The following is a 72,089-nucleotide window of genomic DNA, read 5'->3' on the forward strand; positions in this document are numbered from 1 at the left end:
CCAGGAAGTTTACTAATACACCTGGGAGGAGGGAGGACCACACCCATTTTAAACTGCTGCACAGCCAACAGGAGGAACAGCAGCTACAATGGCTGAAACACCAAGAAAACTCAAATTTTCTGAGAAGGAGCTGGAGGTGCTGACAGAAGAATGCTGTCAGCACTATGATGATCTCTTTGGAAAGGCAGCCCTCAATGTGCCAGATGCAACCAAAAAACAACTCTGGCTGGAGATCCAAGAAAAAATGAACTCCCTGGGGGTGAGCCACAGGAGTGTGGAAGAGATCAAAAAACGGTGGTATGACCTCTGCTCCCGGACCAAGGAGAGGGTGGCAGAAAGGCTCCGGGAGATGAGAGGCACAGGAGGGGGACCATCATCCGTACCACCACCCACACCCCTGGAAGAAAGGGTGGAGGAGACCCTGGAGCAGGAGGCAGTGACAGGAATAGGAGATCTGGACACCTCTGAGCCCACTACATCAACCGGTGAGTACCATGTGATATGCCTGTACCCCCATCAATGCCATACCCCCACCCACCATGTACACAGGGGCATGCACAACCAAGATAGCTCCATTACAGGGTAGCAAACACCAGAATGATGCATTATGGGAAATGTAGTCAAGTAGGCAGTTCATAGGCAAATGTTTATTAGGAAGTGTGCAACAGATAGTAGACACTGACAGTCTGTTCCCCATGTCCCACAGGTCTCCCACAAGACACCACCACAAGCCACAGCAGCCAGCCCCATGAGGACAGCACAGGAGCTGCCACCACTCCAACCTGCACCACCAACACCATCCCTGTGATGTCAACACCTGCTGCAACAGTGGTTCAGGAGGCTGCGCCAGCAACAGGCAGGAGTGCCACAGTAGAGCACACAGGGCATCCACCGCTGCGCAGGCGACGCAGGTTCAGGAGAGCAGGGCTGCAGGCTGAGTCCGGCCGTCCATCTACCACCAACACCGAGGCACAGCTGCTCCGTGGTCAGCGCCTGCAAAACAATATGTTAGGGCGTATTAGTGGGGTGCTGCACCGCTTTGTGAGGAGCAATGAGGCCAGCATGCAGCAGCTCCATTCCCAATTGGACGTGATTGGCACAAACACTGGGGACCTAGCCATGTCCATGAGGGAACTGGTGGCAGGACTACTGTCACAGGGCGAGGGTGGGTGGCGCAGGGACCGTCAGCTGCTACAGAGGCTTGACAGGATGGCCACATCAATTGGCAGACTGGCAGTTAACACCACTGGCCTGTCGAGAAGGACAGTTGGCCTCCAAGTAGAAATGGGCCACTTTGCAGGGGATGTGGCTAGAGGCCTGGGCCGGATCACACATGTGATCGATTTAATGGAGGCACTGCATCTGTCCAGGGGCACAGGGGACACACCCCAGGACAGCGAAGAGGGCTCTACAGTGAGCAGTGTCTCTGCCACTGACACTAGGGTGCTCTGGAGTGGGAGTACCAGGCAGAGCACTGCAGAACAACCTGGGACCAGCCAGGCTGGCAGAGGCCGCCGTATGACATAGACTGGACCCTGTCCCTGATGTAGGGGCACATGACACAAATGTGCCCCATGCATGGTTTGCTTTTTGATGTTCATGAACAGTTAGTAATTGTAAATGGTTGAATTTCTGCACATATTAAATAGTTTTTTTTGTTCCACTTAACAAATGGAGTTTTTGGTCAATAGGTGAGTATGGTTGAAGTTGACACGTACCTTCCAAAGTATTGGGTTGCGATGTGTTCCCGTCTCAGTCTGCCTTGATTTGCTATACTCCGATCCCCATGATGGCGATGTGGTTGCTCCTGCTCATCATCCTCTGAATCAGGGTCTACAGGGGTGAGAGGTAGCCCACGTCGGGTGGCAATATTGTGCAGGATGAAGCATGCGACAACAATTTTGAATGCTGTAATGGGGGTATACTGGAGGGCACCTCCACTGCGGTGGAGGCATCTGAACCTTGCTTTCAGCAATCCGAAGGTGCGTTCTATTATGTTCCTGGTCCTCTTATGTGCACTGTTGTATCGCCACTCGGAATCATTGCTGGGTGTTAAATACGGAGTCATAATCCATGGCCGTGGAGCATATGCACTGTCACCTGTTGGGCACAAACATTACACTCTTAGAAAGTCCTGGTTGGTGTGCACAGTGACCTGTGTGTATGTCTACGAGGTGTATGCAGCTCTACCTAGGAGGTATCCGTCTCCAAACTCCCCACATTCCAGGCGTTGGTGTATCCCACTGTGCCTAAAAATGTAGGAGTCATGGGTACTGCCTGGAAATTTCGCTACAATGTCGGTGATGACATAGTGGGCGTCACAAACAACCTGAATATTGAGTGAGTGGGTACACTTTCTGTTGCGGAACAGATGTTCCAGATTTGCAGGGGGGCATATTTGAATATGTGTCCCATCTACACACCCTATGACATGTGGAAAGTTGGCAATCCCGTAAAATTGCAGCTTGGTGCTGTTAATTTCTGCCTCATTCCTGGGTAGGTATATGAAGTGAGACATGTGTGTGAGTATGGCATCTAGGAATGCCCTGAGGAACCTTGACAGTGCACTTTGAGATACCCCACCTGCCACAGCAATGACCCCCTGATAGCTCCCTGAGGCCAAGAGGTGCAGTGAGCATAGCACTTGCACATGCGTAGGGATGACGCAGCCGCGCAGCGTCTGGCGTTCTAGCTGTGGTTTTAGTAATTCAATTAATTCTAGTATGGCTGCGCTGCTAAGGCGGTATTTGTCGTATATCTCTTCCTCAGTTTGCTGGAAGAGTGTCTGCCTTGTTCTGTAAATCTTCTCCTGTCTCTGGCTCCTCCTCCTCCTCTGCTGGGCTGCGTGGACTCTCCTCCTCACTGCTATCAGGTATATCTCCGCCATCTTGAGTAACCCAGATGCCTTCTGGATCTCCTTTTATACTTTGGTAATGGTTACCACCTGCTCTGAGTTGGTGGTAAATGGGACATGCAAACTGGGCTTTTTGCGACTAGTCGCAATTTGCGAGTTGCAATTGCATATGGTTTGCGACTCACAAATTGCGACTTCCTATTTGCGGGTCGCAAAATGGGGTTGCAATCTTTGCGAGTCGCTAACGGCTCGCATCACTTTTTGCGAGTCGGAAATTGGATTTTTGCATCCCATTTCCGATTTTGCACAGTCGCAAATAGCGATTCGGGCCATTTGCGACCCGCAAAACTTTGCTACATCTGGCCCTTAATGTGAATGTTTACATGGACAGTCAGTATGCATTTGGTGTAGCACACAATTTTGGTCGCTTGTGGGCAGAACGAGGATTCCTCACCTCACATGGGACATGTATTCAACATTGGACCCTTATAACTAACTTACTTTCTGCCCTGGCATTGCCCAAAACAATGGCTATCATGAAGTGTAGTGCACACAAAAAGGTGACAGATGAAACTGGACGGGGCAACGCCCTAGCCGATCAGACAGCAAAAGATGCAGCGTATGCAAAGACAGGACACATGTTTGTGGTAGATAGTACAGAGAAGGTTCGTCCCCATTAAATATTTGGGAACACGGTAGAGAGTGTCAGGAAGATACAGGATGAGGCAACTGAACAGGAGAAAAAGGAATGGGAAGAAGGGAAGGCCAAGTTAGATGAAAATACGCTGTGCTGGACAGATCTGACACAGAGGGAAAGATGGATGTTACCCGATGCATTCGTTCTGCCAGTAGTGACTATGGCACATGGTCCTGCACACATTAGTGCGAAAAGCATCTGTGATTTGCTTGATCCGGTTTGGTCTAATAAAAATATCAGAAGAGTAGCTGACCAACTGGTTCAATCCTGCATGATTTGTTTACAACATAACATAGGGAAGGGTGCCTCAGTCCCCGCTGGGCATTTTTCACCACCAACGTATCCCTTTGAAGTACTACAAATGGATTATATTGAGATGGAAAGGTGTAACTACTTGAAATATGTCCTAGTTGTGGTCTGTATGTTTAGTAAGTGGGTAGAAGCTTACCCTACTAAAGATAATACTGCCCTTACTACCGCAAAGGTACTTCTGAAGGAGTTCTTCCCACGGTTTGGGGTCCAAAGGTGTGTCTGGTCAGATAATGGGAGTCATTTTGTAGGGCTGGTGATGAAAAGGGTGTGTGAAGGGTTGGGCCTCCGCCAGAAGTTTCATGCAGCTAACCACCCCCAGTCAGCAGGACTAGTTGACAAATATAATGGCACACTTAAATTGAAGATGTCAAAGATATGCGCAGAACGCGGTATACGGTGGCCGGACGCGTTGCCCCTGCCTTCAATGTCTGTCAGGATGACGCCTCACTCTAGATCAGGGTTGTCACCCCATGAGATAGTGATGGGAAGGCCGGCATATGTCTGGGGGGATCCCTCGACCTCACAAGTACTCAGAACTGGAACATCCTGTTTTGATGGACTATTTAAATGAACTCACTAATTCTTTGCGTTCTATTCACCAACAGGTGCATGAAGCACTCCCATCTGTATCCACTGATCCAGGTCACAAGATACTACCTGGCGACTGGGTTCTCACAAAGAATTTCCAGTGGAAAAAGAGTCTCGAACCTCAATGGAAAGGTCCGCGACAGGTCCTTCTTGCTACTCGAACAGCAGTTAAAGTCGAGGGAGCTAAGAATTGGATACATGCATCCCACTGTAAGAAAGTACCCCAACTCGTGCCCTCTGATGAAATAAAAAGTGGTACCACCCGACGACTGAGGACCATTTCAGCAACACTACGCGGAGTGATAAGAAACAGAACAACAGTGTGCTGCAGGAGGTTCCCTCAGATTTTGGTCACACTGAACAATTGTTTCCTGACCATACCATACCACAGTCCACAAGATACGATTTCTGCCCACGAAAATAAGAAAATGAATAATGAACTGATTGCTTGTCCCCTGTACTAAGTCTGACGATAGCTGCAGGGCCGTTATTTTGTCTGTCGGGCGGACCAGAGTGTGTCAATAGGACTGCTGGTATCACCCCACAGTGAAGCAACCACCAGTCACGGGCAGCACTTAGGTCGGACTGAACTGCTAGTGGGACAAGCAATAAAGAGAAATGGGTGTTATACAAGAAGACAAGAGGAAAAAGAAGAAAATAAGTAATTCAAAAAGAATATTAGGCCCACGTATCGCTTGTCTCACCATAACAATACTATTTTTGGTACTTCTGTCCTGCATTGGGTGGGTAATACATGATTCTGATTCAGAGGTCTCACCAACTACGCCACCGCCTTCAGAACACAGCCATGTTTCCTTACCACCCCATGAGGAAGGACGACGTAAGGAATATGAAAACAATACCTTCATATCTATGTTACATCAACATCAGCTGGCTGTAAATAGAACAAATTGTTGGATATGTGGCTTGCTATCGAGTTCCTTGCAAAGAAGGTTGCCATATATTTCATTCCCTTTTTCTTTTGATGGCTCCTGCAGCGCCTGGTATGAACTATCAGCCATTTGGGCTACCTCAATGGATGCTACTAATTCCGGACTATTGGTCACCCACCTATACCGGTTATGCTGGCCCACTGGAACGAGAGATTATGGAACAAAGGAAGAAAAGTCAGAATATGCTGCCCGACGAAATAGGTCTACTGACATATATTTTTTATCCTTTAATACCACACCCCGGATTGGCCGAAGATTTTTTGTAATACAGGTCAAGGCTCCACTTTGTTTTCAGAAAAGTGGTAATAGAAGTGTAGGTGCCAGTAACTGTAATGCTACAGTAATATTGAATGGAACTAATTGGCCTACCATGATACCATCAAGAAACTCGTATTTTGTTTGTGGTAATAATGCCTACACCTCCTTGGTACCCACCTGGACCGGCACGTGTTACATTGCTTGGTTACTACCACCAACTTACACAGCTGGCCCTCAACACCACAGGACTCAGAGAGGGGTAATATCAGCAGAAGATACCTCAGCATAAGAAGCATTGGACTACTTTAAAGGAGTCCTTCCATTTTGGGGCCCTTTGATGAACAGTAGGGATATCAGACATCTTACACGAGTGGTGGAAGCAACAATAAATGAAACAGCAGGAGCACTGAGTAACATTACTGCAGAGCTCGCTGCTGACTGCCTTGTTACTCTTCAAAACAGAATGGTTCTTGACATCATCTTGGCGGACCGAGGTGGAGTACTTTGATCGGATCGAGCTGCTGCGTTTATATTCCAGTCAATGCCACTTCAGTGTATAAAGCTATTCAAAGGTTGCATACAATAGCTTCCACAATACACCAAGATGAAGGAACATGGTCCTTGACCGACTGGTTTTGGGGCTTGAGTTCCCAATGGGGCTGGAAGAAACTAATATTCCTTTTTGTGCTCGCTGCTGTATTCCTCACCTGTTGTCTTTGTGTACAGTGCCTACCTGCTTTGTGCGGTTGCTGTATGGCATCCCTTGCCCCCTGGCCTGTTCGCCCTCCTCAACACATGGCTATGCTGTCCCATGAGCAGGAGATAAAAGACCTTATGTCCATTAACATAGACACTGAATGACATTCAAACTTGCCTCACAATGGCAAAAGGAGGGATTGAGAAAATGTACATAAACTTAATCATACACCACAGCTGCTAGACATCTGTTTATCTTTATTATGTTGCCATGTGCTCGACAAACCTCCTGAACTTTGATGATTGACCTTGTGCTCGCAGCCTTGGGCTGGAACCGGCTTATCACTGTAATTTACTTGTTCTAACCGTAGTTCAGAGAATTTTTGTGCTTAATTACTAACTGCCAGAACAGGTTCGTACAGGTCGTTGCCACCTCCTGCCAGCTGCATCTGTACCTTCTCCCACCACACGTGTATCCCTGAAATATTCTGAAGGCCGCAGAGGACCTTGAATACGCTAGGGGTGGAGTTGTCATCTGACTAAGCAGTTTTGTGTGTATATAAGGTTGGGTGCCCCAGAGTGAAGCGGCAGCCTCCGTAGGATAGTCACTTGACTGTCCAGGGACTCTGTATTAGCTCGAGCTATAATCCATGTAATAAACTTCTCTTTATTCCTCCAGTTGGTGACTCTGCTTGATTTGTGTACTCTCTGCTAAACGGACCCTGAGGACTAGGGTGTCCCTCCACCGCTGGGAAGGAGACCCCGGGTGGGGATTCTATCTTTCCTGGTTCCTCATATGCGTGCGGCAGAATGCAGCACCCATAGAAAAAGCAAAAAACAAACGGGTGGCGTTAGATTTGGCACTGCCTCAGGTTTACGAGATTTCATAAATTGGAGGCAGCGTCAAAATGCAATGGGTGTTGCTGTGGCACACCCACAGCAACACCCATTGCACGCCCCTTCCACACACAGGGGCATATTTATACTCCGTTTGCGCCGAATTTGCGTCGTTTTCTTCGACGCAAATTCGACGCAAAACTAACCCCATATTTATACTTTGGCGTTAGACGCGTCTAGCGCCAAAGTTCATGGAGTTAGCGTAATTTTTTGGCGTGAACACCTTCCTTGCGTTAATGAGATGCAAGGTAGGCGTTCCCGTCTTAAAAAATGACTCCCAGGCATGTGCGTGGTATTTATACTCCCGGGCAAAAATGACGCCCGGGAGTGGGCGGGGCTAAAAACCCCGCATTTGCGCCTCTTTTTAACGCCTGGGTCAGGGCAGGCGTTAAGGGACCTGTGGGCTCAGAATGAGCCCAGAGGTGCCCTCCCCTGCTCCCAGGGACACCCCCTGCCACCCTTGCTCACCCCAGGAGGACACCCAAGGATGGAGGGACCCATCCCAGGGAAGAAAAGGTAAGTTGTGGTAAGTATTTTTTTTTTTTTTTTTTGTGGCATAGGGGGGCCTGATTTGTGCCCCCCTACATGCCACTATGCCCAATGACCATGCCCAGGGGACAGAAGTCCCCTGGGCATGGCCATTGGGCAAGGGGGCATGACTCCTGTCTTTGCTAAGACAGGAGTCATGTTAATGGCGTCTGGGCGCCCAAAAAAAATGGCGCAAATCGGGTTAAGACGATTTTTTTGCCTCAGCCTGACTTGCCCCATTTTTGGACGCCCAAACGCCATTTTTCCCTAAGCCGGCGCTGCCTGGTGTACGTGTTTTTTTTTTCACGCATACCAGGCAGCGCCGGTCGGCTAACACCGGCTAACGCCATTCAATAAATACGGCGCCCGCATGGCGCTTCAGAATGGCGTTAGCCGGCGCTAATTTTTTGGGCGCAAAACTGCGTTAGCGCAGTTTTGCGTCAAAAAGTATAAATATGGCCCACAGTGCTGTGTGAGAAGGGGCAGTATTTACAAGGTGGTGTTAAGCTGTGCTTAGTGCCACAGGAGCGTCACAAAAAGTGGGATACATGCAGGAATGAAGGCCAAAAAGATGGAACTTTACATAGCTCTTTAGCCCTATAAGGAGGTTACTAGCATGCAATCCCCATCTACAAGAGGAGTAGGAGAATCCCCAAATAGGATTTGCATGTTGCTGAATTCTTGTAAGCTGGGTAGGACATGCACTGGCGGATGGGACAGCCAGATTCTCTCTCTGCATTTCAAAGGGCTTCTCGACAGAATGATAGATTACATGGACAGGCCCTAAACTCATTTCACGACGGACAGGGCCTAAACACATTTCATGAAGAGAGAGATGGGCTGATAAGGGAATCATAAAGAGTGGGGCTCAAGATTTAACCTGTTCATGGATTTATCATTGTGGCTGGTTTAAATTCTTCTCACTCCCACAATTCTTGTTGTGGTTTAAGTAGATTTGGAGTCCTGCCTGCTGTGACTGACATCCTTCAGGAGGAAGAAGAAAGAGGAAAGAGTCTATTTAAAAGAAGAACCCCGACATGAAGGTTCAAAGAACCAGACACTAAATTATACTTTGTTTCTGGAAAAGGACTGAAACTAGGGGAGACTGAGAGCACAAACCTTTGTTAACTGCTGAGCATCCAGACAGGCTGTGTGAGGAAGGGAAGATCTGCAAGACTTCTACAAGACTAGGGGCCCAAGTCTGCTAGTCTCTCTGGAACATTACCCAGGGACACCAACATCACCCACCCTGGAGCCTGAAGCACCAACGCCTGCCTAATCTGCTCCCACACCAATTGGGCCCTAGCACATGTGCCAGACTGATTCAGTGGCCTCATGTGCCAGGAGAAGCCTCTGTGGTTTGAACCAGAAACCACAGTGGGAGAAATCTACCACTGCACCAATTGGGTTGTTGCCTGTGTTCCGGACTACTCTGGTGACTCTGCATGCAATGAGGGGCTATCATGTACACACACATCAGGTCTGCATAACCGGATTTGTGAGTGCCATCGTAAGCCACCCCGTATGCCAGGAAGGGCTGCAGGAGATTGTGAGACCAAGGGCCTGGTTCGTCCTCCAAAACCGAGAAACTGCTCTTGTGACCAAGGTGAGACCAGCCAGCATTCTGTGTACTACTCCAAAAGAAGCCTGTGGGTCAATAGGACACCTGCTAGAGCCCCATTGGAGAAAGGAGACAAAAGGAGGGAAAAGTGACTTACCATGTAATCACCGGAGCAGGAGCAACCCTGATCATCAAAACCATCCTGTAGTGTGGCTCGAGGGAGAGAGCCTGCACCTGCCAGGTGCTGCTGCATGTGGTCTTACGCAGCCAGACTTTGCCAATCCAGAGCATGAGTGTTCTTCACCACTGAAGGGATCCATACTGCCAGAGTCAGTAAGCGAAGAACTTGGCCTTTGGGACACTGGGGAATATACTGCAATTGGTGCTGCAGCCCAATAGACTATAGTGACTGAACTTATGAACAGTGTTTGAGGGGAGCACTCTTGAGCATGACCTAATAGTTTACATTCCCTGGATGCAGTCATCAGTGAATGGAGAATAACATCAAACCCATTGCCCCAGAGATGAAAAGATAGGGAGTGGCCTGACAACTACTAGAGCCTTGACCTCAAGGGGGATTGTGCTATTGCTTTTGAATGTTGTTTACCTTTGCATGTGTAGAGTTAGAATTCAAACATGTATTTTTATGAAAGAACAAGGTACTGGAAATTGATTTATTGTTTATTCTGCTTGCCTCATTGAGGTCAGGCATGTTCACTGATCTATATCAGTGCTTCACACAAAGGAGTCTTGACTGCTCGGCCTACGCTACTCAACTGAGAGTCAGATGTAGAATGGGAATCTTGGACCAGCTGGGTGTCATCCATAATAGGGCTGGCCCCAGTACATTTAGAGTAAAAGGCCTCAAATATCAAAGTTGGGCCAAACTGTAGAATTCAGAAGATCATAGAACTGGCACAAGCTTCTACAGTAGAGGACTAGTGTCCATGTTCTGCCATCTAAACAGAGACGTCCATCAAGATATTGATTAGTCTCCCCTCACTTTAAGCTGAAGAGGGATTGTGTTCGGACCTGGCCAACCCCAAACACTGGGGTCAACCCCAAATATTTTGCCTTTTCCCTCCACTTTTTTACTGAATTTGTTTTATTATTGGCCCTAGGATTCTTGGCATGTTACCACTGCTAACCAATGCTAAAGTGCATGTCTTCTCTCCTTCAAACACGTTGGATTGGCTTATACTCAATTGACCTACTTAATTTACTTAGAAGGCTATTGTAGAGTATTATACCATGTACCCAGGGCCTGTAACTTAAATGCTACTAGTGGCCTGCTGCACTTATTCTGTCAACCACTAAAGTAGCACCTCAAAACATGTACCAGTCCTGCCACTGCAGCCTGAATACAGTTTTAAACTGCCATGTCTACTTGGCATTTAACCCCTTTGCCCTTAAACTCCCTTTTTATTTCATATAAGTCTCTCCTAAGGTAGGCCTTAGGTAGCCAATAGGGAAGGGTGCTGTGCAACTAAAAGGTTGGACATGTACTTTTAAGTTTTACATGTCCTGGTAAAGAAAAATACCTACATTCTTTTTTAACCACTGTGAGGCATACACCTCCCATAGGATTGCATTGGGGATTCCTTTTACATTTAATAAGCTGTCATTTCCAATTTGAAGCAGGTAGCTTGGTCATGTTTGGTGTCTGTGAAGTTGTAATGTTAACCCCTCTGTAATGGTTAAGTCAGATTTTTTATTAGAATTTTGAAAATGACACTTTTAGAAAGTTGCCATTTTCCTCCCCTTAGCACGTTTGTGCCTGTAGCCTGTCTGGGGCCACATGACTCGGTGCAACTGACTATTAGGCTTTGTGATTTCCCCCAGACAGCCACACAATAGAGAGATTAGCTGTGCTTGGATGGGGTATATACTGTCAGGATGGGGGTGGGGCTGAGCACAGCATCACTTGCAACTGCATAGCCTGTGCTCCGCCTTCACACAAAGATCCTGACAACCCCACTTTGTCACAGTACCCAACTTGGAGCCAGTGCAGAGGAGGAATGAAATTCCATGCAATTCAAAACTACTGTTGACAGGCTTTTCCCACCTTCCAGAACCAGAGCACTAGGGTGTAAAAAGGGGCCATCAGACACCAACTCTTCAGTACACTTCTAGACCTGTGTATACCTAGCAGGACTGCTACTTTGCTAGACTGGTTCTCTGAAGTAAATGCAGCCCTGCTGTGCTGACCTGCTGCCTGCTGCCCTCGTGTCGGGGTGAGAAAAACTGGACCTGTATCTCTTAAACCCCGAACCCAGAGTGACTCCAAGGACCAGTTAGCTGGCATCCTGATCTGAAGCATCAGGAACACAACAGCCTTCCTACAACATTGCACCTGCACCTGCACCTGCACCTGGACTCTTTGATCTGTGAGTCCACCCTGCCAAGTGATGCCAACCCAGTCCTGGACCTTTGGAATTGGGCTTAAAGTGTTCTGCCAGCCTCTGTGAATCCAGCAGAACTGATGCATCTCTTCTGCTGCAAGGCACAAACCTGAGCAGAACTTTTGAATCTTCACTGCTGCGTGGATTGGACCCCTCACAATGACCCACATCTCTGTCACAGTCAATTGGAAATGCCACTGTGCAACACATCTCCAAGGCAGGCACTTGAATCCCTCGCCTGCTGTATCATCGACAATGACGATGGACTCCTCATTGCAGCCTTGCAGCTCTTTGCAACCAATGCATCGCCCCAACATAGACACCACATTCTCAACACCAGATGTCACATCGCAAGCCCCGTCGCTTATCGCTTAGGCTGAGCGACACATCTCTGAAACAGATCCACCAATGCTCTGCAAATCAGAATTTAGGGTATTTTATTAAGCAGGCTTCCTTGGGTCCCTGGAGCTGTCCCACATTCTACTGCGGTCACCCTGAACTTGTGACTTTGTCCTAGTAATAAGGCACAACAAGATATCCACATTTGGCACTGTTACTTTTTGGTACTACTGACTGGATGTTTGTTGTTTTAGTCTTGTTTTATTTATTAAACAAAGTACTGTTTTTCTAACTTAGTGTGGGGTATTTTTGTGTAGTGTTTTCACTTTGTTATTGCTTGAAGTGTTGCACAAAATCTTACACATTGCTTTTAAGTTAGGCCTCACTAGGAAGAGGATTGTGCTTACTGCTTGACCAGGGCTCACACCCCAATGAAACCAACAACCCAAGTAACACTTTTGCATAGATCCATGAACGTTTTGAGGCCAAGACAAAAGAAAATACAAATGTAAAATTACATTCATATGCGACAAGCAACTACTTTTTGGAAGTCAATGATAAAAAACATGTTGCATTAGAAAATTATTCAGCAACGGATGTTCTTCAATTTGTCTGCCATTAACCTGCATATTCTTTGATGAAATGGTTGAATGATAGTTACTCTTTGAATAACAATCCACAACTAAATTCAAGTTCATTCGAAGATGTGCAAAGAGAAAATGAGTTTTCCTGAGTCTTTCCTAAGGCTAAAATTCCATCCATTTCATAGTAATATAATTGGTTTCCTCTTGTTTTAGTACGCATTCCTGGCATTGCAACAATTGAGGATTTGTTGTTGGAGACTGCAATGATAATGAATTATGAACAGAATGTCACTCTCAGTAAATTAAATTCCTTGTCCCCTGAGCCCTTAACACTGCCACTAGAAGCTAATTCATATTTCATATTTGTGAAGCAAAACTGTAGGAAAGTGGATTATTAGTAGGAGGAGGTATGCACTTTTAGCTAGTAGAAATGCCACAATCACTAATATGGTCCAGTTATGTCCCAGTAAATTAATCCTTGCTCAAACCTTGGTAGCTTGGCAACAAGCAGTCAGGCTTCACTTTGGAGAAAGGTAAGTATAAAGAATTTAATGTCACTAAACCAGTAAATAGGTAAAGGATTTAATACAATAAAAAGCAAACTAATTTATGAAAATAGAGCATATTTGTATCATTACAATGACAATAAAACAACAATAATCTAAAGTAGGAAACTGGAGATATGAATTTTCAAAGATTAAATGAAAAACTGTTCATTCTTGCGCCGAAAAGCATAAAGCACCAACCTTGTCTACCTGGTCATGCTGGAACATGACACATGGGTTGAACGAGGGATAGATGGATTAAGTGGTAGGTCCTGGTAACTCCAATCAGATGTTTATTTAAGTTTAATAAAGCTTTCCCATGTTAGTCTATGGGGCTAACATCACTACAATGGGGAAAAACTATTTTGGCTGTGTTGGGGATATATAAAACCTATTTTATATTGTCCTTGCTTTTTATAACAAGGGATCCTACCCCTGTGGCCCAAGAGCAGACTTAAGGGGTTATTTATATAATGAAAAGTTTTTTTTTTCCTTGCAAGTACTTTTAATTCCAAAGCCTAATTTGGACATAGTTTTATTTTCAAACCAGTCTTTAAGGCAGGTTTGGCTTTAAAATGACACTAGACACCACAGCAGTGCACACATAAGTGCATTAAGTCCACAGGGGTCTCTAAACCTACACACCCTACCATATACTAGGGACGTATGGGTAGGTTGTGCAGGCCAATTAGAATTACACCAACTGCTATCAACCTTTTGTGGACAGAGTACTGGCCCTCTGCCTGGTTAGCAGAGCCCAGGGCACTTTAAGAGTCAGCAACCACCAATATTTGCCAATAAAATGGGGGTGATCAGGGCAAAAACAATGACTTCTATACAGAAATGAGCTGAGGACATAAGGCACATGAATTAAAAAGTTAATCCTTGCCATTGGAACGTCAAAATATTTTGCTTTTGTCTGAAAAGTACCTATAAAGTAAATAATGTTGAGGTCCCGATGAGCCATTCAATTTTTTCATAAAAGTTAATCACTTAGCTTTAAAGGTTTCTCCATCTTGAAACAATACTACACTACAAACTAAATGACTATCCTTGTGGTATACATCTTTGTGTTCTGCTTTGAAAGTAGGTGACCATGAGTTATTCAACTACACCTATTTAAAACAACTTTGTGAGTCTTGTAAGTTTCTTCAGCTTTGAGAAAAATGTAGCAATCATAGTAGGGAGTGTTTTAAAGGGAAGGGGTACAGTTCTATCCAACAACCCTATACATGGTACTTTACAGGGGTCCACCACTATTTATTTCTAGTCTGTTAGAAACATATCCACCTTTTCCTTTAATTGAAAGGGCCCAAAAGCAAATTGTTTAATGTAGAAGGAGGTCCTCTTCCTTAACGGTACCCTCTTCTCATCTGCAGGAAGAATAGTGGCGTCAAATATTGATAACTCACAGGGGCATCTTTGACTTTGTGAGTTAAATATGCTGTGAAATAGTCAGTAGAGTGTTGCCTTTATGTAACAACCCTTTCACAAATTCAGGGTCTGAATATTCTCCTCAGAGATGACTTGTTCTGCAAACAAAATGTGTCTCTAGTCTGCTCTCTTGTTGAGTGATTTGCTAACATTTGGCACAGGCCCCAGCTGCTCATTGGGTCATGAAGAAGTGAAACTGGATCTATATGGACCTATTTTAGAAAATGCTCATCAATGCTTTTCTTATAACTTGTGGTTCTTGTCCTAGTGGACTAACTTAGTGGAGATTATCATTATCTCATCATTACCAATCATGGTAACATGGATAATGTTCCCATTTATAGTGGACATTTGTTAAGTGTGTAAAACATTGATTAAGTATCTTTGACAGATTATCTCCCACTTGGCATGAGGATCTAGGTAGCTGAGATCCATCCATATGGAAATTAGCTTAGCCTTCCATAGCTTTTAAAAATTAGGTACAAAGGCCCATGTATTTTTGGGAAATGTTTTAAACTAGTTTTTAAAGTTGCTTCACCTCAATGGATGATGGCATGGTCCACCCAATGCACCATTGCCTATGACACAAAAAAACTTTGAGGAAGTGTTCAAGGAAGACTCAGTCTCGCACTCTTCTCCTCAGAGAAATTCTAAATTGACACAAAATGTCACTGTTTGATTTCTCCACCCCTTAGTGTGGAATGGCTGTGTAACTCTTTTCAGTGAGAGATCTTCTGACTGTGTCCATGTTGTGGTGTTGGAATTGTCTAGGAAGCAGGACTGGGCTTGGGGCTTAGTGACATTAACTAAAGCCTTGTGAAGCGGCAATCTTGGGTGTGGCAATGTGGGTGGACCACACTTAGTTGCTTTTTCTCAAGTCTGGCTCCAGGTGAGATCGATACTTACAACTCCTGAACTCTAGGATGTCTTTAAAGAGTTTAGGACTCTGTCTTCTTGACAGGAAATCTTGACAATACTCATCTTTATCAGCAATCCCTGTGCAGAACAGAACATTTGAGAGACTATCACCTGAAAAGATAAAATACAAGATTAGTTTGCAGAGTTTAATGCTGGAATGCATCTCTAAACAGAAATCAATGTGTTAAGCAAATTGAATTTCAAGGAAAAACCATTCATGGGCATAGCTACAAAAACGTTATCAATGAACAAGGAGCTTTACAAATTTAACTATACTGTAACATAAATTAGCATCTCTTCAAATAATTCTAAGTGAACTGAATTCTGCATCTCTGTTTCTTTTTACTATTTCAAAAGCTTTACTGGCTCTGCACCTTGTACAGCTCACTTTTCTTTTTTAAAGAAGTGTGCAGTTCTATGCTGTGGCTCATTGGGTGAGTATTGTGATGAAGAAAACAGAGGAGGTGTTAAGGACAGCTGAAACCATATGATGTTATCATGAGTGAGAGCTTGTTTAAAGGTGTAAGTACCAGTAGAAGAGTAATAGGATGCACAGGAATTAAAAGATGTATACTACTGCAGGAGAGTTTAAAATAATTATGTGATTACATATGTGGCACATCGGTTGAGCCACAATCCTTTCTTAACAGAGGGTTAGTGAAATATTGTTTTTGAATGCAGCACATCTGTGTTTCGGAAAGTGAATCTTCTAAAAATAACAGTATTTTTTAACAAAATATTACATCCTACTTGCTTTCTTCAAATAAAGGCCAAGACTCACAAAGGTTTTGAATCGGGTTTTCATTACTTTTGTAAATTAATCCCAACAGGAAACCTTTTTGGGGATTATCGAACCAACGGAAATTGGTATTTGCATTGGTTAGTGTGGAGAAGTAATGCAAAGCAGTGCAAAATGCTGCTTTGCATTACTTTGTGTCAAGGGGGCATTACATGGGTGGTACATGGGAATTCCCTTGCACCCACCCATGCTTTTGACGCAAATCTAGACACGATTTTGAGCCAAAAATTAGCACCTTTTGAAAGCAGGCATTAAATCAGAAATGTTTTCATTTCTCAATGCTTTTGCAAATTTGCATGTGTGCTGCACTGTACAGCACACATACAGAGTAGGAAAAGTTTTATGTGAATTTAAGCACAGGATTTTGCACTGGAAGAGTTCCTTTCCTGCACAAAACCTATGCTACACTCACACACACACCTTTACACTATGGCACAAAGGTGTTTGTGTGATGCTCAGCAGCAAAAATATGTGCCAGTGCTAGGGAGGGGGAGGAGAATGCCATATCTCTGTGAATATGACGCTCTCCTGCTCTCTGTCACGCAACGCAGTGCAGAATTTTTGGTTGCTACTCTGTGTTGCCTGACAGGTTTGAGAATCTACTCCAAAGTCTTTTTCTGTAAATGAATGTTTTTGTAGTAGGAAACAAAAACTAAAAACAATACAATAAATTTGTAAATTAAAATACTTAGGCCCATATTTATAGAAAGTTAGAGTCGCCGTAACAAATTGTTTTTACGCTGAGACAGAGCTAACTTAACTCTATATATATATTTTGACGCTAGACCTCTCTAGTGTCAAAATCTATGAGTTAACGCCATTTTTAGGAAGAGCCAACCCACCTTGCGTCTCATTGTGACAATGAGATGCAGGGTAGGTGTTCCTTACCTAAAATTTACGCTAGCCCTCTAGTGCAACATTTACCTCCCAATGCTAAAACGACACGCACATGGAGTTGGACCTAAATAATGACGCTAAGGCCGATTAGCGTCAGTATTTAACGCCTGGTTAGACCAGGCGTGAAAGTGCAGGTAGGCTAATTTCCATGGGGAAACACAATGGAATAGGAACATAGATGCCCATCCCAACCCACAGCATCACCACCACCCACACCACAGGTACACTACTGGAAGAGGGAACCCATCCCATGAAGTGTACATGTATGTGTGTTGTGTGCCACTGTGGGCCCCCTACATGAGGGCCCCTGGCTGGCACTGGGTCTGTTGGGCTTGTCCTGGGTACACTGGTCGCCTGTGGTGGGCATTGGGGTTGTGGTAATGACCCCTGTCAACAAATGACGCTAGGCTGACTAGCAGCAGATATTTTGCCGGCAATCAGCCTACTATCATTTTTGGCCCACTAGCAACATTTCCACCAATGCCATCCATTACCGGCTAGCGTCTTTTCTATAGACGCTCACCATTCTTTAGCACCATTGTGTGTCTTTTTTTAAATATGGCGTGCAGATGGCGTTAGGGAATGGCTTTAGCTCGTTTTAATAAAAATGACAAACAACTGGGCTAGCGCAGTTGTGCTTAATTTTTCATAAATATGGGCCTAACTGGCTTATTTAGGGGTAATTGGAATAGACCAGTGCAGCAAATCTTCCTGCTGTGCTGCCCTATGCTCATGTGAAAGGGCAGGAATGCACGGTGTTTATGCAATACGGTGCATTCTTGTCCTTTCCTCCTGCACTGACGCACAATTAGCTGACTAGCTCCCAGGAAGGCACCTTTGCGCCTGGATGCATGCAGGATTGTTTATGTGCACGAAGGGACACCTTCCTGCACAAAAACAATCCTGAGAGGCGTTTCCCCCTTTCTTTGTGTCATGCAGAATTTAGCATGCTTGGAAAGAGGAAAAAGGAGGAGAAATAAAAACATTACGCCTCCCCTGGGAAAACCCACCACAGCACATAGGGAACACCTCTCTTGCAGAGTAAGGCAAAGCAGAGACTTGCACTCTTTTGTCTTACTTCATATTTATGAGGCGATTCAAAGCCTCACAAAGTGCCTTTGGGTGGCTCCATTGATATTGCTAATAGATTTGTGCCACAGGAGCATCATAAAAAGTGATGGTCCAGTGGTGCAAGCCTTTTATAAATAAGCCACAACATATTTAATAGCAATTTAACAGAAATTGATCATCTTTATTATTCACATTCATCAGAGAAGAAAGGAAGTATTTGTTTTTCACAGATACAAGTTTCTTTCACATCTATCAGCAAACACAGGAACACTTACCTCATAGATGTTGCACTAAAGCAAAAAATGAATACATTAATTTTGAAATATTTTTTCTGCTTGCATTGTGGGGAAGGAAAAGGGCTTTTCCTGGGCAATTTTACATACACTTTTCAGCCAGGATAAGAAATTGCAAGACCCAATAGTCCCATTTTGATCAACTATATAGGTAAGGGAAATTTTCTTAAGAAAAGCAGTTGATTGTAAATTAAAATATCAAGGCCCTCATTTTAACCTCTGCGATCTTTTTGGAAGACCACCGAGGTACCGCCGTGCTGAAGACCGCCAGTTCAGGCGGTTTTCCGCACAGCATATTATGACTGCTGGCAGCCCTCTGTCCTTTTACACACGGAGAGCCGCCAGCAGCCATACTGGCGGTTGGCGGGGAAGTGGAGGCTGCTCCACCTCCACGCCACGTCATTAGAACACCGCCCACTGAATCACATCCCATGATTCGGCGTGGCGGTGTTCTGGTGACGGGGTGTTGGTGGCGGAGCAGCCCCCTTGGATCGCGTTCCCTCCCGGAGGATCACCGGACCAGGTAAGATGATCGTCCATTAGGAGAGGGGGCGGGGTGTTGTGTGTTGTGTGTGTGCATGGGGGTGTGAGTATGTAGAGGGGGTGTGTGAGTGCGTGTATGCATGCGGGGGTGTATGTCTGTGAGTATGTGTGCATGTATGTCTCTATGTATGTGTGCGTGTATGACTGTGTGTGTGTCTGTTGGAATGTTTGCTAGTATGTGTGCGGGTATGGGTAGTGGTAGTGTCTGTGTGCGTGTAGGGGGTGTGTGTGTCGATGTTGGGGGTTGGGCAGGGGGTCATGCCACCTTTGGGGGGTGGTAGGGGTGTCAGGGGTGTGGGGGGTGGACTCAGTGGTGGGGGAGGAGGTGGGGGGAGACCCCTATCAGTGCCAGGGAAAGAATTCCCTGGCACTGATAGTGCCTACCGCCATGGATTTCGTGGCGGTACAGAACCCCACAAAATCCATGGCGGTATGCAGTGTCGTGATACCGCCAGTGGTGTTGTGACAGCTGCTGGTCTAGAGACCGAGGTCTCCAGCTCAGCGGTCGTTACCACCCTGGCGGTCGGATTGGAGAAATGGCAGGTCACCGCCATGCTTGTAATGCCATCTTTTTTTCCGGCGGCCTGTTGGCAGTATTACCGAAATTTCTCCACCGACCGCCAGGGTTGTAATGAGGGCCCAAGTATTTTGACTCTGTTTTATAAGTGAGTCTGCATTTTGAAACGTTTTGCCATGATTCTCTTTGTAACGTGACTTTTCTGACAAAGTAATTGTTAGAAATGGGGTCTCTAGTTGGCAGGGGTATTTACCTTTGTCCAAATAGGTACTACAATACTCCTCAGGGTAGGTCTCACACAATTCAAACTATCCTGTGCCCAGCCTCTAGTAGCTTGACATTGTGCAGTCAGGCTTAGCTTAGAAGGCAATGTGTAAAGTATTTGTGCAATGAATCATACAGTGACACAGTGAGAACACCACAAAAATACACAACACACATTTAGAAAAATATAAGATATTTATCTGGTTAAATTAAGGTCAAAACTATAAAGATTCAAGCACAAGTTGAGATATCACTTTTGCAGGTTAAAAGGAGTCTTAAATCTCAGAAATCAACAGTTGTCTCTTGTTTTCACAAAGTGCCTGGTTTGCATCAATAATAACATGCACAGAGACTGCAGAGGAGGAGATGTGTGGAAAAATAGGGTGTGAGTTGGAATTTCAGGGGCGGCACAGAGGATGTGTCATTTCTTTCCAAGCTGCAAGGGGCTTTGCATCAATTTCCTGTGATCAGTCTTGGTTCCCCACTACGATGCGGGGATCTTTTTGACACCCAGGGATGATGCGGGGGAAATCTTGGGCATGCTGGGAAGAAGTCACAGCATTGCGTTGATCCGGTAGGTGATGCATCAAAATTTCTGTCACACAACAGGTGCTGCATCGATTCTTCACTCAGGAAGTCAGGCTGCATCATTCTGGTGTGGCTTTGCATTGATCAGGTAGGCTGTGTGTCGAATTTCCAGCCGCAAGGCAGGCGCTGTGTCGGATTTTCACTCGGGAAGTCAGGCTGCATTATTCCGGTTCAGCTGTGTGGCGATTTTGTCGTTGCAAGGCAGTCTGTGTGTCATTTCTGGCAGGCTGTGCATCGAGTTTCCTCAAGAGATGAAGGTGGTCATTATGACCCCAGCGATAGTTGTTAATGTGATGGTAGTACTGCCAACAAGCTGGCAGTAGATACTGCCACATTATGACATTGGCGGATAGGCTGCAGCCAACCCACCAATTTACCATTCATACCGCCATGGCGGTAGCTGCCGCCGTGCCAGAGATATCAATCTCCAGCCCAGTGGCCGCTATAGTACCGGCGGCGGCATTTTGAGTCAGCCTACTGCCATGGTTTTTGAGGCGTTATCAATGCCACAAAAATCATGGTGGTAGGCCCTACCAGTGACAGGGAATTCCTTCCCTGTCACTGGTAGGAGGCTCACCTTTCCCCCAAACACTCCCTAGACGCCCCCCACCCCCCCCTCCATCCATGTTCCTCTCCTTCCTATCCCCCACCCCCATACACGCAGACATCCACAGATGCTCACCACGCATACACCCACTTACTCACTGGCATACACTCATTCGCACACGCATACATCCAGTCATGCTTGCACACATACGTACAACATTCACACTGACATGCAGACACGCCTTCACATTTTTATTCTCACACGCATTCACACACATTCATACACCCATGCAACAACACTACACACACACGTATTCATGCACACACTCACACATTCATGCACACAATCCCCCACGCACACACAACCCCCCCAACCCCCTCCCTTGTTGGAAGCCCAACTTACCTTCATCCAGCAAGTCTTCTGTCAGGGTCCGGGATGGGGCGCACACCAGCAGAACACCGCCAGACCATACCAAATGTCATGATATGGCTAGTGGCGGTCTACTGGTGTGGCGTTGCTGGTGGTAGCAGTGCCACCTTACCACCATCTGCCAGTATGGCCACAGGTGGATTTCTGGGTGGGTGGGTACTTGCGATATTTTGGACAAACAGGATAAGAAGTTCTCACCATCATAGGTAGACGTTCAGGTACCACAGATTTCTCAAATTAAAATGAGTAATTTATAAAACATGTAGTTCACATCACAGCTATGTATGTACAAATTTGGTTATTTACATGTATTTCCTTTAAGCTCATACATATCTTACAAAAGCTATAGAATAACTAGATGTTATTTCAATTAATTATATTTTATTTAGATTTTCTATAGTGTTACAGTACCGGAAATGCATACAAGCACTGTAATTTTAAGCACTGTGGAGACCAAGAAAGTAACCAGGAAACAAATATATTTTCCACTTTGAAACGTATTATAAATGATACTGAGCGAACAGTCAAGTGCAATAGATTCTTTCTGAATGTCTGAGAAATTCCTTCCTTCCTTCCTTTCCTCAATTCTTCCAATAATATTTAGTTCTTCCCTCTCTCCATATTTCTTTCTCAGATTTTTTTGACTTTCTTCCCTTCCTTTCATCCTTCCTGAATTTTTTAAATCAATGTATCCTTCTTTAATGATTACCTATCCTTCTTTCTCTCAATGCTTTTCTATTACTTAATTGTTTATCCATACAGTTTTCCTTCTTATAAAGCATCCATACATTTTTCTTGTCCTATCCTTCCATTTATACTTCCACCTATTAGCTTCCTTTCTTCTTTCAATCCAACAATCCACTCATCCTTCTCTAACCATCCAATTGTCTCTGTATTCATCTATACATTCATATTTGCATCCCTCTATCCACCCTTTTCTCCAGCAAGTAATCTCTGCATGTAGTCATCAATCTCTGCCTATCGATTTTTTAATCCTTCTCTACACTCCTCCTCCCCCCATCGTTCTCCCTATCCCTTCCTGCCCTCCCTCCAAGCATCTTTCCCTTTCTTCCTTCCTTCCTTCCTTCCTTCACAAGAGCTGGTGTTTATGAACTTATGTTCAAAGTCAAAAGATCCGTAAGCACCAATTTGAATAGTACACATTATAGAGAACTACAATCTGACACAAAATCGCTCAACCTGCTAAACTGAGGGGTTCATGACACCCATGATGGAGATCAAGAACTCAAAAGTAGAGTTAACACTTATTCTAACTAACTTTAAGAGGACAACATGCCTGAAACTAATAGTAAGTTCCAATTTTAATTAGTAGAATAGAACTGTTCCTAGTTCTGGTGCTGCTTGAAGCATGTCCTGCTTGAAAGGCCCCCGTAGGACATGCTGTGCTGAGGGCCTTAGCCACCCACAGCACAGTAATCTGGCATGAAAACTCCTTAGTGAGTCTGTAGGGGGCCCCTCCATGTACGTTGCGGGGGGCCTACTCAAGTTTCGTTATGCCAGTGGATAGAGCGCTTCATAACAAGAATAGTTCATTATATAAGGCACATACATTACATTAAAGTAAGGTGGTGGGGTATTTAGAGTAAGCCAAGAGCATAAGAGTATGGTTGTGTGCAACAGTCATAAACATTGATTAACAGGATGCTGACTGGTGTCAGGTGCATGACACAGCCCACTGAAAGTGAGGTAGAGAGGTAAGCCTCAAGGCATTGATCATGTGGAGACTAAGTTAACAAAGTCTAAAATGGAGAAGGGAAATTATCTGAAATGTAATTGAAAAAGTAAGGATTTCAGCTAGGATTTAAATCTAGACCTAAGGTAGTGGTGTATAGGCTCAGAGATAGGAAGTTCCATACTCCAGTTGCATTACCTGAGAAGTATTGAGATAAATGTAATTTATTTTTAAAGGTCAGGGGTTCTAACTACACTGCTTCAGTGTTCTGTGATGGTCTTACGCCACCTGATAACTTTAACTTGTCTGTCAGATAATACAGAGTGGGTGTGTATAGGGCCTTCTGAGTGATGCATGCTGTCTTGCAGACCTGGCTTCAATGGGCAGCCAGTGCAGCAAAATATAAATAGGTGAAACATAGTCATGGCTTTTAAACTTATAGACAAAATGTGTTGCTGTGTAGGATTGATATTAGAGAAGTAAGATTAATCTTGGGAAACCTTGTAAAGGGAGAGTTACAATAGTTGATTCTATAGAGCACTAGCGATTGAAAAAGAGTTTTGAGATGTTGAGATGAAATGGCGAATTCCACAGAGAAGACCCACTTTGTTGGAAGGTGGGTCATTAGTTGTGTGGCCTGCACAAGTAATGGGTCCTCTCCTGATTACCACTGGGAACCAAACACTCCATTGTAGTGCTTGACTTTTATAGGGTAGTGTTGCAGAGCAGTCCAAGGCTTATACTCAAGGGAGGTGGTGTGAGCTAGTTATCCCCACTCAGAAGTACACAAGCATGACACTCAATAAATGAATGTCCAGTCTGTGATTTTTTTTTTCACTAAGTAAAAGTACATTTATTACACACACACTACTCATTGCTATGCAACAATTTACAAATATACACAAATTGATGGAATCACTCTTGGATGACATTGTGTAATCATTCTTGTCTCCACCGAGGGGAAATATAATCCAGCAACCCACATGGCAAAACATTTCCTGGTATCCCAAAGCAATATTTGACTGCAAGTTGGAGTGAAAGCACATACATTTAGTAATAAAGTATCTCTACTTTGATAAGAGGTGATTGTCGTTCTCATTACTCAAATCAGCATCAACAAAGAACATGTAGAAGCATGTTGGAATAATTTAAAGATTAGGATTACTTTTATATTACTCTCAGATTACTTGCTATTTACCTTTGATTAACCTGGTGTAATACCAACCTACACCCCTAGGTGGCACAGTCACACATGCAAAGAACAATAGTTCCAAGAAGCTTGTGCTCCACATTGCTTTGGAGCCCTTGTGGAGTTATAATTCTGTAGTCCCACCCAACCTAGGGTGGGGCCACAAACTTTGTGTTCTGGGGAGGCTGCGCTGTCCTGCAGCGCCCCCTGTCCATGGGCACTTGGTTGGTGTTCCTGGGGCCACCACGAGCTGAGAACTGGGCTCAATGAGACATTGGGTCTTGCAAGGCATTAGGAGGCTGGATGCATGTTGAATGAGCGCCTCCCGCTGTACCCAGGGAGAGTAGCTTTGTTTTTCCTTTATTCTTTTCATCTTCTATGGCCTTGCCCCACTTTCCCATTGGTTTTGGAGGGGGTGTCCGGCATGCTGCCTCGTCGGAGGGCAGCGCAAGAAGCCCACCCTGGCTGCCTTTGTGTTGAGGGATGTCTGGTCCCACTTGGGCACCCTCTCAGGTGAGTGACGTTGGGGAGCGGGTCAGGGAGCACCCTCCACTCCTGCCAGCTCCCCGCACGACCAGAAAATCCAGGTGCCCTGCACTTAGTGTCTTCCTGCGAGCAGGCACCTGAGCTGCGGCCAGACGGGCCTACTGGGGGAGTGCGACAGCACTTCACCCTCCTCTCCTGCTACATTGTGGTCCTGTGATCGACCCCTCCTCACCTTCCTGGGGAGCTCAATGGTGCTCCCCATTCTCCTCCTCTTCACGGGGCCCCGGACTGGGGTCCAGGACCCCTCTGGCCAGCTTCATGGGAGCGTGACAGTGGCCCCTGCCTTTGTACTCCATGTAGGGCCCCTGCGTGGGGTCCGAGGCCCCAGGGACTGTTTTTACAGGGAACACAATGGCACTCCCTTGCTTGGTGTTCAGCCGCCAGACCCTCCCGCAGCCGGAAGTCATCTTTGCAAGGGTTGCCATCCCTCAACTTTGCTTGATGGCAGGGCCCTGGTATGGAGACTGGGGTCCCTTCTTTCTTTTTCACAGGCAGCGCAATGGCGCTCCCTGACTTAACCTTCCCTTTGGGGGCAGTGGGATGGGGTCTAGGGCTCCTTCTTCCATTTTCACAGAGAGCGCGATGGCGCTTACTGACTTAACCTTCCCTGCTGGGCCCCGGGTTGGGGTCCAGGGATCCTACCAGCCTCTTCACAGGGGACATGATGGTGCCTCTCTGGCTTTACTTCGGGCCCATGGCCCTGCCCATAACTTTGCTGGGAGCGTGATGGCACTCCTCGAGGTGGCTCCTCTTTGGGGGCTCTAGGATGGGGTCCATGGCCCCTCAGTGCATCTTCCAAGGACATGATGGCACCACATGGCTTCACTTCTTTTAAAGGGCAGTCCTTGGCCCCTGGCCCACCCCAGGAGCATCAACAAGAGCAGCAGCAGAGCCCCACGTGCTTCGCTGATCGCTCTGAATTAGTTCAAATGCCACAGACCTTCTCTGCCTGATATCTCGGGCCCCGTGGGCCCTTTTTGATGATCTTGTTGTTGTTGTACTCCTGGTGGTGTGCCCTGGCCACCCAAAGCACTTTCATTAGGCTTCCTGGCCTGATAGGTCCCTTCATGGTAGGGAGCCAGTCCCACTGACTCCCTGTGCCAGCCTTTTCTCTGGGTGCCTTCCTTTTCTTCTGGGCAGAGCACTCTCCTTGCACCAGCCCAGTGTTTCCCCCAACTAGTCCCTGCTAAAGGGGACAGTCAAGAGGTTCTTCCTTCCAGTTGCCTATGACACCCGTCTGCAGTCCCAGTGTCTAGCAGTGAAGCACAGCCAAGAGAGAGATCTCTCCCCTGTGTAAGACCTTTTAATTGGGGCAGAAGTGTCCAGCAGGCCTGCACCTTTGGCCAATCCAGAGGTGCCACATCTTTTCCTGGCCTTTGTCCCCTTCTTCTTGCACTATCTTCTGGGATAGCTCAAAATGGCATCATTCAGGAGCTATGGCCACATGTGCTATGAAACTCAGCCCCTCCTCCCTGACATTTCTTCCAGGGCAGGGGCTTACAGCTGGCTGATTGATGCAAGGCCCTGCTCAGGCAGATGGATAGAGCAATAATTGACCCTAATCTAGAGCTGAGTCAGAGAAAGATGACATTCCTGGATGACCCATAAGTTGTACAACTATGCTTTTATAACCTACTGCATCATTCTTTTCATACAGGTTACAGTGTACATTGGTGTGACTCTGGTCTCTGTGGGCCGTAGGGAACCTGGGTTCTGCCCTAGGCCACTCTTTCCCATTGACATTTAATGGAGTGACCCTACAGTAAAAAGACAGTAAGCACGCTGACTATTCCTCACATGAGTACACCGATCTCATGAGGCATACTCCAGGTCACCACCCGCTTTGCATAGTTCTATCTGCACCAGGCTACCTAAGCGCAGTTCTTGAGATGCACATGCCAGGAATCCTCTCCACGCAGCCCTCACATGTGTGCACACAAGTGTGCACACATGATCACGTGTCACCAGCCCAGGACCTCCTACTCTTGCTGCACCACAGCAGCCTTTCCTTAGCAAGGCGGCACAGCATTAAACACGCACATCCCATTTTACCATTAGTTTACTGTGAGTGAGCACCCGTCTACTAGGCACCCTCACAGTAAAAGGTAAAAAAAACAGTGATCAAAAAGCGAAAAATTAGGGCAGACCAGATGGTCAGAACTGTCCTCTCTCACAGTTATAGCATGACTTTTTGGCCATGGTGTGGATCTGTGATTCTAAATTGAACCTATTGTCTGATATTAGTCCCACAGTTTTGACATAATTGCTGTTAAGGGTGTGTTGAGAGTGTCAATCCAGGATTGTACTGGTAGTGCTGATTTCAATGAGGAAATGAGGAAAAATCAGTTTTGAATGGGTTCAGTTTTAAGTTATGTGAGGTCATCCAGGGGCATATTTAAACTCTGTTTGCACCGAATGTGAATAAAAAATTTGGATGCACATTCGGCGCAAACCTTACCCCATATTTAAAATATGACGCCCGACCCCGCGAAAGTCAAAAAACCTCAGTGTGCATAATTTTTTGGATGGGGGAAACCACCTTGCATTAATGACATGCCAGGTAGGCGTTCCCGTCCAAAAAATGACGTTAAGGCCTGTGCGCCTTATTTATACTCCTGTGTCATTTTGACGCAGAGGAGGAGGTGGGCCTTAAAAAATGGCACCCAGCCTGATGTGCACTGTTTTTTAACACCTGGGTCAGGGCAGGCGTTAAGGGACCTGTGGGCTCACTTCCATGGTCTCTGATCATGGAAGCAGTCCACAGGTGCCCTACCCTGCCCCCAGGGACACCCCCTGCCACCCTCACCCATCCCTGGTGGACACCCATGGATGTGGAGACCCATCCCAGGTAGGTTGGGGAAAGTATAATTTTGTTATTTTTTTAAGTGGCAAAGGGGGGCCTAACTTGGGCCCCCCTACATGCCACTGTGCCGAATGCCCATGCCCAGGGGACAGAAGTCCCCTTGGCATAGCCATTGGGCAAGGGGGCATGACTCCTGTCTTTGCTAAGACAGGAGTCATTTCAATGGGGGTTGTGCATCAAAAAATGGCACAAGTCCGGTTTGAGCCATCATTTTGAACTCTAAACTGACCTGCACCATTTTATGACGCACAACCCCCATTTTCCCCTACGCCGGCGCTGCCTGGTTAGAGTAATTTGTTTTCACTTTGACCAGCCCACAGCGCCAGCTAACGTCGATCCTTAAATAAGGCACCCGCATGGCGCTTAGGAATGGCGTTAGACAACGGTAAAACTTTTGGCGCAAACCAGCGCTGGCGCTGGTTTGCGTCAAAAAGTATAAATATGGACCTCAGTCTTCAATTGTGTTTGTTGTGCTGGCAAATTGCAAGATGTCACAGTTTGATATTATCAGCACAGATGACAGAGGAAGCATGAGGTTCTCAGAAACACTCCAAGGAGCTCGACATATGTTAAACAAGGTTGGGGCTAGAATTCATCTCTGTGGAACCCCTTGAGCAGGGGCCTTCAAGGCTGAGAAACAAACATCATTTTTTCCTCTGTAATGAGGTATGATTTGAGTGTCATGTCTTCGATGACTAACAATTTTGGGTGATGTCAAGAAGTGTACAGTGAGTTACTGTGTCAAAGGCTGCTAATAGGTCGAGTACAATCAGGAGACTGAAATTGGATGAATCCAGGGCTCGAAGTGCATCATGAACCACCTGGAGCAGTACTGTTTCAGTGCTGCAACCTTGATTGAAAATGCGATGTTGTCTTGGACGTATTGGGTAAATTTGTCCACTTCACATGTTTCAATGCTTTTAGCAAGAAAAAAGAGGTTGCACACTGGCCAAAATTTGAGGAGGTTGTTAAGGTCTGGAGAATGGGTTTTGAGGAGTAGGTTACACAAATCCACTCTTAAGGCAGCCAGAGTACACTCCCTGGCTGAGCGAGAGATTCACAAATTTAGCACACAGAAGGAGCATGAATTTATAAATGTATTTGGCAATGTTTCCAGTACCTGGATCCACAAAGTGATTTGAGGGTATGCCTGCTGAATTTTTTTTTATACAATCTACAGTTTTCAGGTTAGGAAAAAAATCCCATTCACAAATTATTTTTGCTGCACGTTTTTCTTCTCCAGATGACATTATTGTGCCTCCATTCTTCCTCCTTGTACAAAGTTCCAGCAGTACATGTATACGTCGGTGCACTGTCCTGACATACAATACGTCTTTACACTCCTCACATCTGGTTCACTTGGATACGAGTTATGTGTTCCAACAGTGTAGTTTAATCATGTATGTTGCAACTTTATAAGTTCTTAAGTGCCAGATGTGCTTAGACATATATTATGTACATCAAATCATTCCGTAAGAGAAATACAACTTTATGAATTGCAATAACATTACACCTATGCAGTTTATGTTTTTCTGTTTCAGATGTACATAGGAAAAAAGTGTTCGTTTGCACACTTCACCCAAGTATATGTATTTTTCTACAAGTAACAAATGTGCTAATAGTCTGCACTGATCTTCTAGTACCTGTCCATAAAGCTGTACATACGCTATGTCTTCAACACCTCGGGGTCTCTTCTCACTGCTCCTAAAACCCTGCAATGATTGCGGTATATTTTAATGAAGCGGCTTTTGGTGAAATCCCACATTCTCTGCATTTTCTCAGGATATATGAACCTATTTAAATCTCTATGGGTTACTCTCACTTGTGGGGCCATTACTTTTCCCGTTTCAAGCAATAATGTTCTACTGAAGCACATCTATTTCATTTTTTTTAAAATCTTTTTTTAGATCCACTAATGAGATACAGCTTATTTACATTTTTATTTGATGAAATCTGCTCCTGCTATCTTTGTTTTTAATTTGGTCTCGAAAGAATTAACAGTAAGAGGATACTGGTCTGTAAATATGTATAACATCGTATTTAGAGGGGAAGCTAAAAGGTGTCGACTGCCAGCAGAGATAAACGGCAGGAGACAAAAATGTTCTCCACAGTTTTCTTCTTGGCAGGAAGCTCATTGCCTTCCTTCTAGATTACTTAATCCTCAAACTGCACATCAAAGCCTCTCATCGGGGGGTGGATGTCTGTAAAGGAAGTTGAATGTCAAAGATATAACTTAAACATTTTTTGAAAAATGTAAAGTTTAAGAGATCCCATGTAATACCACAGTGGCGATGTGCCTTTGCCAGTGAAGAAGCATTGCTAAGCACTGAATTTGTGTGTGGCAAGTGTGCTGTAAAGGAATTTGTGAGAGCAGTTAATGTGATTGAAGTAACATCACGGTGTCCATTTAGACAACTAGTAATGCTTGTTTCTGTATTTGCAAAGAGCAATAGTTTATAGGTCATATTTGCTAAGTATTTATCTGTAGCTTGAGACTGTACTAAACGACTGAGAAACAACCTCTTCTTAGCACATATTGTGAGTGTCAAAGCTTATTGTATGCGATATGAATAGTAGCCATGTTGTTAGTGGTGATTCCCAAAACAATCCTTACAGTACTTTTGGAAATTAGTGCAATAAGTTGCATAAGAAATTAAGGATCAGTTTTACTTAAGTTTCTGCACCGACGTGAACAATACCGCTAATAAACATTTGTGAACAAACGGGTTATCGAGCTAACGTGTGATATGAGCGCAGACCTAAAAAGTGGTGCAATTAGAAGCAATGCAAGGAAAGTGGGTGTAACGATGATATAAGAGTGCAAACACTACTGGGAATCCTATAGAGACAGATCAACTGAAGTCCTATAAAGTAGTGGAACCTGGATTTGCTTCGAGTAACATCAATAAATGAATACCAGTGCAAACAATGGACACATTGAAATGATATGATATTTCCTATGCAAAATGTTTGTAAATTTAGTGAAAATTACACATACTGTCAGAGACGTTTCAAGGCATGGGCAAAGTGGGCTCTGGCTCAGGGCCCCAGCTTTTCACGGGGCCCTCTCATAGAGCCAGCTCTGTTCTGTAGAGAGTCATGTCCTGATGACTTTGAAAAAATAACTTAATTTAAATACCGTTCTCATTTTAATTCATTTTTAATGTGGGTGGTGTGTGAGAGTCTAGTGAGAACACCCACAGCCAGTGAAAGGTCTCACCATGAGAATGGATGTAGACGGAGGGTTGAGGAGGACAAGAAGGTGGCAATTCTCTATTTGGCCAAAACCAACACCTAGAAGAGATGATGCCGACAAGTCTAATAACTCAATAACATACATGTGACATGCAGGTGGGCCATGGGCCTGGGAGAATGCCCATCTGAAGGACTGGAGCAGTGAACACGAAACAAGATCACAATGTGAATTCATCACAAGGCAGGCATGCCACATCACTCATGCCACAACACAGACACACTAATTGTACCCTGTTTCATTGCAGAGGATGATGGATCTCCTGCAGATATGCCTGTCCCAGATTACCCTGATGACATGGATGACGAGCCGATAAACATTCCCCAGGAGACTATCCAAAAGGTCCTTGAAACCCTCCAGACCCCACCTTCAGTCACAAGGAGGAGCACAGAACAAGCAGCCATCGCAGAGGATCCACCCACCACCCCAATTGTAAGACCTGCCAGCTCCAATACAGCTGAGGACTCAGATGACACTGGCACCAGCTTTGAGAGAACTGTAGTTGCAGTACAGCAGGAGCTGGCCAAGGAGGTGCGGGTGGGGATGCAAACTATGGCAGCCAGCATTGAGGGGATGCGTTCGTGCATGATGTCATCTGCAGATCAGGCAGCAGCTATGCAAGCCCTAACATCTATCTTGCAGGAACAGCAAAAAACCCAGAAGGAAATCAGCACAGCTGTAATACAGTTGACCCAACACCTACAACAGCAATCCTGTCAAAGCGTGCACGAATGCAACATTGAACCCCTCAGGGCCGACCTGGCTGCCTACCATCGTGAGGTCGCTGCCATTCTCAAGAACCAGGAGATCCTCCTTGCTGCAGTACTGCCCTTAAGACTTTCACTGTTAGCAGCGACCGGGATGTCTGACTCCACGTCTTCTAACACTGAGGTGTGTGTTGCCCCTTCACAACCACCAACAACAAGGGCAGAGGAGGCAACACACACATCGGAAGAAGAAGACATGGAACAGATCACATTCACAAGGAAAAGTACCCGGAAGCACTAGTCCCTGCCACATGGCCAACTATTACCAAGGTCCTGCGCTTTGTAACTTGCCAGTCTTGCAACAACTCTACTTAATGACTGTTCTGCTTACCACTGTATATCTTGTCAGCCTGCCCAGTGATTGCCTCTCTCCTACTCATTGGCAAATCCTGTCCCTCTGCACTGTCTGAAACATCAACCCCAGCATGTCAAAAGCATTTCCGTAACCCCTTGTGTAGGATCACAATGTAAGATGTCACTATAATGGACTCACAATCATGGACAATGTACAAATAGCACTACAGCAATTTTCAATAAATAGCACTTACACAACAAATCTGTCTCTGGGTAATGTGACATATCAACTGTGCAGTAGTTAACTGAAATGTGCCTACTGTCAAATTAAGTAGCTTGTCAATACAACTGTCCTGATATTATGTAGTCAGATAAATCTGCACAGTGCCCATGATTGCATCATACTCTGCCCATCCTGAGGGACATATCTGATGAAGTGAGAAACCATACACCATCATGCTGTGTTGGATAGAAGAATGCTTACTCAAGGGATATGTAAGTCATCAAATAGTGGCCGCAAAATGTTGTCACCATGCAATACTAACACATATAACAGTGCACACTAATCTAAGCAAACACTACAAAAACTGCATAAATGAAGGTGTCTGAGTTTACATACAAATAGGTAATCATGCTGAACTGTGTCACAAATGACGTATGAGAGTCATGAAGACAAGAATACAAGAGTGCCTATGAGAACTCATCTTATAAGGGTGTCCTTGATCATCACACTGCAGTCAGACCTAAAACTGTTCCCCCAATACCAAGTCTAGAAGCACTGTTGTGACGTAGAAAACACACTTATAAACAGAAACGTTGTCATCCATATTAACTGTGATTGGTGGTTGCAACAAAGGGTGGAAACTTTGCAAGGTAGCTCTGGAGTAGCTGCCAATCGTACAGCTCAGTTTGGATTTGTTTGTAGCATAGGACACAAATGTAATTACAAAATTCATGTACACTGATTCCAAACCCAGGATCAAGTACCATTTAACACATAATGTTAAGGGTTAACCAAATATTTATTACATGCTAATCACAGAAGAGGAAACTGAGGGAAAAATCTTACCTACCCTAATCTACCCTGACTACTCATTACCCACAACTGTCCCTAACTAACCTAAGCTACACTTACTTATCACATGTAATGAAACGTTCTAAACATCCTCCCCCCACCCCCCTTATGAGACGGGACACATGGAGGACAAGACATACTAACCTAAACACATACTATACTATCCTAAACAAATATATATATATATTTTTTTAAACACACAAGAACCCCAACATAGCCCCCACCCACCCACCCACACACTTAATAAGTAAAAATAGAAAGAATCAGGACCCCCCACCCCCTAACACTAGCTAAACTAACAGCCTATACTAACCTAACACTAAGCACTCTAAGCCCACTAACTATTAGAACAAAGAAAGAGGAGGGGGGGGAATCATGTCCATTTCAAAAACAGTCTAGAGGTTGGCCCTGCAGAGGGTCCTCTTGATTGACTTCACACGCCGGTTAATGTGGCGCATATCCCGGCTCAGGTGGCTTAACTTGCGCAGCACACGGTCCATCTTCGTTCCATGTTGTGGAAGGCTGCAGGGTCAACAGATGGAGCTGGGGCAGTCTGGGTACCGGTGGAGAAGGTCTGTGTGTTTGTGGAGCCAAGACCAGTGGGCTGTCCTGCACCTGTAGCAATGCTGGGGCCTGGACGTCCAGCAGATGTAGGCACAACAGTCCCAGCTGTGGGTGAGGCCACCTGGCTTGAAGTGGTGGTTGTGCTGGTGGTACCTGTGGTGGGCAAAGTAGGCCCACCCTGAGGGAAGGCCCTCCATGCCCTGGAGGCCCATTCATGGCGATATCGACGGGCCATCCTCCTGAACCCCGACTCCACCAGCAGGATGTGCTGGTATCTCATGGCCCGGCGCTGGAATTCATGGACATGGTCTGGAGTCATGTTTGCAGCTGTGAAGACAAATGCAAATATTCTACATTAGTAACTGCATTGTGTGAAATGGCACAATAAGTTAATCAGACAATACATCTACTTGTATGTAACAGCTCATATCACAATACAGATCGTTGAATGTCCCTGAGGAAGTACATGGCAGGCCAGTCTACAGAGGTCACATCACACATAGCACATCCATAACCTACAAGATGGGTGACAACTGGCTTTGACTTGCCATCAGAGTTCTGCCAGTTATCAGCTAACAATCATGCTGCATATCCTCCACCAAGACCTGGGCTACAAATGTCAGTGTACGGAATGCAAAACTAAAGCCACATGGTCTGCAAGTTGTAACTGGACTTGCCAGTATAGTAACAAGTGCCATACCTGAGTGTGTATACTAGGTTCCAACCAAACAGTCACTTATTCACATGTATGTGCAACATACTGGTAGCATCAGTCCTAGGTACCCCATTCACAAACCCATGCCCGTGTTTGAGGGTGGGGGGGTGGATAAACAACTATCAATTTCCAACAACATGTACACCGAGGAGTGTATAGAAAACTCCACACGTGTTTGGCTCTACACACACACCACTGGTAAGGTCTATCAACAATTAAGAGTCAGCAAACCCTAGACCAATCATAGGGCCACACATGTCAGGAAATGCAGAACTTGGTACACAACATATACTTCCAGTAAGGCCTGACTTACATCAGACACAGAGTTGCAAGAACACCCATGATCATGATTAGCATGCACACCTAGGGCATTGCACTCAAGTTCCACATACTTGTAGCACTACATGTGGAAGTACATGCTGCTAGGAGGTTCTACCTTCAGTTTAATAAGTACCTTGGTAAATAGGGAAACATAAGTCTATTGGAAAGCAATTTGCTGTACCAATCTTGGAGGATGTGGGTCTGACAGGCTGACTAAATCTGAGCTGACTTCCAGTGCGACTCTTGTTGATACAAGTGTCATACACATGACTCACCCCAGTACTCACTGTGGGGCCTACAGGAATGGCCTACAATCCGTAGATAATAACATAGGATACGCATTGGCCAACTCTAAACATTTGAGAAACTGAAATCCCACTCATGGAACAAGAGAAATGATTGCCTAACGCATCACACCTTGCTATGCGTTCAACAAACAGGAGTCCATAACCAGCAAACACAACACATAACAGACATTTCAACACTTACTGGAGTGGTCGGGGTCCTCAAATGTCGCCACCTCTCCCACATTGTAGGGTGCCGGTCCACCTGTAAGGCATGGAAGGAAGAAATGTGCTCAAAATCTGCGCACAGAGCAACAATTTCATTAACATATACAATGTGTTGGCTGAATAAGGAAATGGCAGCCATTCAGACATGATGATACTGCATCTGATGTATCACGGCCAACTTGTACATATCATGGGTCTCCTGTGACAGTTACACACATATCTGCACACATGCATTGGCCCTAACTATCATGTGGTGGCAAACATGCCCCGTCATTGGTAACCTGAAAAAAATATGGAGTGTAATCGTCTCATCATGTGCATCCAAGAGAGACATCCAAAGCCTGGTTACTTGAGGACTGCATTACCAGTCAAACATTCTATGTGGCCATGACACATTAATGACACATAGGTAAAATGTACAGAGGGAGGGGCAGGGACTTTTGTAAGCCCTCTTGTTGTTACAGTTTATTCAATTGATGTGGCCCAGCTATGGTGATTTGCACCAACCATGGAGATGTGAACCCATGTGCATACCTTTGGACTGCCATCCCTAATTGGACTGTGGCACAACTAACTCCAACAAACATTCTAAGATGTTAGCTGAGGGCACCTCACACCTTTTCACGATGTTTCCAAATCCAGATCAGACATGTATCCAAAAAGATGAAGGACCACAATAATCCCAAACATTCATAGTACTTCCGTGAACGCTTTCCTTCCACACTTACCTGACTCACATGAGACATATGTCTGAGCCACTTTTCTATAATCAATTGACGTGAAGCCAGCACTCATTTTCTGCATCATGTAGTGATTCAAAAGTCAGGCTAGCTATTGCGTCAACTAAGTTAGCCAATATGTTGGTACATCTTTACTTGTCTGGCATAAGTGCCCTATATAGACATGATTGGCTCCTATTTTGTTTGGTTGTCTAACACAAAGGCCGCACCAATTTACTTCATGGAAAAGTATCCTGTAAGTTTGCTGAGCACGTGCTACCTGACAGCTAGCAATTGTGATCCTTACCATAGTGCATAAATTATCCCTGTATGTTTCCCCAGCATTACACACAGTCAGCAAGTTAGCTGGCAGACATAGTACAAATCATCTGATGTCACTACAGAGCATTTAATCGTGCACATTTACATGATTAGTACTCACCAACAGGGCCACCAATCACGATTCCCAGGTGGTCCAAGAGATCCTGCTCCCTGGTGATGAGGTCAGCCCAACGGTGCTTCAGATGGTGGTCACTCCTCTGGCTGGCATACACACGCTGCAGGTGATGCAGCACCTTTCCCCACTGGATTCTGCGCGCCTCTGTGTGATACCCCTGTATCACCCTGCCTCGATCATCAGTGGCAAGAAATGGCTTACAAGCCATATGAAGCCCCCCAACTCCTTTTCACCCACCCTACCACGATGTGGCCTACCAGACATTGTGGAAATGTGAAAGGGAATAGGGGTTAAAGAAATAGAAAGGGGAAAAGGGGGAAGTAGGGGTACAAATACAGAAGAAATGTAAACTTAACCATTAAAAGAGCCCACCTATCCCCAAACTACCACTACCCACAACAGACTCCCACAAACAACAAAAACACTAGGTAAGTGGGCAAATGTACACAAAACACAGTAGGACAGTATACACCAACAATATTTATTTTACAAATTGACAATAGAGACAGCACACAGGACAAAAAAGCACAAAATCTTAGGACACCACTCTCTACACAGCCACACAGTCTAGAAGAATCATAGACTGCAAAGTGAAAGTACACCCACTGTACATGATCTGTAAACAGGATATCCTATTACATCACTTCCTGTACGAAATGTCTGCCCTTTTTTGCGTTATGCGTAATTTTTTGTCCACCAATACTGTATTTGCATCATTTTTTTGGACGCACAGGAGTGAAAATTAGCCCGCATCCAAATAATAGTACATGGCCTGTACAAATATCTGGATGCGGCATAATGTTCCCTCAAAATTTCAGTGCATGAACTGGTTTTGGGCATTTTTTCAGTTTTTATGTTATGTTACATTTGGGACACATCAGAGATAGGCTGATTGCACCCACTATGGTGTTGATGGTGTATGTTCACATGTGTGACATCATATTGCAGTGGACCATGATCCTCTACTTCCTTCACAGTATTTTTATGCTTGGCTGACACACTAGATGGCCATATGCGTGGCCTAAATATATGTGTTGCGCAAATTGGGCATGTTTGGCATAAGGAGAGGATAGCAATGTGATGCACATATGTACAATACCTAAATGCCTTGGGCTCAAAGTGTGTGCTTTGGCAACTAATGTATTTGTTGACCAAGTATGTGTGTATCACATTAAGCATTATTGCACATATGCCTGTATGAATGTGACGTCCATGTGTCCAATCCTTAGATGCAAGTCATTGCGGAAATGAGAGAGGACATGTGTTAGTCATACATGTAGCAACATCCATAATGTGGACTTTCAAGATTTAGGGTAACGTAGACACCACATGTGACAAAGCATGCACCAGATAGATGGCAGACGCTTGTTAATGTCAATGGTCCACATTTTCAACATCCTATGTCCTAGAGTTTTGGTAACAGCTTCCTAGGCACTAGTTGGTGAATCCCACAGTGAGTCATACACATGCATTGAGGAAGTGGGTACCATGTTATTTGTCCAGACAGACAAAGGTGAATCACAAATGTATGATGACACCACAGTTGAGGTCATGGAAGTGAGGCACAACTCTCAAGTGGCTGTGGTGGACCAGCAGGCGAGGCAGCACGCGTCCACATATTTCCAGTGATCATTTGCACATAGGTGCCTTGTTCATGTGTGTGGTCCAATGATGATCCTGTATATTTTTTGGGGTGTAATTTGTCACAGATTGGTCCAGGACTCATCATAAGTCAGTGGCAGCTATTCCTGTATTTACTGAGTATCTTTGGTTGATCAATGTGAGTAAAGTGGATGAGGACATGTGAACCTACATGGGGATGGTCCCACCCTGTCACTAAAGACGTGTAATGAGACAGTCAACAGGGCAACCTTGGTGTCCTGAGTGAGATAATGTCTCAGGTGTCATGTTCCGGCAGGTGTCATTACAACATTTGTACACAGGTTAGCCTCTGCAATTCCCACTGCATCTGGGAACATCATAGCCTCTGTGCTGATTATTCTCGCAGCTATTGACCACACACAGCCCATCAATATGTTGTGAGCACTGTGATTCTGTGTGTGAACTGTCAGGGTCCTGACATGTGTGTTTTTTTCATGGATATTATCAGAGGTTGCTGGTTCTGCTGAAGGCCCCGTACCCAATCCCTGCATTCGGCCCTGGGAGACTGTCAAACTTTGTTATTCATCCATAAATGAGACCAAGACAAGTGATGGGCCATGAATTTTGCTTTTCACAGAAGATTTACCTCATATGGTACAGTTAAAAGGCAGATGATGCTATACAATGTATTTGTGTATGCATTGAAGAAGGCCATGCCCAATACCCCCTGATGAATGAGAGGTTTGCTAACGCAAGTGTGGTACATATGTAGACACAGGGATACTTTAGTGTGACGCACAGACAGATGCCAGTCAGGCTGACAGAATGCAGGGTGAATCAGGATCCAGCAATTTGACAAGTTACATAATCAGTGGTCTGACTCAGACTGTTTGGAGGGCGAACTAGACAGTTGACATGTCAAACTGTGTATGTCCTGTGTTTTTGAAGGTGACAAATGAACCCAAGGGCTGTGTTACACGGTTTAATTAGTATCAATGCTTAACGGTATATTTGACATAATGGCAACTCCTATGCTGTTCCAGGCATCAGCAGGGGCAGTGCTTGTTGAAATGGGTGGTGTGCATGGAGGTGATCACAGGTGTGGGCTGCATCTGTTTCTCACAAGTCCTGTAAGTGAGATTTGCATTCTAATGGCCAACAGACTTTTTCACACGGGAAGCAATCTACAGGTGCTAACAGGGCTTAGAAACTAGAAGCCAGTGTATTAATTGACCTGACGTCCATGCAGTCAGATGTTCTATGACAATGGCATACCATAGGAAAGGGTGTGGCACACTGGATTGCTATTGTTAGTCTGTGTGTGTAGAGGAGGGAATATCAGGGTACACATCTTAGTATTCCAGGGACCTCTTCTAACAGGTGGCTTGTGACCAGGTGCATGGGTGTGTCAGGAGTTAGGAAATTGGCTGACATGTACATGAAATGTCATGTGCGCAATGCTGCTCATATGAGTGGCACTTGTGCTGTCTATGTTCTGCTTCTATGGAACTCTGGTCACAGATAGTCCTTGTAAATATTGGATGCAGTTGGACTTACTGCTGTCAAGGATCTGGTCAGACATTCCTGTTACTGATGCAAAAGCACATCGACTGCCTCATGTATGAGGCTTGTTTTTCCCTTATTGAGTGATGGTGTCTTAGTTGTGTGCCATATGCTGCGTTGGACTTTGATTTCAACATGTATGTGTGAAATAGGTGTGGTCCTCTGCTATTGGCCTTCAAAGGAGAAATGTACATGATATATGTCATTTACAGTGTGCGTGTATGTGACCATTGTATGTTACGCATCACATTAGCTCTGGGATTTTCAGTGTCCTAATCAGTATATCAGCAATGCTCCATTCGGCAACACTCTTATTCTGATAAGTAGAGATGAAGGTGTGCAAAAATGATTAGCCAGACCATGATATGGTGATTATTATAGGTGTTTATTTAAATTAGTTCATTAAAGCGGTGATGGTGATTATATTTAAAAGAAATTGTTGACGATATGTTGCCGCCTGTGTATACCAGCGGCCGTGTTCTGTAGTTCCTCCTCATGTTGCAGGCCACCATCCTCCTCTTCAGGCATGTGTGGCTCTGGTTCCAGATGCAAATGTTGTGCAAATGTTGTGCAATATTGCACATGCTAGGATGATCTTACAGACCATCTCCGGGGAATATAGGAGGCTACCACCAGTGATGTCGAGGCACCAGAACCTTGACTTGAGGATGCTGAAGGTCCTCTCGACTATGCTGCGTGTCCTCCTATGTGCGTCGTTGTAGGCATGCTCTGCTGCAGTACTCAGATTGCCAATAGGTGTCATTATCCATGGCTGGATGCCATACCCCTGATCAGCTGCAAGAGAAAATGAATGGGATCATGTTGATGTAACTGGCCCTATTGAAATTACCTTTCATGGCAGTAGTTGTCTTGTGTTGTCTGTGACTCTTTTGTGTTATAATGTTGCATCCTAGGCTTCTAGGATGTACCATCTGCATTGTGTTGTTTCCTTGGCTGAACGAGTGTTTGTCTGCTGACCGGTTGTCAGCAGTATGTTTTGTGATTTGCTGTACAGTGTGCCCTCACTAGCATTGTGACTTGTGATACAGGTGTCCCTGTGTCTTCACTGGGGGTGAGATGATAGTGCCATACACAGGTTAAAATTGACAGGGTTGTTAACAATGTACCCTGGACATCCCATACCTTTAAGGCTTATGCAATGGTTTAATGTAAACGTCATTGGGACACTTACAATTTGCAATGTGACATTTAGGCAACCCACTCCACACGTTGTGATCATTGAAGTCTCAACATTAGACTGTACACTAATTTCAGATGTGTGACAGGTTCACTGCAGACCTATGAAACATGGCTAGCGATGTCACGACCTCAGTGTGTTCCTGTCGACATGTTGCTTTTGTGGTGTATGTGTTGTGTGTCCTAGAGGGTTGCTGTGCAGTGAGTATATAAGTAGGTTTTTGTACTTCCCAACAAGTAGTCCATTGCCATACCGTCCATCCTGGAAGTGTTCATTGATGGTGCAGTGACGGAAGATGAATGAGTCATGGACACTCCCAGGATATTTAGCCACGATGTTGGTGATCAATCCCTGGTGATCGACAATGGCCTGCACATTGATGGAATGTGTGTGCTTCCTGTTGAGGTAGAGGTGTTCAGTTGCAGCAGGTGGCACAAGGCGTACATGTGTGCAGTTGATTGTACCAAGGACGTGTGGTAAGCCACTAATGAGGTAGAACCCCTGTTTTGTTTCCTGCTGCTTCTGCAGTGTGTTAGGGAAGCAGATGTGGCGGGGTGTAAGTCCAATGATGGCATCCAGTACTTTGGGCAAAAAGGCAGAGAATGATGGTTGTGATATTCCGACAACCAGGGCACCAGTTGTTTGAAAAGACCCACTTGCCAGCATGTGCAGTACGGCAAGCAGCTTGGTTTCTGTTGGGATGGTGCGGGGTGTCAGCAAAGTGGGTGCCAACTGCGGCTCAATGTTTCGCAGCAGCTGCTGAATGGCCTGTCAGTTCAACCTGTACCTCTGGATGATGTCGTGTTCCCTGAGGCCATGAAGGGTTGTTCTGGGGCGGAATATCCTCTCCCGCCGTCTGCGCTGCCTTTGGGGTCCCTGCTGGTGTTGTGGTAGCTGCTGGGCTCTGCATCTGCATGCACGCTAGATAAGAATCACCTCCATGTCTCCCTGTTGCTGCTCTGCTGCTCTGCTGTTGCTTCTGTGTGTTCTGATTAAATATAGGTGTGTTTGCCCCATTTTAATGCCTGCCCTGACCCAGGAGTTAATTTTTGACGCAAATCGGGCTGTGCGTCATTTTCCGGCTCCGCCTCCCGGCCGTGCGTCATTTTTGCCCGAAAGCATAAATACCACGCACAGCCGTTTCAGTCATTTTTTGGACGGGAACGCCTACCTTGCATATCACTCACGCGAGGCGGGTTGCTGCATCCCAAAAATGACGCACACAGCGGAATTTTGTCGTCCGCGGGCTCGGGCGTCAAAGTTTAAATACGGGGCAACGTTTACGCTGAATGTGCGTTAAAAATTTGACGCACATTCGGCGCAGACAGAGTATAAATATGCCCCTTAGAATGTGGATGAGTATGCCTGTGCACTGTCAGTGACCTGGTAACAAAGAGCATGAAAGAGCTGAAATTGATTCACAAATTCAAAACTCTTCCGAACAGGGGCATCCAAAACTCGTTTGGCTCAGGGCCCCAAAATCCTTAAGATGTCCCTGCATATTGTGAAATTCACCTCTTTGTATTCCTCTGAGCAAAGACATTTGTGCTGGAGGGTGTACCTCAAAGATGAATCTCATCTAAGTCATTCCTCATTTGCTTTTGCCCCATGTTGCAAATTCTAAATCATGTTTGACGCCATGCATACAGCATTATTAGAATTTTTGTGTCTGATTACAACATTGGCATGCAACACAGAAACGGATTGTGCCATTTGCACCTTACAACCATACGGATTTCCAAGCAGCATTTTATTGCTCAAATCTTGGCATATTTTGGTGTATATGGCCTTTCTTCATTTATAGTTCTACTCTCTGAACACAGGCTACTCAGGTAATTTGAGTGAGTGCAGAAACAAAACACTAAAGTTTAAAAATACACACAGTGTGCATTTGAGAGATCGCTGGAGCGTGGTTTACAATTTCTCATCTAATTGATCTTTTTAAGTTGACACCAAGGGAGTTAACTTAAACCGGTTCTGTGACTTGGACGAGGTGACCTCGTCCAAGGCACCAGTTCCCGTGTGCCTTGGACGAGGTCACCTCACCCTCCCCCCCCAAGGCGGGGATGGAAGGGGAAGCCCTTCCCCTTACACCCCGACCCCCCCCCGGCAATCTGATGACATCAGCGCGTGCACAGTGCGCCAACGTCATCAAGTGTTGCCGGGACGCGCTGGAAGCCATTTGCTTCCAGCGCGTCGAGGTGAGAGGACTTCCCACGGTAAGTCCTTCCCTTTTTGGAGGTTTTGGGGGGCGAAAACAGACACGGGGAAAGGAAAGTTGTTTTCCTTTCCCCCTATGCCTGTTTTCACTAGATTCCTGCTCCACGATCGTGGAGCAGGAATCTCCACTAGACACCAGGGATTTTTTGGGGTATGTTTCTTTTGAGGGCGACCCCTTGGGCAAGGGTCGCCCCCCTGGGGGGCTATTTTTTTTAGTATTTCGCCCCCCCATGGGGGCAGATCGCTGATTTTCCGGCCGATTTGCCCCGGAGGGGCAAAATCCACTAGACACCAGGGATTTCTTTAGTATAAGTTTATTTTGGGGGCGACCCCTTGGGCAAGGGTCTCCCCCCCGGGGGGCTATTTTATTTAGTATTTCGCCACCCTGAGGGCAGATTGCCGATTTTACGGCCAATCTGCCACCGGGGGGGGGGCGAAATCCACTAGACACCAGGGATTTACTTTTATACGTTTATTTTGGGGGCGACCCCTTGGGCAAGGGTCGCTCCCCTGGGGGGCTATTTTTTTTCTGCCATGTTTTTGGACGATCTGGCCCCCGGGGGGGGTCGAAGCACACTAGGCGCCAGGGATTGTGTGGTATGTGTGTGTGTGGTGTGTGTTTGGGGGCACCCCTTGGGCAAGGGTCGCCCCCCCAAAGTGGGGAAAGTTCGTATTGGCCATCTTTTTTGTTCCTTTTTTTTTGTTTTGTGCTGTGGGTGCCCCCTTTGGGAAGGGTCACCCCCTAAAGGGGGGACAGAGCTGTTGCCCATTTCTGCACCCCTTGGGGGCAGATCGGCCAATTTTTTTTAAGCCCATCTGCCCCGAGGGGGGCAGAATCCACTTAGGTACCAGGGACAATTTCTAAGTTCTTGGTGGTGGGGTGTTTGTCACCTGGCGAAGTATTTGTATTTGTTATTATAACAATTTATTTCTTCTTTTGCTTCTAGTTCAATGCTTTTGCTTCCTTAGCTGTGGATCCTTGCGGTTTTGGCAGTAGTTGTCCTGCGGTTTGCATAGTTGCATGTTTTAGGTAAGTGAAAGCAATTTACTCCAAAGGAGTATTGTTGACATGCATGAATGACATGTTTGTAGGTGGTGTACTAAATGCAGTATTGTGTGTGAAATTGTCCTTAGATTTGAGCACAATGATATTTGTGTTGTCATATGTCTAATTTGCTTTTTTCTTTTTTCTTTTTAGTGGGATATCATTGGTGATTGCTGTGTCTGTGCAGAGTAGTTGCTTGGTGAGTAGCTTTTTCAGGCAAGTGAGTGGTATAGTTTTTTTTAGTACATAACTCTTTGTGATAAAGCTACACTTTGTTTATTACTTAATTTAGTGCTATTTGTTGTTGTCAATCCATTTGTTGTTAGTGAGGATCATGGCTAGCCGCAGAGTGACCGCTCAGCAGGTTGTTGGCATGCTCTTTGAGTCATCTTCAGACCATAATTACGAGACTGACTCTGCATCCGAGGCAGAGGAGGAAGTGGGAGATTCTGGAAGTGAGTTTTCTGTCCGAGAGTATTCTTCTGATGAGGAAGCTACTCTCAGTGCAGATGAAGGGCCTGTTGTAGAGGAGGTGATTGTAGATTGATGTGCCAAGAGTGCAGCAGCCTGGGGCTGAAGGGTTTCCCATTAGAAGATCTGACACCTGGATTGCCCCAAACATGGAGCAGCCACAGTTACCTGCATTTACTGGTCTCCCAGGGTGTAGAGTTAATACAGAAAACTTTTTGCCTGTCCATTTCTTTCCCTTGTTTATGGACAATGTATTTTTGGAAGAGATTGTGAAGCAGACTAATTTGTATGCAGAGCAATATTTGCAGGACAATGCTGCCAGACTTAAGCCTCAGTCTAGAGCTACTCAGTGGGTTCCCACATATCTAGAAGAGATGAAAAAGTTTTTATATTTGACTTTTTTGATGGGGTTGATCAGGAAGCCGTCACTGGCTGCTTATTGGTCTACTAGTCCCCTGATGGCAACGGCTATATTTCCTGCAACTATGACACGTAATCGGTATTTGCTTCTTCTTCGTATGCTGCATTTTGTAGACAATGCTTTAGCCTTGCCACAAGATCACCCTGATTTTGACCGTCTTTTTAAGATTAGGCCTGTCCTTGATCATTTTGTAGATCGGTTTTCAGAGGTCTATGTTCGAGGCAAAGAGATAAGTGTGGACGAGTCTTTGGTCCTTTTCAAGGGGCGTTAAGTTTTTAAGCAGTACATTCCTAGTAAGAGGGCACGGTATGGGATTAAATTGTATATGCTGTCAGAAAGCAGTACAGGATATGTGTATAATTTCCGGGTCTACACTGGTAGGGATTCCAGTATTGACCCTCCTGGTTGTCCGGCCACGTTTGGAGTTAGCGAAAAAATTGTGTGGAAACTTGGTAGACGGCTGTTTAACAAAGGTCACCATTCGTAAGTCTTACGTGTAGTATAAAAAGTTGGCCCTACATTTATTTCATTTGGCAACTTTTAATGCCTTTATTGTATTCAAGGATTGTTCACCTGAGTCAAGGATGACATTTGTTAAATTTCAGGAGTCGGTGATAGAAAGCCTTATTGTGGTGGAACAGACAAGAGTTCATAGAGTAGAAGTGGTGGAGGATGTGGCTAGATCCTCCCACTCCCAAAAAAGACTTGCCCACAAAGAAATGTAGAGTATGTGCCCGGAGATTAATCCGGAGGGAGAGCCGGATGTACTGCCCCGAATGCCCTTCAAAGCCTGGGCTGTGTGTGCCCAGCTGTTTTAGAAGTTACCACACAAGGAAAAACTTTTGGGAAATACCGTGAGCGTAAGCTGTCTGTTTTATATTTTCATATGTTTCACGGTTGGCATCTCTGTCATGTATTTAGTTAGAGCTTTTGTGTTTGTAGTTTTGTGCTTATTTTATAACTAGTTAGTGGTTTCTTTGTTGTTTATAAACAAAAAAAAAGTGATGGCGGTGTGCGTGGGGTGGCGCTTGGCTGGCGGTGTGCTTGAGGTGGCGCTTGGCTGGCGGTGTACGTGGGGTGGCGCTTGGCTGGCGGTGTGCGTGGAGTGGCTCTTGGATGGCAGTGTGGGTGGGGTCGGGCTTAGCTGGCGATGTGGGTGGGGTGGTGCTTGGCTGGTGGTGTGCGTGGGGTGGCGCTTGGCTGGCGGTGTGCGTGGGGTGGGGCTTGGCTGGCGGTGTGGGTGGGGTGGCGCTTGGCTGGCGGTGCCAGCCAAACGCCAGTCCACACTCCCATCAGCTGGCGTGATTGTTGTATCAGGCATGTGGGCGTATGTAAGTGATGGGCCCTGGCTGGCGGTGTGAATGGTCTTGTGCGTGTCATGTATGAAATGTGTGTGAATGGACTGTAAAGCGGTTGGTGCCTTGTCACGGCTTTACAGCTCACAAGATGTTAGTCATTGGTTCAGTTCTTTGCCTTTCAGTTATTAACAGTGCATTTCATTTTTGTGAAATCTCTTGTTAATAAAATTTGATCTACTGAACCATCACTCACCCTCGTGCCAAATCCAACCAGTATGTGTGGTACAAATGACAAAACCTGCTCCGCTGTAATCAGGCGTCGCAGCACACTTGAGACACGCTAGGTGTCTCAGGTGGGACCCCGATGATGAAGCATGCCACCAACTTGGTTGGTGGGTGAGGGGTCTTTTTCACATAACCTAAGTGCGTTTCTTTTTCACAATTTTAGTGTTTGGCACATCACAGACGTATGTGGACACATCAAAATGATATATTACAAAACTGCCTGTGTTTGGGGGGGAGGGGCCCCATATGTTTTTGGTCCTGGGTGCTGCCTTCATCTAGGGATACCTACCAAACCCAGACATTTTTTAAAACTAGACACCCCAAGGAGTGCAGGGAGATGTGGCTTGCGTGGATCCCCCAACACTTTTTTACCCAGACGCCTCTGCAAACCGCAAAATTTGCTTAAAAAAGCATATTTTCCTGACTTTTGTTTGTACGATCACCGCTCCAGCACAAAATTCCTACTCCCCAGCGTTCCCCTCAGTCTCCCAAGTAAAATGACACCTCACTTGTGTGGGTACCCAAAGCAGAGTCAGCCTAAAGATGTATAAAAGAAGAATATGTCCTTATCAACTCTCTGTGCTATCCCTTCTATCTCTACAAGTTTTTGGCCTTATTCTGTTGAAGGCACCTGGCCCACCCACACAAGTGAGGTACCATTTTTATTGGGAGACTTGGGGGAACGCTGGGTGGAAGGAAATTTGTGGCTCCTCTCAGATTCCAGAACTTTCTGTCACCAAAATGTGAGGAAAATGTGTTGTTTTAGCCAAATTTTGAGGTTTGCAAAGGATTCTGGGTAACAGAACCTGGTCAGAGCCCCACAAGTCACCCCATCTTGGATTCCCCTAGGTCTCTAGTTTTCAAAAATGCACTGGTTTGCTAGGTTTCCCTAGGTGCCGGCTGAGCTAGAGGCCAAAATCCACAGGTAGGCACTGTTTTCTATGAAAAAATGTGATGTGTCCACGTTGTGTTTTGGGCCATTTCCTTTCGTGGGCGCTAGGCCTACCAACACAAGTGAGGTATCATTTTCATTGGGAGACTTGGGGGAATGCTGGGTGGAAGGAAATTTGTGGCTCCTCTCTGATTCCAGAACTTTCTGTCACCAAAATGTGAGGAAAATGTGTTTTTTTTAGCCAAATTTTGAGGTTTGCAAAGGATTCTGGGTAACAGAACCTGGTCAGAGCCCCACAAGTCACCCCCATCTTGGATTCCCCTAGATCTCTAGTTTTAAAAAATGCACAGGTTTGGTAGGTTTCCCTAGGTGCCGGCTGAGCTAAAGGCCAAAATCTACAGGTAGGCACTTTGCAAAAAACACCTCTGTTTTCTTTAAAAAAATGTGATGTGTCCACGTTGCGTTTTGGGGCATTTCATGTCGCGGGCGCTAGGCCTACCCACACAAGTGAGGTATCATTTTTATCGGGAGACTTGGGGGAACACTGGGTGGATGGAAATTTGTGGCTCCTCTCTGATTCCGGAACTTTCTGTCACCAAAATGTGAGGAAAACCTATTTTTTTAGCCAAATTTTGAGGTTTGCAAAGGATTCTGGGTAACAGAACCTGGTCAGAGCCCCACAAGTCACCCCATCTTGGATTCCCCTAGGTCTCTAGTTTTCACAAATGCACAGGTTTGCTAGGTTTCCCTAGGTGCCGGCTGAGCTAGAGGCCAAAATCTACAGGTAGGCACTTTGCAAAAAACACCTCTGTTTTCTTTCAAAAAATGTGATGTGTCCACGTTGCGTTTTGGTGCATTTCCTGTCGCGGGCGCTAGGCCTACCCACACAAGTGAGGTACAATTTTTATCGGGAGACTTGGGGGAAGGCTGGGTGGAAGGAAATTTGTGGCTCCTCTCTGATTCCAGAACTTTCTGTCACCAAAATGTGAGGAAAATGTGTTTTGTTTGCCAAATTTTTAGGTTTGCAAAGGATTATGGGTAACAGAACCTGGTCAGAGCCCCACAAGTCACCCCATCTTTGATTCCCCTAGGTCTCTAGTTTTAAAAAATGCACAGGTTTGGTAGGTTTCCCTAGGTGCCGGCTGAGCTAGAGCCCAAAATCTACAGGTAGGCACTATGCAAAAAACACCTCTGTTTTCTTTAAAAAAATTTGATGTGTCCACGTTGCGTTTTGGGGCATTTCCTGTCGCGGGCGCAAGGCCTACCCACACAAGTGAGGTATCATTTTTATCGGGAGACTTGGGGGAACGCTGGGTGGAAGGACATTTGTGGCTCCTCTCAGATTCCAGAACTTTCTGTCACCAAAATGTGAGGAAAATGTGTTTTTTTAGCCAAATTTTGAGGTTTGCAAAGGATTCTGGGTAAAAGAACCTGGTCAGAGCCCCACAAGTCACCCCATCTTGGATTCCCCTAGCTCTCTAGTTTTCAAAAATGCACAGGTTTGGTAGGTTTCCATAGGTGCCGGCTGAGCTAGAGGCCAAAATCTACAGGTAGGCACTTTGTAAAAAACACCTCTGTTTTCTTAAAAAAAATTTGATGTGTCCACGTTGCGTTTTGGGGCATTTCCTTCACGGGCGCTAGGTCTACCCACACAAGCGAGGTATCATTGTTATCGGAAGACTTGGGGGAACGCTGGGTGGATGATAATTTGTGGCTCCTCTCTGATTCCAGAACTTTCTGTCACCAAAATGTGAGGAAAATTTGTTTTTTTAGCCAAATTTTGAGGTTTGCAAAGGATTCTGGGTAACAGAACCTGGTCAGAGCCCCACAAGTCACCCCATCTTGGATTCCCCTAGGTCTCTAGTTTGCAAAAATGCACAGGTTTGGTAGGTTTCCCTTGGTGCCGGCTGAGGTAGAGGCCAAAATCTACAGGTAGGCACTTTGCAAAAAAAACCTCTGTTTTCTTGAAAAAAATGTGAAGTGTCCACGTTGCGTTTTGGGGCGTCTCCTGTCGCGGGCGCTAGGCCTACCGACACAGTGAGGGATCATTTTTATCGGGAGACTTGGGGGAACATAGATTAGCAAAACAAGTGTTATTGCCCCTTGTCTTTCTCTAAATTTTTTCCTTCCAAATATAAGAGAGTGTGTAAAAAAGAAATCTATTTGAGAAATGCCCTGTAATTCACATGCTAGCATGGTCACCCCGGAATTCACAGATGTGCAAATAACCACTGTTCCTCAACACCTTATCTTGTGCCCATTTTGGAAATACAAAGGTTTTCTTGATAGCTATTTTTCACTCTTTATATTTCAGCAAATGAATTACTGTATACCCGGTATAGAATGAAAACGCACTGCAGGGTGCAGCTCATTTATTGGCTCTGGGTACCTAGGGTTCTTGATGAACCTACAAGCCCTATATATCCCCGCAACCAGAGGAGTCCAGCAGACTTATTGGTATATTGCTTTCGAAAATCTGACATTGCTGGAAAAAGTTACAGAGTAAAACGTAGAGAAAAATTGCTGTTTTTTTCACCTCAATTTTAATATTTTTCTTTTTCAGTTGTTATTTTCTGTAGGAAACCCTTGTAGGATCTACACAAATGACCCCTTGCTGAATTTAGAATTTTGTCTACTTTTCAGAAATGTTTAGGTTTCTGGGATCCAGCATTGTTTTCATGCCCATTTCTGTCACTGAAGGAGGCTGAAAGCACAAAAAATTGTAAAAATGGGGTATGTTCCAGTAAAATGCCAAATTTGTGCTGAAAATTTGGGTTTTCTGATTCAAGTCTGCCTGTTCCTGAAAGCTGGGAAGCTGGTGATTTTAGCACCGCAAACCCTTTGTTGATGCCATTTTCAGGGAAAAAACCACAAGCCTTCGTCTGCAGCCACTTTTTCCAATTTTTTTAAAAAAAACAAAGTTTTCATTGTATTTTGGCTAATTTCTTGGACTCCTTCAGGGGAACCCACAAAGTCTGGGTACCCCTAGAATCCCTAGGATGTTGGAAAAAAAGGACGCAAATTTGGCTTGGCTAGCTTATGTGGACAAAAATTTATGAGGGCCTAAGCACAAACTGCCCCGAATAGCCAAAAAAAGGCCTGGCACAGGAGGGGGAAAAGGCCTGGCAGCGAAGGGGTTAAGAAGCAATTCACATTTTGTGAAGCCCATTTAGCCACACAAGGAGCGGAAATTGGTGATTGGAGTTAAGTAGTTTTATTCTAATCAACTATTAATCCAATATCTATGCATGCCATGGAAATATTAAAAAGATACAGGATCACAGCTGGCAAGCTGAAATTTTGCTGATTGTTCAGTCTCAATAGATTAAGATACAAAGTAATAATTGCCACTGCAATACAGAAACTAAGAATTAGAAATAGGTGTTTCATAAAGAAACTCATGCTCTCACTCCAAAACATGAAAACATTCTAAAATAATTTAATCAAAGTTGTAAGTAAGGTTTGAGGATGGGTTAAATACAATCTTACAGAAATTTAGAAATGCAAGAAGGTGTTAGCATAGTGAAGACTCCAGTTCAAGTCTTCCAGCAAGGGAATAAGGGGTATATTTATAAGCCCCTAGCACCACCTTGCACCACATTGGCGTAATATTTTTGTGCTAATGTGGCCCAAATGAGACCAAAATCCTCACGCCACATTTACAAAGTGGCACATTGCATGCGTTGCGCCACTTTATAACCCTTTGTGCTACATTATGCCTGTGCCAGGCATAGGCCTTCATTACAACCCTGGCGGTCAGTGATAAAGTGGCAGTAATACTGCCAACCGGCCAGCGGTAAGAAAAATTTAATTTTGACCACGACGGAAACCGCCAACACAGACAACCACTTAAACACTCCGACTGCCACGGTGGTAGCAACAAGCATCACGGTGGTAACCGCCAACAGACAGGTGGAAGACAATGTACCGCCCACTGTATTATGACACACCAATCCGCCACCTTTTCTGGGGCGGTACCAACGACATCAAAAGCACGGCAGAAACAGTACACAGAAGGGAAACGACTCACTTCTCAACACTCAAGGACGAACCACAACGCCATGGAGCCCGAACTGCACATATTTCCAATGCTGGTCTACCTCCTTCTACAACAGGAACACGAACGAATATACACCCCGTAATTCTCAGGAATAACGCAAGGACAAAAGGAATTGATTGAAGTGAATGCAATATTAAAAATTTAGATAAATATGTCCTTAAGCACAAAACAGTATGTACAATATATACAAATGGAGGGACAATGCCCACTCCAAAATGTCCGTGGCCGACAGGGCCATAACACATAGGCCAAGGCCACACTTGACTTCTGCCTCCATACGGAGAGAATACTGCAGGGGCATCAGGTCGAAAACACACTGGCACCTCAGGGGGCCTGGGAAGGGGGGGGACACCTCAGCCAGAAGATGGTACAATGCCACTGCTCCTGGAGGGGGCTACATGCCCTCTGTGATGTCCTGGGGAGTTCAAAGCCACAGTCTCACTAGTGGGTGGTTTGCCCACTGCTTGGTCCTGGTGAGTGCAAAGCCACAGTGTCTAAAGTGGGTGGTTTGCCCACTGCTTGGTCCTGGGGAGTGCAAAGCCACAGTCTCTCAAGTGGGTGGTTTGCCCACTGCTTGGTCCTGGGGAGTGCAAAGCCACAGTCTCTCATGTGGGTGGTTTGAACACTGGTTCTGGCGGGGGCCTTGTGCCCAGTGTGCTTCATCTTGGCAAGCAGGGGGTGAGTGGATGCCTTCTTCCACTGGTTCTGGAGGGGGCCTTGTGCCCAGTGTGCTTCATCTTGGCAAGGAGGGGGTGAGTGGATGCCTTCTTCCACCGGTTCTGAAGGGGGCCTTGTGCCCTGTGTGCTTCATCTTGGCAAGAAGGGGGTGAGTGGATGCATTCTTCCACTGGTTCTGGAGGGGGCCATGTGCCCTGTGATGCTGATCCTGGATGGTGCAAGGTCACAGTTTCTCACCTAGGTGTCACACCTACAGGTGTTGCATAGGCCAGGACGCACTACAGCCCATGCAGTCACGACTACACACTGCTCGCCGGGGGTGACGGCTGCTTAGTGGATGTCAGTTGCAGGGCTGGTGGTGGTGCTATCAGTGGTGCGGGTAGGCTCCAGCCCTTCCCCTGCAGCCTTAGACGGCTGCCCACTGGGTCTGTTGCTGCTGGCAGTGGTGCTGCTGACGGTGCAGGTGGCGGTGCTGGTGGCAGTGGTTCCAGTGGTGAGGGGAGGCTCCAACCCTTCCACTACAGCCTCGGACAGCTGCCCCCTGGGGCTGCTGCTGCTGGCAGTGGTGCTGCTGGTGGTGCAGGTGGCGGTGCTGGCAGTGGTGTGGGGAGGCTCCAGCCCTTCCCCTGCAGCCTTAGAAGGCTGCCCTCTGGGGCTGCTGCTGCTGGCAGTGGTGCTGCTGGCGGTGCAGGTGGCAGTGCTAGCAGCGGTGCAGGTGACGGTGCTAGCAGTGGTGGGCAGAGGCTCCAGCCCTTCCCCTGCAGCCTTGGACGGCTGAAGTGCTATGGCTGGTGTTGTTTGCCCAGATGCTGCTTCAGCCCCAGGCACCAGATCCATCCTGCCTGCGGAGTCTGTTCCTTTTACATTGGCCTTGGCAGCTGTCCCCTTCCTGCCCTTGGCAGATGGAGGTGCCTCCTTGCTTCTGCCAGCTGGTGTTCCCTTCCTGCCCTTGCTGGCTGGTGGTGCCTCCTTTCCCTTGCTGGCTGGTAGTGCCTCCTTCCCCTTGCTGGCTGGTGGTGCCTCCTTCCCCTTGCTGGATGGTGTTCCCTTCCTGCCATTGCTAGCTGTCGGTCCCTTCTTGCCCTTGGCAGGTGGTGCAGGCACACTGGCAGTGCTGACGGGTGCCTCCTTGGAGCCTCTCACGCATGCAGCAGCTGCAGAAATTACAGTGGCTGTGGACTGGGTGGCTGAGGTGCTGGCCTGGGTTCTGCCCACCCTGGCCCGAAGTGAAGGACGGGGAAGGGGCAGGGAATAGGTCAAGGGTAGAGAGGAAAAGCCTTTTAGGGACACTGGCGCTGGAAGAGGGTGAAGGTTTAGAAGTGCAGGAAGAGGGAGTGGTTGTAGGTGGTGTCTGTCTGCTGTGTTTGGGTGCAGGTGCATGGGCTGGATGCTGTTGTGAGGTGGATGTCCGTTCGAGGTCTGAGTGCTTGCGTTTGTGTACTTTGGGAGGAGGGGGCACAGACACAGTGAGAGAGGACACAGGGAACGTGTGCATGGATGTGGGGTTGGGGACTGCCAGTGAGGGGCGTGTAGTGATAGGCGTGCTAGTGATGGAGGTAGTGGATGAGGATGTAGTGCATGCAGGTGTGAGTGGAGATGCTACTGGGAGGGAGGTGGAGGACGAGGAGGAGGGGGACACAGTGGAGGCAGTGGATGTTGCTGCGTCTGCATCTGGATGGTGTTTGTGTGAGTGCCTGTGGGATGATGTGTGGTGCTTATTTTTGCCTGAACCACTTCTGTGTGTTGATTTGGGTGCATGCTGGTCTGAAGGTGTACTTGTGATAGGCTGGGGTTGAGGGGAATGGGACTGGGTAGAGGAAGTTGGAGGTGGGAGGCTAGAGACAGGGACAATTGCAGCCATCAGTGAGGTGGCCAGAGCCCGGAATGATGTCTGTTGGGCCGCCACGCCAGAGTGAATGCCCTCCAGGAATGCATTTGTTTGTTGAAAATGCCCTGCTAGACCCTGGATGGCATTCAGTATGGTTGACTGCCCAACAGAGAGGGATCTCAGGAGGTCAATAGCCTCCTCACAGAGGGCAGCAGGGCTGTCTGGGGAAGGGCCTGAGGTGCCTGGGACCAAGGAGATGCCCACCCTCCTGGTTGAGAGGGCACGGGAAACTCACTGAGGGGCTGCTGGGAGGGGGGTGCTTGTACGGGGTGTGGCGGCTGTACCTGTAGTTGGAGTGGCCACAGAGGTGTCCGCCACCACCATGGAGCTTCCATCGGAGGAGGTGTCGATGTCAGTACTGTCCCCTCCTGTCTCCGTTGTGGTGCTCCCCTAGCCCTCCATCACACTGGTGCTATCACCGTCGGTGGATTCGGCCTCCAGGCCCATGTGGGATGCAGCTCCCTCCATCGCCGGTACCTCAGCTCCTCTGCCAGATGATGCTAATGCACACAAGGACAGGGCGACAAAACATAAAGGGTGGGAAGAGACAGTGGATACACTTGGTCAATGTCAGCAACATCAATACCGTTGGCGTACACAACTCACAGGCAACAGCCCTATGCACTAGGCCATGCAATACCAGTTACACTGCTAGTCACCAGGCCATGGGGTACAATGCCTAACACCATTAGCTGCACACCTAAAACCCACAGGACCTGCCCAGTAGTAGACACCCACTAGCAATAATGGGGTTGGAGTGCATCTGAGCCTGTCTATCATGGACCCTACCCTGCCATGTTCGTACTGGCCTATGGGGTCCCACAGACCCACATCTCCCACTTAGGTTACACCTCAACGCGCACACCTTCATGATTCTGAATTTGTACTCACACCCTTGTGGCTGCTGTGATGCCTTCAATCGCCCATCCAACTCCGTATAGGTATCCGCCCGGATTCGGAATATCAGGGGGGTCAGGGTACGACGGGCACCCCTTTCTCATTGGGAGGCCATCCCCAGCTGGGCCTCCGCCGTCTTCCTTACCCAGCGGCACAGGTCCTCCCACCGTTTGCGAACAGTGGGTGCTGCACCTGTCAAAGAACCCCAGTGTCCGCACCTCCTTGGCCATGACCTGCAGAAAAAAGATACATAAGAAAAGGTATTAGTCATACTGTCTGGACTGTTACACTCATGGCACACCATATACCTCCCAACCCCTTACACACAGACTTTGCCCTACAAACATGCAGCACTCTGGCCAGAACCCCTCAGCCCCCCCACACACGAGGCTTACACACACAGCACTCCATACATTCATGCCCCATGCATTGTGCTCACAATGTACTCACCTGTTTGTCTGGAGTACCATAAAATAAAGAGTACTGGGGTGGGACCCCTTCCACTAGTCTCTCCAACTACTCCGAAGTGAAGGCAGGGGCCCTTTCCCTAGACACTCGAGCCATGGTCGCTTCCAGACACAGGTCACAGCAGCACTTGCAATGTAGTTCCTCTCCTGTTGAAGGTCAGGTAGCAAGTAAGTGAACAAATAGAAAATGGCGGTCACGTCCGCAGCTCCTGGAACCCTGAGGCCCCAATGATAACCAATGATGTGTTGCACGGTGGTCATCGACCACCTCCCGCAATGGCGCACAATGTCAGCGGAATTACCTGATTTCCACTTGTCCATCCTCATAGGTCAGGCTGCTGCCATTTCAGGGGGAACAGGACATGGCACCAAACTGCGTCACAGCAGACATGGGCACATCAACGGACCTATATGTTCACACACTGTTTCTGTAAAAAAAAAATGCAAGGCATATTAATCTGAGGATATGTTTGAATATGACCATCTGCTCACCGTTTTTCACTCTAGAGTTCAACTGCTAAGGATGAATAGGAGATGAAGACATTCCACCTTTCCAGACCCCTGGTGGACCTGGCATTAATGGAGGACAGGCACATTATCCTAACCTACAAACTTGATAAGGCCACAATCCATGAGCTGTGTGCCCAATTTGGCTAGACCTGATTTCAGCTATCTGCCACCCCACTGGTATCCCCCCCTCTTGTGCAGGTCCTGTCAGTGCTCCCTTTCTTGGCTAGTGGGACCTTCCAAGCGACAGTGGCCATGGCTGCAGGGATGTCACAGCCTATGTTTTCCAATGTACTGGTCAGAGTGTTGTCTGCCCTGATGAAACACATGCTCAGCTACATCATTTTCTCCCAGGTGGAGGATTTGGGCACAGTGAAGGCTGATTTCTATGCAATGGGACATATCCCCAATATCAATTGGTGATACTGATGGTACACATATTGCCTATGTTACCCCCAGAGAAATTAACAGGTGTTCAGAAATCATAAGAGTTTTCACTCTCTGAATGTGCAGATAGTGTGCCTGGCAGACATCTCCCATGTCAATGCAAAGTATCCTGGGTCTGTGCATGATGCCTTTATTTTGAGCAATAGCAGCATTCCTTATGTGATTTCTCAACTGCAGAGGCAAAGGGTGTGGATAATAGGTGAGCCCATGGTCCCCACCCAGTGTCTGTTGGTATATGGGTGTGGGGTTGACCCTAAGGGTGAGTGTCTGCCTAATAGGTATCCCTCGATATTTACAGGTGACTCTGGTTACCTCAACCTCTCATGGCTACTGACCCCAGTGAGGAATGCCAGAACAAGGGCAGAGGAACATCACAATGAGGCACATGGGCGAACAAGGAGGATCATTGAGTGCACCTTTGGCCTCCTGAAGGTTATATTCCGGTGCCTCAATCTGACAGGTGGATCCCTGTGCTACTCACCGAAGAAGGTGTGCCAGATCATGGTTGCTGGTTGCATGTTGCACAACCTGGCCTTGAGACGCCAGGTGACTTTTCTGCAGGTGGATGAGGCTGGAGATGGTCATGTGGCAGCAGTGGAGCCTGTGGACTGGGACGAAGAGGAGGCAGAGGAAGAGGATGTGGACACCAAATCAACCATAATTCAACAGTACTTCCAGTGACACACAGGTAAGACACTGTAACTTCACCTTCCATTACAGTTTTGTGTTGGATATTGTACATGGCAGCCTGATTTTCCTATTTTTATGGCCACTTACTGCACCCTTTGGCATCTCTATTTTCAGATATCTGTGCCCCACTCAGGCTCCTGGTGTGTTTACTGCTGCCAATTACAGGTCATACCTATGTATCTATAACTATACATTTGAATTGCTATGTTAACAGCTTGTGAAACGAATACATATTTCAATCAATTGACAGGCTCCATACTTCTATTAGTTCCAAGGGTGTTTATTTAGGTGTTAATAAGTGTAGGGCGTATTGCAATGGGCTGGGTTGATGGTGGAGGAATGTCCAGTATAGAGTCCAGTCTTTTGGTATCACAGGTGCATTATCCAAGGAGGCATATGGGGCGGGGCAATGGCAGTTCAAGGTGGACAGGGTGACAGAGTGGGACACTAGGGTGACATTCAGGGGAGTTTTATTTCCTGTCGGGGGTCTTGGTAATGTTCTGTGGCTTCTGCCTGGATCGCAGGGAACTTTTGCATTTTGTTTCTCCATCTGCAGGGGGAGGGGTGCTGGTGGCCTGTTCCTGTGTCGGGGCCTCCTGTCCAGTAGCGTCAGTGGAGGTGGAGGGCTGTTCCTCGGTGTGGCTAGTGTTAGGGGCCGTTTGGTGTGCCACTGCCTCCCTCATGGTGTTGGCCATGTCTGCCAGCACCCCTGTAATGGTGACCAGGGTGGTGTGGATGTCCCTCAGGTCCTCCCTGATCCCCAGGTATCGTCCCTCCTGCAGTCGCTGGGTCTCCTGCAACTTGGCCAGTATCTGGCCCATGGTCTCCTGAGAATGGTGGTATGCTCCCAGGATGTTGGTGAGTGCCTCGTGGAGAGTGGGTTCCCTGTGCCTGTCCTCCCCCTGTTGCACAGCAGTCCTCCCAGCATCCCTGTTGTCCTGTGCCTCTGTCCCCTGAACTGTGTGACCACTGCCACTGACCCCAGGTCCCTGATCGCCTGTGTTTGTGGGGTTGCCAGGGGTCCCTGTAGTGGTGGACAAACTGCTGATTGATGTGTCCTGGGGACAGAGGTACGGGCCCACTGGGTGGGTGCTGTTCTGGTGTTTCCTGAGGGGGGAGGCTCTGTGGTGGTATGGGACTGTGCATGGGTCACCAAATGTCCGGAGGTCCCTGATGGGCCAAGTTGATCATACTGATCCATGGCATGTAGAGCTGCTGTCATCACTGTGGGCCTCTTCGGGGTGGGGTACTGGTTGTTGGTGACGTTGTGTTGGGGTTCTGTGTGGATATAAATGCAGTGTTATTGTTACTGCGTGTGACATCTTGTGCATGGGTATGTTCCCCTCTATGGTTGTTATTAACAAGGCAGCTTTGGCTTGTATGGGTTGTGATTTGGTTGGCTAAGTGATTGTCAGTAGTGTGCATGCTGTGGTGATGGGTGTCCATGCAGGTCTGTGAGTGGTGTCCATGCATTGGTGTTGCATGCAGGACTTGTTATTGGGATGGTTGGGTTGTGATGGTGGGGTATATGTGAGGTGGTGGTGTGATGGGGGTGAGGGCAGGGGTGGGGGTATGTGATGGCGTGCAGGTGGGGGGATGAAAGTAGTTAAGATTTATCTTACCAGAGTCCAGTCCTCCTGCTACTCCTGCCAGGCCCTCAGGATGCATGATCACCAAGACTTGCGCCTCCCATGTTGTTAGTTGTGGAGGAGGAGGTGGGGGTCCACCGCAGGTCCTCTGTACAGATATCTGGTGTATTGCTACCACAGAACGCACCTTCCCCTGTAGGTCATTCCACCTCTTCCTGATGTCATCCCTTGTTCTGGGGTGCTGTCACACGGTGTTGATCCTGTCCACGACTCTCCACCATAGCTCTCTTCCTAGCAATGGACGTCTGCTGTACCTGTGATCCGAATAGCTGCGACTATACCCTGATGATTTCCTCCACCATGACCCTTAGCTCCTCTTCTGAGAACCTGGGGTGTCTTTGTGGTGCCATGGGTGTAGTGTGTGTGGTGTGTGTGAGGGTGTGTGGGGTGATGTGTTGGGGTGTGTGCTGTGAGGTGCGTGGATGGTGAAATGATGATTGCGTTCTGTGGCTCTGGTTCTTTGGGTGCTCCTAGCGTGTCTCTCTCTCTGTTGTAAATTGTTTGTAGTGGTAAAGGGTTGTGTGTAATGTGGGGGAGTGTTTTATAGTGGTGTAGGTGTGTGGGTGTGGTATGTGTGTCAGGTGCGTGTAGTTTGTATTGACCAATGTGGTATTGGTTTGTATGTGTGTGTGTATTTTGAGCGCAGCAGTATGTACCGCCAATGGTTTATCGCGGTTGAATGTCTGCCACTGTTATTTGTGGGTCATGATGCTGTGGGCGTATTTCTGTTGGCATAACGGTGTGGGTTTCGGTGCTGCCATTTTATCACTGACCTTTGGGCTGGTGGACTTGTGTGTGTGACTGTATAGTGACGGATTTCTATGTGTGGGTCATAATACGCATAGCAGTATACCTCTGCTGTCGCGCTATATTGGCGGCCGTCAGCATGGCAGTAAGCGGCACTTACTGCTAATGTCATAATGAGTGCCATAATGTATGCCAAGAGGGCGTTCCCCTGTCTAACAGATTTCCTTGTGTCATTTTTTACGGCACTTTTAATGCCTGCTCAGAGCAGGCGTTAAAATGGGGCTTCCATTATTTATAATGGGACCCTATGTACTCTGTAGGAGTAGCACCAATATTTTGTCACTAATCCTGCAGAGTATATCAATAGCCTTATAAAAAATTACGCCATTGCCCCCTACCCTGTGCCATGGTGCACACACATGATGGTGGTAGGGGGCAGTAAAGAGCTCAAGTGCTCAAGAAAAGTGGCGCTGCACAATGTGCAGCATGACTTTCCCTAAATATGCCCATAAGTGTTTAGCACGAAGCTTCACACTTGCAAGAATAAAGGAAGCAGAGAGATCTGTACCACTCAATGTCATAGGTGATCTGCCTTAACTTCTAACAGTGGGAGCATCAATTAAAACAAACAGAACCTTCAACATCAACTGCATCTATTCTCTCCCCACCACGAACCAATAGTTTCCCTGTCCGTGGTGTGCATTTGCAACATCAACTAAATTTCTCACCCCACAGAACTAGGGCAGGTATTGCAACCTTCAACATTCCCCATTCCTGATATGCAATGAATGGGAGACTTCAGCTGCTCATTAGGTCCTCACATCTCTTGCCAAGATTTCTCTTCTCAAGTCTTACTATTGGCAAAAGAGATACCTATAGCAATTCTCCTTTTTTCTATCTAATGAAACCTTAAAATGCACCTGTAAAGAAACTACAAGCTAACCATTCAAAATACATTTCAAAATTAAGGTGGTCATTATAACCCTGGCGGACTGTGTTAAAGCGGTGGTACGACCACCAACAGGCAAGTGGTAAAAAATTTGCAATTATGACCGTGGCGGAAACCGCCAACAAAGACAGCCACTTTAACACTCCGCCACAGCGGTACAAGCAAACAGAGCGGCGGTCACCGCCAACAGAGAGACGGGAGACAATGTACTTCCCACACTATTATGACAGGCCAATCCGCCACCTTTTCCGGGGTGGATTCACCGCAGATAAAAATACGCCGGAAACAGGAATTCCGAAGGGAAAACGCTCACCTCTACACACCCCACGAGAAACGAGGACACCATGGACCCGGAACACCAAATTCTACCTGCAATAGGCTTCCTGCTCCTCTACCAGGAGCACGAACACCGGTGGCGAATACCACGGTGAGTACTGCACCTACTACACAGGGGATGGGGGAGGCAAAAAACAGGGACACACACACGCAACACGCAACACCCCCACCCCCACCCACTACAACACACACACTAATGCATATTAATACATCACAGTTACACCCCCTAAACCCCCCGGAAGAATGCAAAGACAATAGAAAATGACTGTAACCATTGTAATATATTAAAATCAAGTAGGCAGACATGTATATATATATATATATATATATACACCATTTACAAAATATATACCAAGCATAGTAGTCTAGGATAGTGCTCCAATTAAGTCAGTGGAACACTGGGCCCACACGGTATGGGCGAGGCCCACACAAGATCCCCGACCATGACGGAAAGAACACTGCAGGGGCATCAGAGAGCAACTAAACAGGCACCTCAGGGGAAGGGAAGGGGGGGCACCTCAGCTGGTTGAGTGCAAGACGCCAAATCCACGAGGGGGCCACATGCCCACTGTTCAATCCTGGGGAGTGCAAAGCCACAGTCTCTCAAGTCTCTACAGTGGGTGGCTTGCCCACTGTTCCATCCTGAGGAGTGCAAAGCCACAGTCTCTCAAGTCTCTACAGTGGGTGGCTTGCCCACTGTTCCATCCTGGGAAGTGCAAAGCCACAGTCTCTCAAGTGGATGACAGTCTCCACTGGTTCTGGAGGGGGCCTTGTGCCCAGAGTGCTTCATCCTGCTAAGGACAGAGGTAGTGGATGTGATTCTCCACTGGTTCTGGAGGGGGCATGGTGCCCAGAGTGCTTCATCCTGCTAAGGACAGAGGTAGTGAATGTGATACTCCACTGGTTCTGGAGGGGGCATGGTGCCCAGAGTGCTTCATCCTGCTAAGGACAGAGGTAGTGGATGTGATTCTCCACTGGTTCTGGAGGGGGCATGGTGCCCAGAGTGCTTCATCCTGCTAAGGACAGAGGTAGTGGATGTGATACTCCACTGGTTCTGGAGAGTGGATGTGATTCTCCACTGGTTCTGGAGGGGGCATGGTGCCCAGAGTGCTTCATCCTACTAAGGACAGAGGTAGTGGATGTGATTCTCCACTGGTTCTGGAGGGGGCATGGTGCCCAGAGTGCTTCATCCTGCTAAGGACAGAGGTAGTGGATGTGATACTCCACTGGTTCTGGAGGGTGCCTTGTGCCCAGAGTGCTTCATCCTGCTAAGGACAGAGGTAGTGGATGTGATTCTCCACTGGTTCTGGAGGGGGCATGGTGCCCAGAGTGCTTCATTCTCCCCAGGACGGACTCAGTAGCGTGAGTTCCCTTGGCGCTCATGGGCCAGCGGTGCTTGAGACAACGGTGCCCTGTTCAGCGGTGCTTGAGACGGCGGTGCCCTGTTCAGTGGTGCTTGAGACCGCGGTGCCCTGTTCAGCGCTGCTTGAGGCGGCGGTCTCCATTGCAGGGACTCAGCTGCTGGCGGTCTTTCATGGCTCAGCGGGGCTTTTGCTGGCGGTCCTTCATGGCCCAGCGGGGCTTTTGCTGGCGGTCCTTCATGGCCCAGCGGGGCTTTTGCTGGCGGTCCTTCATGGCCCATCAGGGCTGGTGCTGGCGGTGGCCTCCTGGGCAGCTGGGCTGGTGCTGGCAATGGCCTCCTGGGCAGCTGGGCTGGTGCTGGCGATGGCCTGCTGGGCAGGCGGGCTGGTGCTGGCGGTGGCCTCCTGGACAGCTGGGCTGGTGCTGGCGATGGCCTCCTGGGCAGCTGGGCTGGTGCTGGCGGTCCTGTCCTGGGCAGCTGGGCTGGTGCTGGCGGTCCTGTCCTGGGCAGCTGAGCTGGTGCTGGCGGTCCTGTCCTGGGCAGCTGGGCTGGTGCTGGTGGTGGCCTCCTGGGCAGCGGGGATGATGGCGGTCTTCTCCGCCGTGCTGCTTTTCCCAGACTTGCCAGGTTTCTTGTGGCCCTTCCCCACCTTGGAAGGTGTCACAGCTGACTCCACACTCCCACCGGGAGCCCTGGGAGTGGCTTTGGTGGCTGGAGTCTTCCCCCTCTCCAGCCGGGCACTGGCCAACTTCTGATGCTTCACAGGTGGGGGAATGTCTGTGCTGTGGCTCCGTGCCACACTGGCTGCCCTGGTGGCCAGTGCACTCAACATTCCGTTGACTACAGGCACCACTGGTCCTGGAGATGTTGTGGCTGAGGTGCTAGTTCAGGACCTAGGAAACGGACGGGGTGGGGGAGGTGTGGGAAAGAGGTCAAGGTTGGACAGGAAAAGTTTTTTTGACACACTGGGATGGGTAGCTGGAGGGGCTTTGGGAGTGGAGGAAGAGGTTGTGGTTGTAGGAGGTGTTCCTTTGCTGACTTTGGGTGAAGGAGCATGCGCTGGAGGCTGTCGTGAGGTGGATGGCTGTTGGGTGGGTGTGTGCCTGCGTTTGTGTATCTTCGGAGGGGGCGTCACAGACACACTGGGAGAGGACACAGGGGACGTGTGAATGGTAGTGGGGGTGTTGACTGCACGTGAGCGGGGTGTGGTGGTGGGTGTGCTGGAGAGGGACGTAGTGGCTAAAGAGGTAGTGCATGCAGGTGTGAGTGTAGACGAGACTGGGAGGGAGGAGGGAGACAAGGAGGAGGGGGACACAGTGGAGGCAGTGGATGTTGGTATGTCTGCATGTGTGTGATGCTTGCGTGAGTGTCTGTGGGATGTGTGGTGCTTATGTTTGCCTGAGCTTCCCTTGTGTGTTGAGGTGTGTGCATGCTGTTCGGTAGTTGTGCTTGGGATAGGCTGAGGTGCAGGGGATTGGGTCTGGGTGGAGGAAGTTGGAGGGGGGAGGCTAGACACAGGGACAATGGCTGCCATCAGTGCTGAGGCCAGAGTCTGAAAAGCTCGCTGAAGGGCCGCCTGACCAGAATGAATGCCCTCCAGGAATGAATTGGTTTGTTGCAACTGCCTTTCTACACCCTGGATGGCATTCAAAATGGTAGACTGCCCAACAGTGAGGGACCTGAGGAGGTCAATGGCCTCCTCACTGAGGGCAGTAAGGGTGACTGGGGCAGGGCCTGAGTTGCCTGGGGAGAAGGTGATGCCCACCCTCCCGGGTGAGCCGGCACAGGGCGAAGGCTGAGGGGCTGCTGGGAGGGCAATGCTGGAAGGGGGCCTGGCGGCTGTACCTGTAGATGGGGGTGGCACAGATGTTGCCACCACCACAAGGAAGCTCCCATCAGAGGACGAGTCCGTGTCACTGGTGTCAGCTCCTGTCCCCGCCGTGGAGCTCCCCTCGCCCTCCGTCCCACTGGTGAAGTCCGATTCCGTAGTGTGGCCCTCCATGGCCATGTGGGATGCATCCCCCTGGTGCTCCGGTGCCAACGCTCCTCCGCCTGATGATGCTAATGCACACAAGAACAGGGAGACCACAAAAAGGGGACGACGACGACAGAAGAAAGAAATGTTGAGTGCATGCATTACCGCTACCGTTGGCGGACACGACAGACACACAAGCCCCCTGCAGTTCGCCGCGCTCTTGGGCTCCACTGTTCAATCCCTGGGAAATGGCCTACAAGGCTATGGATGACATCTGCACACATAGATGACACAGGGGCATGATTAGGTGTAGTTGTCACTCTACAGAGTTGGGGTGGGGTGCCACATGGCCTGCCTTATGGAGGGACCTTGCCTACGGAACTCACCCTGGCCTAAGGAAACCCACAATCCACCTCCCCCACCCAGACCCCTCCACTGTGCGCAAAGTGAGCAGAATGCGACTGTACTCACCCCCTTGTGGCTGCTGTGATGCCCTGAAACGCCCATCCAACTCCGTGTACGCCACTACCAGGATCCTGAACATCAGGGGGGGTCATTGTGCGACGGGCACCCCTCCCACATTGGGAGGCCATCCCCAGCTGTGCCTCTGCCGTCTTCTTGCTCCAGCGGTGAATGTCCTCCCATTTTTTCCGGCAGTGGGTGCTCCGTCTGTGGTAGACCCCCAGGGTCCAGACGTCCTTGGTGATGGCACGCCAAATATCTTTTTTCTTGTGGGCACTGACCTTCATGATTTGTACAGAGGAAAGAGATAGTTATTACCAACTGCACTGTCAAAGTGATAGGCCCCCATCCCTACCTTTGCCATGTGGCACATGCACTCACCGTTGTTTCATGCACGCCGCACTCTCCCACCTTCCTTCTTACATCCACCCCTCTCCACACAGGCATAGCCCATAGATCATGCTCCCAGTGTACTTACCTCTTTGTCTGGAGGACCGTAGAGTAGCGTGTACTGGGGGAGGACCCCGTCCACGAGTGTCTCCAACTCCCCCGATGTGAAGGCAGGGGCCCTTTCCCCAGACACTTGAGCCATTCTCTCTTCCAGACCGAGGTCACAGCAGCACTTGCAGTGTAGGTCCTCTCCTGTCGAAGATCAGGTATCGAGTGATTGAACAGATAGAAAATGGCGGTCACGTCCAGAGAAGCCAGAGAAGTCATGCCAGAGAAGCATTGATTTCTCACCCGAAAGTGAGAACACGTGTCGTTCCCCCTCCAGTTGAGTCAGCGTGTGTCATTTCTTCTCTCTGCAAGAGAGCGATGCGTCGATATGGATGAGAATCTCACACCCGGGCAGGCTTTGCATTGATTTCCTGCACCCAGTGATGTTGCGTTGAAATCAGGTTGCATGGTGTCAAGAAACAGCGCTGCGTGAGGGCTTGTGTTGTTAACTGCAGCCACTGACCTGTTGCACATCGTTTTTTCCAGCCACGTTGCTTCGATCTCCCAGCTGCGATGCAAGTGGAGCATTGATTTTAGCTGTGAGGAAGGCGGCGCCTAGTTTATCAGCCGTGAGGCGGGTGGTGCGTCAAACGTTTCCCCACACTGCGGACTTTGCGTGGATTTCTGTCCTTTTCTACCACCTTCATCTTTCAAGGGTCCAGAGACAGTTTAGGGCACCACTTGGCAGGCAGAAAGCCCAGGTGCTTGTAAAGAGAAGTCTTAGTTGTCCCTGAGACTCAACAACAGGAGGCAAGCTCAGTTCAAGCCCTTGGAGATTCTTCACCAGTGGGAAGTCACACAAAAGTCAGTCTTTGTCCTCTCCCAGGTAGAAGCAGCTACTGCAGGCCAACCCAGCAAAGCACAGTCCCAGGCAAAGGGGCAGTACTCTCCCTCCAGCTTCTCCAGCTCTTCTCCTTGGCAGAGGTTCCTCTTGGTTCCATAAGTAATCTGATTTTCAGGGTTTTCTTATACCCCTTTCTGCCTTTGAAGTAGGCTTATTTCAAAGAGAAGTCTCTGTTGTTTTCAAGATCCTGCCTTGCCCAGACTAGGCCCCAGACACACACCAGGGGGTTGGAGACTGCATTGTATAAGGGCAGGCACAGCCCTTTCAGGTATAACTGACCACTCCTCCCCTGCCCTTAGCCCAGATGGGCCATCAGGATATGAAGGAAACACCCCAGCTCCCTTTGTGTCACTGTCTAGAGGAGAGGTGCAAACAGCCAAACTGTCAAACTGACCCAGACAAGGAATCCACAAACAAGCAGAGCCACAGAATGGTATTGACATGAAAATGGCAACTTTCTAAAAGTGGCATTTTCACACACACAATCTAAAAACCAACTTCACTAAAAAATGTATTTTTGAATTGTGAGTTCAGAGACCCCAAACTCCACATGTATATCTGCTCCCAAAGGGAATCTTCGCTCTAATAATATTTAAAGGCAGCCCCCATGTTAACCTATGAGAGAGATAGGCCTTGCAACAGTGAAAACAACATTTGGCAGTATTTCACTGTCAGGACATGTAAAACACATAACTACATGTCCACCTTTAACATACCCTGCAGCCTGCCCATGGGGCTACCTAGGACCTACCTTAGGGATGCCTTACATGAAAAAAAGGGAAGGTTTAGGCCTGACAAGTGGGAACACTTGCCAAGTCGAATTGGCAGTTTAAAACTGCACACACAGACACTGCAGTGGCAGGTCTGAGCCATGTTTACAGGGCTACTAATGTGGGTGGCACAACCAGTACTGCGGGCCTAATAAAAGTGTTTGATTTACAGCCCCTCTGCACCTCTAGTGCACTTTACTAGGGCCTTACTAGTAAATGAAATATTCCAATCATGGATAAGCCAATGTACACGTATAAGTTATACAGGGAACACTTACACTTTAGCACTGGTCAACAGTGATGAAGTGTTCAGAGCAAACAAAACAGCAAAAACAAATTCCAGCACACAGAAGCAACCTGGGAAGTAGAGGCAAAAAGTTAGGGTAGACCATGCCAATGATGGCAAGTTTAACACAGTAAATATAATGTCAAATGTAAATGCACATTTGTGCAATGATGATGTATAAAAGGTGGAATGTAAATTGCACTGCTCCACACCTATTTAGCATGGAAACGCGAAATCAGGTTCCCTCTGTGACTTGTGTCCACCCAGAATTACTCCTAGCCTATCAAGCTTGATTGAACCTTCAATTCTGTCTCTTTTTCATCTGCTTTAGATATGACCACATGTCTGTTGTCCTGGAAAACTGCACTGGTTTCTCTGATTTAAAAAAAGCTACTGTAGATCTAAGGAACCTCTCCAAATGTTGCCGAAGTTTAATAAACAGTTTACGGCACATTTCAAAGATCATGTGGTCCTTGATCTGTCTCAATCTGGATTCAGAGCTTTTCATAGCACTGATATCCCACTGGTGGTGGTTTCTGAAATCATCCAACTGTCTCTTGATACTGGAACTCCTGCCATTTTGCTGCTGCTGGATTTGTCAGCAGCTTTTGATGCTGTTTCCCCTATAATACTGATTCTCTGGCTGTACTAGATAGACATCTAGGATAACGCCTTTCTATGGCTTGTGGACTTCCTGGACAATCGGAGACACACTGGGGGTCATTCTGACCCTGGCGGCCGGTGGCCACCGACCACGGGAGCACCGCCAACAGGCTGGCGGTGCTCCCACGAGCATTCTGACCGCGGCGGTTCAGTCGTGGTCAGAAGCGGAAAGTCGGCGGTCTCCCGCCGCCATGGGGATTCTGACACCCCCTACCGCCATCCTGTTCCTGGCGGGTCTCCCGCCAGGAACAGGATGGCGGTAGGGGGTGCTGCGGGGCCCCTGGGGGCCCCTGCAGTGCCAATGCCAATGGCATGGGCACTGCAGGGGCCCCCGTAAGAGGGCCCCACTGTGTATTTCAGTGTCTGCAATGCAATACGTGACGGGTGCAAACTGCACCCGTCGCACCCCTGCAACTACGCCGGCTCAATTCTGAGCCGGCGTCCTCGTTGCAGGGGCATTTCCTCTAGGCCGGCGGGCGCTCTTTTGGAGAGCGCCCGCCGGCCCAGAGGAAATGTTTGAATGGCCGCCGCGGTCTTTTGACCGCGGTGCGGTCATTTGGCGGCGGTACCTATGCATATCAACAAGGAGGACCTTCAGGGTTCATGTTTGAGTCCACATTATTCAACATCTACATGACCCCTCTTGCTTAGATTGTCACAACTTGTGGTTTTGATGTAATATCATACACTGATGACACCCAGATAGTCATCTCGTTCTTGGAGGACCTTGATGGGGTAAAACATCAATTCATAGGCTGTATGTGAAGGATTAGTGTCTGGATAATGAACAAATGCCTGCAATTAAATGGTGAAAAAACCAAGATACTGCTGTTTGGTAAAGCGCAGTATCTCTGGTCAGCAGACTGGTGGCCCTTGGAACTTGGTCAAGCCCCGTGTCCTAGACAGACAGTGAAAAATCTTGCTATCAGGCTCTGTCTATAAGGGAACATGTCTCAGCTGTTTGAGGCTCCTGTTTCGCTACTATCTGTGTACTGACAAAAGTGTTCCCTTGGCTTCCGTCTTCTGCCAGGAAAACTCTGGTCCAATCTCTAATCATGAGTCGTCAGGGTTATGGTAACACCCTGCTAGTATCAGCCAAGAACACACTAATTTCCAAACTACAGGTGGTGCAGAACGCAACTGCACTTTTGGTTTGCAACCTTCCTTCAGGCTCTTCTTCAGCCCCATGCTCAGCGCCTTACACTAGCGACTGTCTTTAAGTTATGCTGTCTCACCTACAAGCCTCTGATAGGTAAAGGTCCCACCTACCTACCAAGGAAGTTAAGAAGTTGTTCAGCTAGAAATCTTGGATCGAAGGACAAAGCTTTGCTTAATGTGCCCTGTATCTGTACCGCTAGATTTGGCAGCATATCTTTTTCCTACCTCCCCCTTCTGCCTGGAACAAGCTTCTGTATTATATTCGCTCTTTTTCAGACTTTGCCAAGTTTTAAAAAGCTCTTGAAGATGTGGCTGTTTTAATCAGTTGGCTGCTCTTTGTTAGTGAAGCACAGAGATACACCTACGGGAGTCTCTGCACTAAATCAAGTGTTAATAACACACCCAGACAAGGCAGTGGAATTAACAATTGTTTTATCAATTTGTGGAGGATGGTTCACCTCTTGCTTTATCAATTTGTGGAGTATGGTTCATCTCTTGCTTAATCAATTTGTGGAGGATGGTTCACCTCAACCTTTGTTGTCAGGCCCTAGTGTAGCCATTTTTGTGAGTGCTACCATTTGACACCCATTTCTGCAGGCAAACCGAAAACTGTTCAAAGAGCAGTTGTTTATTTTGCAGATGATGGGCCTGGCTAAAAGGCTTCAGTGCCAATCGCCTAGGTCTGTATGAGGTAACCTTTGGGTCAACTTTAAGAGAATGATATCCCTCAGTCCACATGTAGTGGATTTAGTAAACCACAGAGCCGACTGTGATAGGTCCACTGGAGAGTAATTTGGAACACTTGTTCCCCCTCCACAAAGTGCCAAGAAAGAACAAGCTAGAAAACCATAGAATGTCTTCTTAGTCGTCTGCACATAACATCTTGCTCTAGTGACACCTGGCCCAAGGCATACTCTGCATTGAGAAAATGACAAGTTGGAGAAGCTAGCTTTTCTTGCACCACACCCCAAATAAAGTGGTTTATCTAATTTTCTTGTTACATAACTTCAGCTCTAGTGACTGAGGATTCAGCACTGTAGGAGACATGCATCTTGCTTTAAATACCAAATCACTGATGCTTTTGGGTCTTGTTGCATGAATGTTAATTTTGACTTTTTCTATTCATTCCTAGGTGTTTAACATTGCTGGAAATTATATATATATGAGAGACATTGCCCATGTATTATTGTTGAAGCAGTCCATGTTCTATTGCTTAAGCAGGGAAACCTGTCAAGGTATTGATTAGTATACCCTGAATCTTGGAGGACGCTCATGCTGCACTTGGCCGTCACCACAGGGTCACACCCACATGTTTTGCCTTCACCGCTCCTGCTTTAGTAACCTGTTTTTGTTAGCTGGTAGTACTCTGTGCACTTTACCACTGCTAACCAGTGCTAATGTGCTTGTGTGCTCTCCTTTAAACTGTACATTTGACTTACACTTAATTGTCGCATCTAATCTACTTGTATGTCCCTAATAAACTCTTACTACATGTACCCAGGGCCTGTAAATTAAATTCTACTCATTGGCCTGTAGCACTTATCGTGCCACCCACTTGAGTAGCCTTTTTAAATGTCACAGTTTGACATTTCAATTTGGCAAAACCTTTTTTCACCCCAAGGTAGACCCTAAATAGCACATGGCACAGGGTGCATTTAAAAAGTTGCGATTTTTTTGTCACAACCAATTGGTGCCAGTAGCCTGTATCATAGGTCAAGTGACTAGGTGTAGTTGGCAGTTGGCCTTTGTGTATTTTTCCCAGACAGTATCACAGTGGAAGTTATGGGTGTTGACAGGAGGAGCCATCCTGGCTTGATTGGGTGGCAAAGCTGTCACCTCCCACACTTGCACCTCAAAGGCACTGACCCAGCACATGCACAAAGGACTTCACACTAGCATATTATGCCCCCAGAGAGACTGGGACCAGGGCAGGGAGGTAGGAAGTATCAGACACTTCTGTAACAGGAAAACTTCAGAAGCTTTTCCCACTCCAAAGGGGGTGCCCTGTAAACAAACAGGACCATCAGACTCAGTCTCCAGTGCACTCCTAGACTTGTGCATACCACAGAAGAAGGATTGCCCTTCTACCCAGCCACTTGAGACCTGCCCTGCTGTCTGAGAAGGAAGACTGAACATGCACCTTTCATCTGAGGCTGAAGTGACCGCAAGGATCAGCTGACTGACCTCCTGTTCTGAGCTACAGGGACACAGCAAGCTCCAGAGGCTGCCCTGCAACTGCCCAGCTAACCTGCTCCACTGGAGTGTTTTCCTCATTCCAAAGAGGTGCCTTCCAGGTCCTGAACTCTTAGTGAGGCATTATTTAAGTCCCTTCTAAAAGAAAATGATAAATCATTAAGTTTAGACTCTTTACATCCATGAATGGGCAAATATGTGACAAGACTTTGTGCCTGCATGACTTTTCACTCTACAGTGACACAAGCGACCACCGACAATGCAAGATCTGCACTTCAAGCAACAGCATCGACAACCTGTGGTGACCACCAACGCAAAGCTCCAGCAACGACTGTCTGTGATGTACAATAGGATTTTCATGCTGCAGAGACAACCGTCTGTTTTGCCCAGCCTGCTCTTCTCACTACAGCGTCAACCATCCCAGCACTCTTCCTGCTCCACGTGGCATCCTCAACTGTGATTAAAAATCTCTGCCCTGGCTTTATAAGCTAACTTTTTCAGCTGGTCTAAATTGGACCCTGTATCTGGCCCTTGATCCATCGCAGCCAGAATAAATTTGTAAGTTTCACCCAGTGTTTCACGATCTAATAACGCAAGTGGAACTTTGCTCTTTTATACTCTATACTTATGTTAAGTCTTTGAAAGAGCACATCCCTGGTTCTAATTATTGGATTGTTATCATTTTCATGAAAAATAATGTATTACATTGTACTCTATTATTCTAAAATGGTGTGGAATTTTTCTTGTGTTGTGTTTCACTTTATTACTGTATGTGTGATGCATAACCTTTTCACACATTGCCTATGAGTTAGGCCTGACTGCTTTTGTGCAAAGATACTAGAGGGCACACATCATTAAGACATGTGGCTTCAAGACAATGCTATGTCGATAACACACAGTTGGTTATCTCCTTTGTTGCCACTTTGTAAGGGGTGAAAGCATGTTTCTCTGACTATATGAGGAAAATAGCTTCTTGGATGTCCAATTATTAAATGGAAAAAAAGCTTAGCTGCACATGTATCAAGCGTTTTTGCATTCACAAATGGTGCGAATTGCTAAATTCGGCTGTTTGCAAATGCATTTCG

The sequence above is a fragment of the Pleurodeles waltl genome, chromosome 4_2 (genome assembly GCF_031143425.1).
Source record: "Pleurodeles waltl isolate 20211129_DDA chromosome 4_2, aPleWal1.hap1.20221129, whole genome shotgun sequence".
NCBI lineage: Eukaryota > Metazoa > Chordata > Amphibia > Caudata > Salamandridae > Pleurodeles > Pleurodeles waltl.